This window comes from Nomascus leucogenys, chromosome 18, assembly GCF_006542625.1.
Source record: "Nomascus leucogenys isolate Asia chromosome 18, Asia_NLE_v1, whole genome shotgun sequence".
Lineage (NCBI taxonomy): Eukaryota > Metazoa > Chordata > Mammalia > Primates > Hylobatidae > Nomascus > Nomascus leucogenys.
The window spans coordinates 79,306,842-79,367,789 of NC_044398.1; the positions used below are offsets into that span (position 1 = coordinate 79,306,842).

Here is a 60,948-nt window from a genome sequence, read left to right on the forward strand (position 1 = left end):
GATAGGGTTTCACCATGTTGCCCAGGCTAACTTTGAACTCCTGGGCTCAAGACATCCACCTGCCTCAACCTCCCAAAGTGCTGTAATTACAGGCGTGAGCCACTGCACCCAGCTTTACTTTATCATTCTTATACTACTTTTAACTGTTCTTTTTTTTTTTTTCATATTTACCCTATTTTTTTTTCTTTTTCAACTTTTATTTTAGAATTGGGGGTACATGTGCAGATTTGTTACAAAGGTATATTGCATGATGCTTAAGTTTCTGATTGAAAGATAAATCAGATCATGTCCCACCTTGGCTTAAACCCTGCAAAGGCTTCCAGTGCACTTATCATAACCCAGACTCCTTACCTTGGTTTACAGTACCTGTATAATCCTACCCTTTCCAACATCTTCAACCGCATCTCTACTACTTCCCCTCTATACTCTAGTCACACTGGCTTTTCTGAATATGACAAGCTCATTTCTATCTTTGTGTTTTTCACGGACTACTTCCTTTACCTGGGATGTTCTTATTGTCATTTAAGCCTCAGTTTAAATGTCACCTCCTCAGAGAGACAATTCCTGACCAAAGTCTAAAGTAGCTACCAAACCACTCTATTTGTGTCACTTTCTTTTTTTTTTTTTTTTTTTTTTTTTTTTTTTTTGAGACAGAGTCTCGCTCTTTCACCCAGGCTGGAGTGCAGTGGCGTGATCTCGGCTCACTGCAGGCTCCGCCCCCCGGGGTTCACGCCATTCTCCTGCCTCAACCTCCCTTGTAGCTGGGACTACAGGCGCCTGCCACCTCGCCCGGCTAATTTTTTGTATTTTTAGTAGAGACGGGGTTTCACCGTGTTAGCCAGGATGGTCTCGATCTCCTGACCTCGTGATCCGCCCGCCTCAGCCTCCCAAACTGCTGGGATTACAGGCGTGAGCCACCGCGCCCGGCCTTGTGTCACTTTCTTTTAATTTTCTGCCTACCACTTAGTTTTACCTGGTTTGTTCCCTCTACTTACTTATTCACTTGTTTAGCCTCTCCGACTGGAGTGTAAGCTTCATGAGAGCGGGGATCTCATCTGTTATATTCACAGCAATACCCTTAGCATCTAGAGCAGTAACTGGTATGAAGTTGACATTATTAACTTGGTCAGGAAAGGGAATATTGAATATTAATAGTTCCCTGAGGAGAAAAGTCAGGAGTTTTTGGTTGGTTGGTTGGTTGTTGTCACTGTTGTTGTTGTTGTTTGAGACGGAGTCTTGCCCTATTGCCCAGGCTGGAGTGCAGTGGCGCGATCTTGGCTCATTGCAACCTCCGCCTCCCGGATTCAAGTGATTCTCCTGCCTCAGCCTCCCGAGTAGCTGGGATTACAGGCATGCACCACCACACCCAGCTTATTTTTGTATTTTAGTAGAGGCGGGGTTTAACCATGTTGGCCAGGCTGGTCTCAAACTCCTGACCTCAAGTGATCCACCTGCCTTGGCCTCTCAAAGTGCTGGGATTACAGGCGTGAGGCACAGCACCTGGCCAGAAGTTTTAAGTGTTATAAAGAGAGCAGGTAATCCATAGTGGTTATGCTAATTAAGCACTGATAATTAGCATTCTGAGTAGAAATGAGTTGTGTGTGAGTATGAACATAGTTGAACGGTATTTCTCAAGCTCGGCACTATTGGCACTATTGACGTCTTGGGCTAGATAATTCTTTGTGTCTGGTGGGTGGCCGTGAGGGATGTCCTGTGCATCGCAAGATGTTTAGCAGCATCTCTAGTTTCTACCCACTAGATGCCATCCCAGTTGGGAAAACTCAGAATGTCTCTAGACATAACCAAATGTCTCTCATGGGACAAAACATTCCTCAGTTGAGAACTACTTGATTAAAAGATGTTCCGGCTGGGTGCAGTAACTCATGTCTGTAATCCCAGCACTTTGGGAGGCCAAGGTGGGCAGATGACTGGAGGTCAGGAGTTTGAGACCAGCCTGGCCAACATGGCAAAACCCCGTCTCTACTAAAAATACAAAAATTAGCTGGGCATGGTGGCGGGCACGGTGGCGGGCACCTGTAATCCCACCTACTCAGGAGGCTGAGGCAGCAGAATCACTTGAACCTGGGAGGCGGCGGTTGCAGTGAGCCGAGATTGCACCATTGCACTCCAGGGTAGACGACAGAGTGAGACTCCGTCTCAAAAAAAATAAAAAATAAAAGATAAAAGATGTTCCATTTTGCATTAGTCAAAAACGAGTCTTCACTTTGGTCTAGTAAAAGCCTGGCGTCCGAGGGTCATTCAAAGTTCATGGTATTTTATCAGCTTCAGTAGTTAGAGCCTATGGCAATGAAGCAATAGTTTCGATAATTCCTAAGCAAGTGCTATTGTAAGTGAAAAATTAATTTTTATAGTCCCTCTTCCTGAGACAATAGGATGACCTCACAAAGGGTCAACACATGATCAGGTTCTGAAATCTTAGCTACCATCTTAGTTTCTTTCAGATGTCATTCTCACAAGATTCCATTTTGTTTATCAGAGTAATCTTAATTTTTTGTTGTAGAATTGCTGAATGCATAAAACAGGATGGTGGCTGCACAACAACTGGCACTTCAAAACCTGTGTACAGGCCAGGCATGGTGGCCCACGCCTGTAATCCCAGCACTTTGGGAGGCCGAGGTGAGTGGATCATTTGAGGCCAGGAGTCAGAGACCAGCCTGGGCAACATGGTGAAACCCTGTCTCTACTAAAAATACAAAAATTAGTTGGGTGTGGTGGCGCCCGCCTGTAATTCCAGTTACTCAGGTGGCTGAGGCACGAAAATTGCTTGAACCCGGAAGGCGGAGGTTGCAGTGAGCTGAGATCACATTACTGTACTCTGGTCTGAGAACAGAGGGAGACTGTCTCAAAAAAATAAACTAAAATAAATTTTAAAAACTACAATGTGCTAACAAAAAATAAACAAGCAAATAAGTAAAATAAAATTTCACGGCAGGGTGCTGTGGCTCACGTTTGTAATCCCAGCACTTTGGGAGACCGAGGCAGGTGGATCACCTGAGGTCAGGAGTTCGAGACCAGCTTTGCCAACATGGCAAAACCCCTAAAAATACACAAATTAGCCAGGCGTGGTGGCACATGCCTATAATCCCCACTGCTGGGGAGGCTGAGGCATGAGAATCACTTGAACCTGGGAAGCAGAGGTTGCAGTGAGCCGAAATTGTGCCACTGCACTCCAGCCTGGGCAACAGAATGAGATTCTGTCTCAAAGAAAAAAAAAAATTCAGCAGATGAAGGGTGGGCAAGTATTTAAAAAATAAAATAAAATAACCTACTAACAGCCGGGCACAGTGGCTCACGCCTGTAATCCCAGCACTTTGAGAGGCCGAGGCAGGCAGATCGCCTGAGGTCAGGAGTTCGAGACCTGCCTGGCCAACATGGTGAAACCCCGTCTCTACTAAAAATACAAAAATTAGCCGGCTGTGGTGGCAGACGCCTGTAATCCCAGCTACTCAGGAGGCTGAGGCAGGAGAATTGCTTGAACCCAGGAGGTAGAGGTTGCAGTGAGCCAAGATCGCACCATTGCACTCCAGCCTGGGCCACAACAATGAGACTTCATCTCAAAAAAAATACCTGCTAACAATAACTTGACAACAGCAACCATTAGTAACAACTTAAATAATGTTTACAGTATATCCCAAATCAGCAAAAGCCCAAATCCTGCTAAAAGATTCCACAGATTTGTCTGGGCAACATGGCGAGAACCCGTCTCCATAAAAAATTTAAAAATTAGCTGGGCATGGTGTTGCACGCCTGCAGTGCCGGCTACTTGGGAGGCTGAGGCAGAAGGATTGCTTAAGCCTGGGACGTCCAGGCTACAGTGTGCCGTGGTTGCACCACTGCCCTCCAGCGTGGGTGACAGAGAGAGACCCTGCCTCAAAAAAAGAAAAAAGAAAGAAAAGAAAAAAAAATTCCACAGATTGGTTTTCCCCACCTTGACTTGGACTGGCTTAGTTCTTGGATTTTATTTAATTTAATCCTCCCACCTCAGCCTCCTGAGTAGGTGAGACTACTCAGGCGTTGTACCACCATGCCCAGCTAATTTTTATTTTTTGTAGAGACAGGGTCTCACTACATTGCCCAGGCTGGTCTGGAACTCCTGGGTTCAAGCAATCCTCCCACCTCGGCCTACCAAAGTGCTGAGATTACAGGCATGAAGCACCATGCCCAGCCTATTCTTGGATTTTACACTGAGATCTCTTGATTTAGTCTGAAGCACTTCTCCAAATGCAACAGCTGTTAGTACTTGGTATTAAGCACCATCATGTTTAGTCAGTAAATAACCTAAAGTGATTCTGTTGTCCAGCATGATTGCAGCAAATAAATTGAAGCTTTTTTTGTTCAGCAAGTATAGCAGACAATCTTGTCTACACAATTTCATTTGCCAATTCCACTGGAAAGGGCAGTTTCTAACACAGCATTCTAAACTAGGCACCTCCAATGCAAGGTTGAGACTTGTACATGAAGGAATGGAAACCACTGTGTCTGACTGCTAATTGAAGATTTGTATTTCAACAGGCATAGGGTTTACAGAACATTCAGTCATCTGAAAGACTAGCAATATGATTAAATTCCCAAAATGGCATATAAACCACTTCCAGAGGCCTCATTCCTTCTTCTCGTCAAGACCTACATTAATAGTAACATTACTGACCAGGCTGGGTGGCTCACGCCTGTAATCCCATCACTTCGGGAGGCCGAGGCGGGTGGATCACAAGGTCAAGAAATCGAGACCATCCTGGCCAACATGGTGAAACCCCGTCTCTACTAAAAATACAAAAATTAGCCGGGCATGGTGGCAGGCGCCTGTAGTCCCAGCTACTCGGGAGGCTGAGGCAGGAGAATCGTTTGAACTCGGGAGGCAGAGGTTGCAGTGAGCCGAGATTGCACCATTGCACTCCAGCCTGGCAATAGAGTAAGACTCCGTCTCAAAACAAACAAACAAACAAAAAAACCAGTAACATTACGTTAGCATAAGGGACACAACCCGTAATTTTGGTAAATTTTGCAGGTATGCTTCCAAGTGTCTACGAGTCATTTAAACCAAATATGCAGTTAATCCAGTCAAATTGAATGTAAACCTGTAGCCCAATTTCATAAACACCAATCTCGATTGGAATGTCTTGAATTAAGCAATCTGCTTCCATAAAGTCATCTACTCCTAGAACCAAAAAGTTCCTGGGATTCCCTGAGTTCTGACACGTGTGCATACAATGGGTAACAATGTGAGCTAAAACTGAGAAGCCTGCGCCCATAGCTGTATTCTCAGTAATAGCAACAACTAAGACTAACTAACCCTTTGAAGCTTTTTAATTTCCTTTCTTTTTTTCCTTTTTCTTGCTCTTCAAGAGTTTGACAACATACCTTTGAAGCTTTGTGATGTTTCTTCCAGAAGACAAGTTTGGATCTGTCGCTTGTAACTGCAGCATCTAGGCAAATACAAGGAGAAAAAGTCAGAGGTCTCTTGTGGTTAATAAAACTTACTGGCTGTAGTTGATTTACTACAATAATAATAAAATGCAAAAAGCTAGAATCTTCTGTTAAAGTATACTACATATCAATTTATAAGGATTTAGTCAATAAGAACATAATACGGGCCCAGTGCAGTGGCTCATGCCTGTAATCCCAACACTTTGGGAGGCCAAGGCAAGAGGCTTGCTTGAGGCCCAGAATTTAAGACCAGCATGGGCAACGTAGCAAGACCTCATCTCTACAAAAAAAGGAACACAATATGGATCAACTGTGAGAGTATTGACAACTGCTAGTTTACTTAATTTTTTTTTTTTTTTTTAAGATGGAGTCTAAGGCCGGGCACGGTGGCTCACAGCTGTAATACTAGTGCTTTGGGAGGCTGAGGCGGGCAGATCACAATTTCAGGAGTTTGACACCAGCCTGGTCAACATAGTGAAACCCTATCTCTACTAAAAATACAAAAAAATTAGCTGGGCGTGGTGGTGGGCGCCTGTAATCCCAGCTACTCAGGAGGCTGAGGCAAGAGAATCGCTTGAACCCAGGAGTCGGAGGTTGTGGTGAGCCGAGATCACACTATTGCACTCCACTCTGGGCGACAGAACAGGACTCTGTCTCAAAAAAAAAAAAAAAAAAAATTGAGATTGAGTCTAGCTATCGCACCTGGGCTGGAGTGCAGTGGCACCATCTCAGCTCACTGCAACCTCTGCCTCCTGGGTTCAAGCAATTCTCCCTGCCTCAGCCTCCCTAGTAGCTGGGATTACAGGCGCCCGCCACCAAGCCCGGCTAATTTTTGTATTTTTTAGTAGAGATGGGGTTTCGCCATGTTGGCCAGGCTGGTCTTGAACGCCTGACCTCAGGAGGTCCACACGCCTCGGCCTCCTAAAGTGCTGGGATTACAGGTGTGATCCACTGCGCCCAGACGAGTTCCCTTAATTTATACCACAAAATATATTATGATATCAATTCACAAGGGTATTTAATCATAGAAACAAAAATTTTTCGCCGGGCGCGGTGGCTCACGCTTGTAATCCCAGCACTTTGGGAGGCCGAGGCGGGCGGATCACGAGGTCAGGAGATCGAGACCACGGTGAAACCCCGTCTCTACTAAAAATACAAAAAGTTAGCCGGGCGTGGTGGCGGGCGCCTGTAGTCCCAGCTACTCGGAGAGGCTGAGGCAGGAGAATGGCGTGAACCCGGGAGGCGGAGCTTGCAGTGAGCCGAGATTGCGCCACTCCACTCCAGCCTGGGCAACAGACCAAGACTCCGTCTCAAAAAAAAAAAAAAACCAAAAAAAAAAAAAAAAAAAAAATTTTTTCTTAAAACCAATTTAGGCTCACGCCTGTAATCCCAGCACTTTGGGAAGCCGAGGCAGGCGGATCACTTGAGGTCAGGAGATCAAGACCAGCCTAGCCAACATGGCGAAACCTCATCTCTACTAAAAATTAGCCGGGCATGGTGTGTGTGCCTGTAATCCCAGCTACTCTGGAGGCTGAGGCAGGAGAATCGCCTGAACCCGGGAGGTGGAGGTTGCAGTGAGCCGAAATCGTGCCACTGCACTCCTGCCTGGGTGACAGAGTGAAACTCCATCTCAAAAAAAACACAAAAAACAAAAAACGAACTACCTTTGTACCCCACCGCGCCTCCGCCTGGTGTCTGGGGTCAGGCTGCAGTGCCAGAGCACGTGCTTGCGCATAACTGGGGCAGCCTGGCCCCCCGCGGATGGTCCTTTTAACCGCGAGCAACAAGGAGGCGAAAAAAAAATTGATAGTTAATGTGTCTGCTTTTTTTTTTTTTTTTTTGAGACTGAGCCTGGCTCTGTCGCCCAGGCTGGAGTGCAGTGGCACGATCTCCACTCACTGGACAACCTCTGCCTCCCAGGTTCAAGCAATTCTCCTGCCTCAGCCTCCTATTTCTAGGGGACTTGCCATGTTGGCCAGGCTGGTTTCGAACTCCTGACCTCAGGTGATCCGCCCACCTCAGCCTCCCAAAGTGCTGGGACTGCAGGCCTGAGCCACCACACCTGGCCTATAGTTAATGTGTCAACTTTTATAAATGAATATAAATATGTCTCTCAAACTTAAAGTATATTTTCACTAAAAAAATAGCAAAATAGAGCTGGGTGTGATGGCTCATGCCTGTAATCCCCAGCACTTTGGTAGGCCAAAATGGGAGGATCACTTGAGACCAGGAGTTGAAGACCAGCCTGGTCAATATAGTGAGCCCCTATCTCTATTTAAAAAAAAATTAAATAAATAAAAGAGAAAAGCAAAACAGAACTCTTGAATCGTCTATTTAAAAAATATTCTGGGTTTGGCAGATAAAATAGCTCTGACAAAAGTTTTGGATTAGTTAAAATCTAGAAAATGCCAAGCAAATCTAATTATTTTCATTAACTCTTATAAGATGAAGTAGTAAATCTTTGTAGTTTCCTTGAAATACAATGGAAACCCAGGAAATCCCTAAGGCATTTAAAGGGTGTAAAAGTCATCTTAATTATTTCATAATTCCAAATATATAGCCTGAATTTGAGGAAAGGAATATTAAAAAGACTTGTCAGAACAGAAATTCACAATAGCAAAGACTTGGAACCAAGCCAAATGTCCACCAATGATAGACTGGATTAAGAAAATGTGGCGCTGGGCGAGGTGGCTCACACCTATAATCCCAGCACTTTGGGAGGCCAAGGCGGGCGGATCATGTAAGCTCTGGAGTTCGAGACCAGCCTGACCAACATGGAAAAACCCCGTCTCTACTAAAAAAAAGATACAAAACTAGCCAGGGGTGGTAGCACATGGCTGTAATCCCAGCTACTTGGGAGGCTGAGGCAGGAGAATCACTTGCCATTGCACTCCAGTCTGGGCAGCAATAGCGAAACTCCACATAAATAAAAAAGTGGCACATATACACCATGAAATATTATGCAGCCATAAAAAAGGATGAGTTCATGTCCTTTGCAGGGACATGGATGAAGCTGTAAACTATCATTCTCAGCAAACTATCACATGGACAGAAAACCAAACACCACACGGTCTCACTCATAGGTGGGAATTGAACCATGAGAACACTTGGACACAGGGTGAACATCACACACCAGGGCCTGTCAGCGGGGTGGAGGGCTGAAGGAGGGATAGCATTAGGAGAAACACCTAATGTAAATGACGAGTTGATGGGTGCAGCAAACCAACATGGCACATGCATACCAATGTAACAAACGTGCACATCATGCACATGTACCCTGGAACTTAAAGTATAATACAAAAATTTTAAAATTTTAAAAAAAAATCACAGTGAATGGGTACAAAAATACTACTAGATAGAAGGAATAAGATCTAGTGTTCCATAGCCTAGATCTGGCCTAGGGTGACTATAGTTAACAATAATTTATTGTATATATTTAAATATTTCCTTTTTTTTTTTTTTTTTTTTGAGAAAGAGTCCGCTCTGTCGCCCAGGCTGGAGTGCAGTGGGGCGATCTCGAATCACTGCAACCTCCGCCTCCCAGGTTCAGGTGATTCTCCTGCCTTAGGCTCCCGAGTATCAGGAATTACAGGCTTGTGCCACCATGCCTGGCTAATTTTTGTATATATATATATTTTTTTTTTTTTTTTTTTTTTTTTTGAGACAGAGTCTCACTCTGTCACCCAGGCTAGAGTGCAGTGGTGCGATCTCGGCTCACTGCAACCTTTGCCTCCCTGGTTCACGCCATTCTCCTGCCTCAGCCTCTCCGAGTAGCTGGGACTACAGGCGCCCGCCACCACGCCCGGCTAATTTTTTGTATTTTTAGTAGAGACAGGGTTTCACCGTGGTCTCGATCTCCTGACCTCGTGATCCGCCTGCCTCGGCCTCCCAAAGTGCTGGGATTACAGGCATGAGCCACCATACCCAGTCTGTATATTTCAAAATAACTAAAGGAGTGGAGTTGGAATGTTTCCAACACAAATAAATGATAAATGTTTGAGGAGATAAATGTCCCAATTACTCTGATTTGATCATTACACATTACATGCTTATATCAAAATATAACATGTACCCCATAAATATGTACAACTATTATGTAAGCATAAAAATTGAAAATAAACATGACAAAATGTACTATTAAGAATATTAGTCCCCCAAAGAACAAATAAAAACAATAAAAGAAGAAGAAAAGAAAAAACAAAGAAAAAAAATAAAAAGAAGAATATTAGTCTGAGGCCAGGTGCGGTGGCTCTGGTGAACCCAGAGATTAAGGCTGCAGTAAGCCATGTTTGCGCCCCTGCACCCTAGCTGGGTAATAGAGACCCTGTCTCAAAACAAAAATAAAATTGGGCAAAGGCTAGGCAAAGTGGCTCATGCCTATAATAATCCCAGTGCAGCCAGGCGTGGTGGCTCATGCCTGTAATCCCAGCGCTTTGGGAGTCCAAGGCGGGCAAATCACAAGGTCAGGAGTTCGAGACCAGCCTGGCCAATATGATGAAACCCCGTCTCTACTAAAAATACAAAAATTAGCCGGTTGTGGTGGCAGGCACCTGTAGTCCCAGCTACTTGGGAGGCTGAGGCAGAAGAATCACTTGAACTCAGGAGGCAGAGGTTGCAGTGAGCCGAGATCGAGCCACTGTACTCTAGCCTGGGCGACAGAGAGAGACTCTATCTCAAAAAAAAAAAAAAATATATATATATATGTGTATATATATATATGTGTATATATATGTGTATATATATATGTGTATATATATGTGTGTGTGTATATATATGTGTGTATATATATATGTGTGTATATATATATGTGTGTGTATATATATATATATATATATATATATATTCCCAGTGCTTTGTGAGGCCAAGAGTTTAAGATGAGCCTTGGAAAAATAGTGAGATCCCATCTCTACAAAAAATAAAAAAATTAGCTGGGCACAGTGGCTCACACCTATAGTCCTAGCTACTTGGGAAGCTGAGGCAGAATTGCCTGAGCTCAGGAGTTTGAGGTTACAGTGAGCTATGATCACACCAGTGCACTCCAGCCTGGGTAACGTAGGGAGACCCTATCTCAAAAAACAAAACAAAACAAAAACTAGGCAAAATACCTGAACAGATACCTCACCAGAGAAGTTATACAGATTATAATCACAGAAAAAGATACTCAATATCATATGTCATTAGAGAATTGCAAATCAAAAATACAATGAGTTACCACTACATACCTAATAGGATGGCTACAATTTTTTTAAAAACTGACAACACCAAATGCTTGTGAGGATTGCTGATGGGAATACAAAATGGTAGAGCAGCTTTGGAAGACAGTTTGGCGGTTTCTTACAAAAGTAAACATACTCTTACTATATGATCCAACAGTCTTGCTCCTTGGTGTTCACCCAAATGAGTTTAAAACTTATGTCCACTCGGCCGGGCACAGTGGCTCACGCCTGTAATCCCAGCACTTTGGGAGGCCAAGGAGGGTGGATCACGAGGTCAGGAGATGGAGACCATACTGGCGAACATGGTGAAACCTCGTCTGTACTAAAAACACAAAAAATTAGCCAGGCCTGGTGGCAGGCGCCTGTAGTCCCAGCTATTTGGGAGGCTGAGGCAGGAGAATGGCGTGAACCCGGAAGGCGGAGCTTCCAGTGAGCCGAGATGGCGCCACTGCACTCCAGCCCGAGCGACAGAGCAAGACTCCATCTCAAAAAACAAACAAACAAAAAACAAAAACAACTTATGTCCACTCAAAAATCTGCACACAGATGTTAGTAGCAGTTATATTCATACCAAAACTTGGAAGCAATCAAGATGTCACTTGGTAGGTGACTGAATAAATAAACTAGTACATCCAGACAATGCAATATTATTCAGTGCTAAAATAAAATCAGATCCCAACCCATGAAAAAACATGGAAGAACCTTAAATGCATATTTGAGTAAAAGAAACCATTCTGACCGCCAGGTGCAGTGGCTCACGCCTTCAATACCAGCACTTTGGGAGGTTGAGGCGGGTGGACATTATATGTCATTATATATTTGTCAAAACCCATGGAAGACATAACTCCTAGAGTTAACCTTAATGTAAACTATGGACTTTGGGTAATACTGTGGTGTCAATGTAGATTAACAGATTATAATAAAAGTACAACTTTAATGTGGAGTGTCAATAGTGGGGAAGGCAGGTAAAATGCTCTGTACTTTCTGCTCAGTTTTGCGGTGAACCTAAAACTGCTCTAAAAAATAAAGCATATAAAAGTAAAAATTTGGCCAGGCGCGGTGGCTCACGCCTATAATCGCAGCACTTTGGGAGGCCGAGGTGGGCGGATCACGAGGTCAGGAGATCGAGAGCATCCTGGCTAACATGGTGAAACCCCGTCTCTACCAAAAATACAAAAAATTAGCCGGGCGTTGTGGCGGGCGCCTGTAGTCCCAGCTACTCGGGAGGCTGAGGCAGGAGAATGGAGTGAACCCTGGAGGCGGAGGTTGCAGTGAGTCGAGATCGCACCACTGCACTCCAGTCTGGGCGACAGATCGAGACTCCGTCTCAAAAAAAAAAAAAAGTAAAAAAAAAAAAGTTTTAAACTGGAACATAGAGGGTAAGTAATTTTGCTTCGCCCCTTGCCTCTCGCCCCTGCATGGAGCGAGGCAGGATTGATCAAACCCAGAAAGACTGAGTGAGGATGGACTTTGAACACAGAACTGAAGGATGAATGGGAGTTACCTGAATAGAACCCAGGGGCTTGAGTGCAAGAAGAGGCGGGCATTCCAGGCAGAGGAGAGCAAGGGTAAGGGCCCCACGGCAGGCATTCGAGTAGGAGGGTAAAACTATGATGACAGAAGACTCAATAACGATCCAATGAAACCAAATGATTGGGCGCCTTCTTTCGGATCTGTGACTTCCAGCGCCAGGAGTCTCTATTGGCTCTTATACCGTTGCTCTATGAGATAGCAATGTTTTTGTCTTTCAGCCTCCCCTCCAATTGCTGAGCTCCTGGTGTGTTTTGAGGAGTAGAAGGCAAAAAGAACCCTCTTGTTTTTCTTTAGATCTAGAGAGAATCTGAGCAAATGACAAAGCAAATGGGGTAAAATGTCTTTTTGTTTAGTTTTTCCTGATCTTCCCATGAGAGGCAAATACATGTTAAGGATAGTTGAATCTGAGTAAAGGGTATAGAAATGTTCCTTACAAGATTTTTGTTGGCAACAGGTCTAGGTATGAAATTATTTCCAAATAGAAAGCTAAAACAAACAAAACAATTGGCCTTGGGAAACTGGCCAATCTTGAAGTAATCAAGTAATATTGTTAAGGGACAATCAGTGTTGTGAAAACAACACGGATACGCTCCCTCACTCTCCCTCAAAAAAAACCCTAAATTCAGTTCCCCCGTTGCTAATGTGTGATCCTGGCAAAGTCATCTAAGCCGCTGAGCTTCAGTTCCTCCACCCCAGAGAGTTGTTGCAACGATCAAATGAAAGAATGTCTATTAAATCCTTTCATGAACTATATTATTGCTGCTACCGTAGAAACGGAAAGTGCACAGCAATAATTTGGACTAGATCCAAAACTACTTTTGACACTTCTGAGACTGTGGCCGCGCCTCTGTCACCTTCCAAAGGCCACCAGGCCTTTCCTGAGCTGGTATTGGCAGCGCACACTCTTGCCCGGTTCACCTTTCCAGGTGGGCGGTGCACTGGCTGCTCGGCTCTCCAGGCGGCCGCTGCAGCTGCGCGAGAGCGCAGGCGCAGAGGCAGACCACGTGAGAGCCTGGCCACGCCTTCTGGCCTAGCCCCCACTGTGGCCCCGCCCCTCTCGAACGCCTTCGCGGGGTCGCCCTGGAAACGCATTCTCCAGGACCGGCAGCCGCCAATGGGAAGGGAGTGAGTGCCACGAACAGGCCAATAAGGAGGGAGCAGTGCGGGGTTTAAACTGAGGCTAGGCCGGCTCTTTCCGGCGTGCTGCGGAGGAACGGCTGTTGGTCTCTGCTGGGTGTAGGTCCTTGGCTGGTGGCGACTCTGGTGTTCTGCTTCTCCCCGCTGAGCTGCTGCCTGGTGAAGAGGAAGCCATGGCGCTCCGAGTCACCAGGGTGAGCCGCTTCGGACTGCGAACTAACGCGGCCTTCTTCGCTGCTGCCTGCTCGCCCTGCCTCGCCTGCGGGAGCCCCCCCGAGCGGGAGAGGGCCGCAGGAGCGATTTGGGGAGGAAGGTGGGAGGGGAGTCACCAAGAGAGCGCCGAGGTGGGCCCAGGCCTGGTGGGGGAGTGTGGGGGACGATGGATGGAGGGAGGAAGGTGAGAAAGAGAACTGGACGGATATTGGATAAATGTTTGGGGGAGGTGGAGAGTCGACTGGGAACCTTTTGAAAAAGTGATAGAGGGTCCCTGAGTGGGCCCACCAGCAACTCTGTAACCCCCTTCCCAGAGAGAAGGTGTCTGCAATTGGAGGCTTTTTCGGTTTCCTTTCAAATGTAAATTCTCGGTATTTTAGGGCTGGCCAGGACTAATCAGGGAATCCCTCAACTGGTAAATGTAGAGGTCGGCGGAAACTGACTTGTCACGGCCTCAGAGTAGACTCAGGGACCCACGTTTTCCCTCGGAACCGATTTTTAGTCGGCTTTCCTTCTGGAAACTTCTCTTGTGCCCCACCTTAATTAACCCTTGACTTACTCGAGCCTTCGTGGATCAGCTCTTAAAGTGGTCTTGCTTCTTTCAGAACTCGAAAATTAATGCTGAAAATAAGGCGAAGATCAGCATGGCAGGCGCAAAGCGCGTTCCTACGGCCCCTGCTGCAACCTCCAAGCCTGGACTGAGGCCAAGAACAGCTCTTGGGGACATCGGTAACAAAGTCAGTGAACAACTGCAGGCCAAAATGCCTGTGAAGAAGGTAACTCTCTTCCTGACCTAACTTCTGTAAGAGCCCGCCTTCCAACTGTGGCCTTTGATGCAGAAACATTTCATTCTCTCTGTCTCATCTACAGGAAGCAAAACCTTCAGCTACTGGAAAAGTTATTGATAAAAAACTACCAAAACCTCTTGAAAAGGTACCTATGCTGGTGCCAGTGACAGTGTCTGAGCCAGTGCCACAGCCAGAACCTGAGCCTGTTAAAGAAGAAAAACTTTCGCCTGAGCCTATTTTGGTAAACTCATTCTTACCGTTGCAGAGTCTGTTGATTATTTCTTGTCCCTTATTTCACTGATACATGCAAGAGCATTCAAATGAATAGTAATATTAATACCATTTACTGAGTGCTTAGCATGAGGCAAGCTCTGCCTAACATTTTACATGCATTAACTCACATAATCTTTACATGTACTCTCTGAGGTCTTGTCACCTCTACTATTTAAATCATGGCTTTAGAGAGGTTATGTCAGGGTCACACAGGTAAGTGGCCCATATGGGATTCAAGCTCAGGCTGTCTGGCTTCAGAATCTCTGCTTTTAATTGTTAACTGTCTTATATTCCTTCGTTAATGATATTAAGTAGTAGCTGCCTGAGCCAAAGGCTTTGTTGTCCAAGTACAAGCCATCTCTGCAGAATTTATCGGCGTAAACATAGAATGTTCTCTTGAATTTTTTTACTGCCTAATATGGCTACTAAATAATAAGCCTGTAACATTGGAATATGCAAAGGACTAAGACAGGAAGAAGGCAACTTTTCAGGGAGTGGTTAAGAAGATGAATTAACACAGCCTCAAAACCAATAACTTTTTATTAAATATAGGGTATGTAAATGTATTCTATGATAGACCTACCTGTGAAGGAAAGGTAGCTTATGTAGAGGAGGCTGCTATGATGAAATTGCAATGAATTGCATTCTGAAGCTCTGTTTTTTTAAACTTAGTTAAAACCAGTTGGGAAAATTATCTGAAAAAAAATTTTTGAGACAGTCTGGCTCTGTTGCCCAGGCTGGAGTGCAGTGGCGTGATCTCGGCTCACTGCAACCTCTGCCTCCCGGGGTCAAGCATTTTTCCTGCCTCAGCCTCCCTAGTAGCTGGGATTACAGACGAACACCACCACGCCCAGCTAATTTTCACATTTTTAGTATAGATAGGGTTTCACCATGTTAGTGAACTCCTGACCTCGTGATCCGCCTGCCTTGGCCTCCCAAAGTGCTGGGATTACAGGCGTGAGCCACCGCGCCCAGCCAGTTTAGCTTCTTATATCTAAGGATAAGAGATTGAAAGCTATTGCTTTAGTGTTGAATTTCTGGGCATAGCACATGAAACATGTAGCCAGCACAGTCTTCAGGCATATCAAACTACGTGAGGCTTTCTTGAAAGGCCCATACTGATTCTTACCTTTGCTTTCCCGCTTAGTAAGAATGCCTTCCCCACCCTGTCTTTCATTTAGCTAATAACCTTTTCATCCTTGAAAACAGCTCAAGCATCAACTCCTGAAGCTTTCCCAAACTTCCCCCATCTCCACCCCCGTTCCTAGAATCAGTCTTTTTTTTTTTTCTTTGAGACAGAGTCTCACTCTGTTGCCCAGACTGGAGTGCAGTGGTGCCATCTTGGCTCACCACAACCTCTGCCTCCCAAGTTCAGTGATTCTCCTGCTTCAGCCTCCCAAGTAGCTGGGGCTACGGGCACATGCCACCATGCCTGGCTAATTTTTGTATTTTTAGTAGAGATGGGGTTTCACTATGTTGGCCAGGCTGGTCTCGAACTCTTGATCTCGTGATCCACCTGCCTCAGCCTCCCAAAGTGCTGGGATTACAGGTGTGAGCCACCATGCCCAGCCTCAGTCTTATTTTTGTTTTTTGTTTTTTTTCCTGAGACGGAGTCTTGCTCTGTCACCCAGGCTGGAGTGCAGTGGCGCGATCTTGGCTCACTGCAACCTCTACCTCCCAGGTTCAAGCAATTCTCTTGCCTCAGCCTCCTGAGTAGCTGGGATTACAGGCGCCAGCCACCACACCCAGCTAATTTCTTTATTTTTTATTTATTTTTTATTTTTAGTAGAGACGGAGTTTCACGATGTTGGCCAGGCTGGTCTCGAACTCCTGACCTCGTGATCTGCCTGCCTTGGCCTTCCAAAGTGCTGGGATTACAAGCCTGAGCCACCATGCCCGACCTTATTTCTTTACTTTGTCTACTAAATTAAGAGTCCTTTGAGGATGCCATGAAGTCAATGCCTTGTAGAGTTTGACTTGAAGAGGGTGCTCAATAAATGTTTGAACAATGGGATAAAGGGAGCTTGAAGGAAATTGTTAATGGTGATGAAGTTAGTTAATCCTTAGTAGTCAGGATAGAATTTGTGTTCTTTTGAGTAGTGAGAAGCAGTTTATATTATGAAATAAAGACTAAAGATGGAATTGTCATTTATTTGGACTAACTTCACATGTTGTTGATAAACATTAATTACTTCTCAGTTTCCTTTGCAGCAAAGTCTAGAATGTGAATTTATTTGCTTCCAACTTTAAACTGACTCACTCTAAGTTGGCATTTGACTGTTTTTTTTTGCCCAGGCTGGAGTAGAATGGCGCAATCATAGCTCACTGTATCCTCAAACTCCTGGGCTCAAGTGATCCTCCTGCCTTGGCCTCCTGAGTAGCTAGGACTATAGGCAGCTGCCTTCATGGCCAGCTAATTTTTTATAGAGATGAGTTATTGCTGTATTGCCCAGGCTGGTCTGGAACTCATGGTCTCAAAGGATCCTCCCACCTCAGCCACCCAAAGTACTGGGATTACCGGCTTAAGCTATTATGCCCAACCGCATTCTTTTTAATTGAGGAATTAAATGATCATTTTTTTCTTTTTTAACAGAGACAGGGTCTTGCTATGTTTCCCAGGCTGGTCTTGAACTCCTAGCCTCAACCTCAGCCTCTCAAAGTGCTGAGATTAAAGGTGTGAGCCACCGCGCCCAACCCAAATGATCACTTTTTTTTTTTTTTTTTTTTTTGAGACGGAGTCTTGCTCTGTCGCCCAGGCTGGAGTGCAGTGGCGCAATCTCGGCTCACTGCAAGCTCCGCCTCCCAGGTTCACGCCATTCTCCTGCCTCAGCCTGTCCGAGTAGCTGGAACTACAGGCGCCCGCCACCACGCCCGGCTAATTTTTTTGTATTTTTAGTAGAGGCGGGGTTTCACCGTGGTCTCGATCTCCTGACCTCGTGATCCGCCCGCCTCGGCCTCCCAAAGTGCTGGGATTACAAGCGTGAGCCACCGCGCCTGGCCCAAATGATCACTTTTGATGTTAATCACTTCCTAAAAAGAAATGGAATAAATCTGAAAAGATACTTTTCCTTTAAGGAAATGAATTGTATGTCGATTCAGCAGAATACTATCTTGAGTTGGTACCAATAACCTGAACTTCATGCCCAAACTATACTTACTCCTATTTGCTATTGTTTCAAGATATCTCTTTGTTTCAAGGTTGATACTCCCTCTCCAAGCCCAATGGAAACATCTGGATGTGCACCTGTAGAAGAAGACCTGTGTCAGGCTTTCTCTGATGTAATTCTTGCAGTAAATGATGTGGATGCCGAAGATGGAGCCGATCCAAACCTTTGTAGTGAATATGTGAAAGATATTTATGCTTATCTGAGACAACTTGAGGTAAGTATTATTATTAGTTTTTTCTAAACTGCATCTAACTTTATGAAAGTATTTTCCATCAATAGTTTATAATAATACAAGCAGGATGTGGGCAGCATTTCTTAAGAGATCGCACTTTCAAATTCTCCTTCATGGAATACCTATAATAAAAAGTCACTAAATAAACCAATGGAGTCTATTTGTCACTTTGTGCAGGAAAGTTCGAAGTTAGGGTGGATGCTACTATCGCTTTCTAAAGGAAAATCCACAGATTGAATTTGATATGTATATATGCGATCTCTACCACGTTTGGAATGGTTAAGTCCCAAACTGCATTTTAGGTGATAACGGGTCAGGAAGTGGATGAGGTTGTAGAATATACTGAGACTACAGCCACCCCTAATACAAGGCATTTTGTGTTAGTGTGGCTGATGTGCATCCGGTTGGTGAAATTATTTGTGCCCAAAAGGAGTACACTCAAAAGCTACTTTTTGGTTCACTTCAATTTGATCCCACTTTTGAAACTTTCTATTAATGGCATTTGCCCTTTCCCTACAAATACAAGCATTCTATATGGCAGCGTAAACATAGTAACATAAACTATACTGTTACCACATTTACCTAGTTTTGTTTTTGTTTTTTTGAGACGGAGTCTCACACTGTTGCCCAGGATAGAGGGCAGTGGTGCGGTCTCGGCTTACTGCAGTCTCTGTCTCCTGGGTTCAAGCAATTCTCCTGCCTCAGCCTCCCAAGTAGTTGGGGTTGCAGGCACACACCACCATGCCTGGCTAATTTTTTTGTATTTTTATTTGGTTTTGGTTTTTTTGAGACAGGGTCTTGCTCTATTGCCCAGGCTGGAGTGCAGTGGTGCAATCTCAGCTTAATGCAGCCTCCACCTCTTGGGTCAAGTGATTCTCATGCCTCAGCCTCCCGAGCAGCTGGAATTACAGGTGCCCACCACAACACCTAGCTAATTTTTGTACTTTTAGTAGACATGAGGTATCACCATATTGGCCAGGCTGGTCTCGAACTCCTGACCTTAGATGATCCATCCACCCTGGCCTCCCAGAGTGCTGGGATTACAGGCGTGAGCAACTGCACCCAGCCCCCAGTTGTTTTTAATGCATTGTCTTATGTCGTCACTGACATGTTCATATCTTGCCTGCTCCTTTTGGGCCTCTCCTTTTTCTATAGGATTCTTCTGCAGGACTTCTTTGCCAGGAGCAGCCTGCTGCTTTGAGTTTCTTCTCCCATCTTTCTAGTGCTTTTTAAAGTTGTGTTCTAACTTTGGAGGATTCAGTTTAGTAAATGTGCTGTTTCTTTTTTTTTTTGAGACAGAGTCTCGCTCTGTCACCCAGGCTGGTGTGCAGTGGCACAATCTCGGCTCACTGCAAGCTCTGCCTCACGGGTTCACGCCATTCTCCTGCCTCAGCCTCATGAGTAGCTGGGACTACAGGTGCCCACCACCACACCCGGCTAATTTTTTACATTTTTAGTAGAGACGGGGTTTCACCGTGTTAGCCAGGATGGTCTGTCTCCTGACCTCTTGATCTACCTGCCTCGGCCCCCCAAAGTGCTGGGATTACAGGTGTGAGCCACCGGGCCCAGCCTGTAAATGTGCTGTTTCTTGATGCTTCGTTCTTGTTCTGTGCAAGGCCATATATGCAAAGCAACCCCTCAAGTGTCAGAGGAGCTGAGAAACCAAGGAATTAGGCAGATAAATGGAGTTTGCTGGTATTGGGTGACTGATTAGGGAGAATTTACAGACATAAGTGTGGTCTTTGATGGCTGTCAGATGTAGATCTCTGCACTGTAACCCCTCATAGCCACAGCTTGGGTATGTATACATTTTCTTGGGGAAGGTATACATGCTCTAGAATCAATGTGTGGGTGGCTGACAGAATGCTACAGATAACACAGCCTATAATGTATACAATAGTATCAAGGGCTGTTTTGGAGGAAAGGCCAAACTTAAAGTGCATAGGCAGAAGTCACACTGGATTAGCATTTAAAATAAACTCACTCTTGTCCCCACAGTTCTTAGCTATGTTGCTGTTGGGGTTTAACCCAGGAGCAGGCAGGAGTGTTGTAGTACATGGGTTCCAGCTGCCCTGGGAGTTACTGATATTTTCTCTACATAAAGCTCAGGTTCTAAGTTTAGAGGCTTAAGTGAAAAGATCTGAGATGATAGTATAGTATCTTTATTTGGAAGGGAGTGGACCAGCAGCAGTTGTGGTGAAGAATATCGTAAGACCTGACAATATAAAAAAGCTGTCATACTGTCCTATCTAATGTTTGCCTTTTTTTCTTTTTTTTTTTTTGTCGGGAAGACAGTCTCACTCTGTCACCCAGGCTGGAGTGCAGTGGTGCAATCTCAGCTCCCTGCAACCTCCACCTCCCAGGTTCAAGCAATTCTCCTGCCTCAGCCTCCCAAGTAGCTGGGACTACAGGTGTGTGCAACCATGCCCAGCTAATTTTTGTATTTTTAGTAAAGACAGGTTTTGCCATGTTGGCCAGGCTGGTCTCGAACTCCTGGCCTCAAGCAATCTGCCCACTTCAGCCTCCCAAAGTGCTGGGATTACAGGTGTGAGCCACCACGCCGGCCTTCATGTTTGCTTTCTTTCTCGGTGATGGTGTTATTTGTGGTGACCATATGAATAATTGAATTAAGAACTGATATAGATTGTAAATGCCCCAGTGCTACTGTAGGAACTAACTGATCTTTCTGGACATAAATGTGTCACATGGAGTCATGTTTCTAAGAATAATCAGCATTTTCTTTTGCAGGAAGAACAAGCAGTCAGACCAAAATACCTACTGGGTCGGGAAGTCACTGGAAACATGAGAGCCATCCTAATTGACTGGCTAGTACAGGTTCAAATGAAATTCAGGTTGTTGCAGGAGACCATGTACATGACTGTCTCCATTATTGATCGGTTCATGCAGGTGAGCATTTCAGTAAGAGTTTTCCCTTCCAGGATTCTAGCCGAGTCATAAGAAACTGACGTTTTCGAGCCAGTCCGGGCGCGGTGGCTCATGCCTGTAATCCGAGTGGGCGGGTGGATCACAAGGTTAAGAGATCGAGACCATCCTGGCTAAGGCAGTAAAACCCTGTCTCTACTAAAAATACAAAAAATTAGCCGGGCGTGGTGGCAGGTGCCTGTAGTCCCAGCTACTGGAGGCGGAGGTTGCAGTGAGCTGAGATCGCGCCACAGCACTCCAGCCTGGGTGACAGAGCGAGACTCAAAAAAAAAAAAAAGAAAGAAACTGACTTTTTCAACTAAAGTCTTTCTTGGGGGATATGCTGTCATTAATTAAGATTTTGCTATGGGAGAATGTCTTTCTACCTCTCCTTCATCATAGCTCTGTGTCTCCTTTTCAAACATTTTATTCACCCTGTTGAAATTCCCATTGCAGAATAATTGTGTGCCCAAGAAGATGCTGCAGCTGGTTGGTGTCACTGCCATGTTTATTGCAAGCAAATATGAAGAAATGTACCCTCCAGAAATTGGTGACTTTGCTTTTGTGACTGACAACACTTACACTAAGCACCAAATCAGACAGATGGAAATGAAGATTCTAAGAGCTTTAAACTTTGGTCTGGGTCGGCCTCTACCTTTGCACTTCCTTCGCAGAGCATCTAAGATTGGAGAGGTACAGGTTTCTTGAGAAACCTCTCGGTATGGGTACATTAAGGGGGGAACACTGCTGCTGACCAAGCACGTTGAATTCAACTGACCTGTATTATACCTAACTACATGGGGAAGGGATAAAGTTGTTCTTTATTTCTAGTCAGGCTGTATGTTAATATTAGGGCTTTCCATAGGCATTTGAGTTTGTAGACAAACATTTGTAGTTAAAGATATATATGGGCATGCAGGTTAGTGCCAAAGGAAAATTTTCTGAAAGAAACTCAGTAACATGGGTTTTGTTTCAGGTTGATGTCGAGCAACATACTTTGGCCAAATACCTGATGGAACTAACTATGTTGGACTATGACATGGTGCACTTTCCTCCTTCTCAAATTGCAGCAGGAGCTTTTTGCTTAGCCCTGAAAATTCTGGATAATGGTGAATGGGTAAGCTGTGTCCCACAGAACTCCTAAGCTTTTAAATTGTAAAGAGTGTTTGACTAAATACAGAACTTTCGTTATTAAAAAGCAATTCAAGTGGTTCATAAATACGGGATCTACTGAAGGAATAGTTAAAAAAGATGTCTTAGAATGTTTCCACATCTTTTTGTTTTTGAGACAAGGTCTCGCCCTGTCGCCCAGGCTGGAGTGCAGTGGTGCAGTCTTGGCCCACTGCAACATCAGCCTCCAGAATAGCTGGGATTACAGGTGCCTGTCTAGTTTTTAAGTTTTTTTCATGTCAGACGGGTAAATATGCCCACATTGTAACAAGGTTTGAGGGTGGCACATTTCACACGTTCACATGAACACCTAATCATCACACTTAGGAACTACAAAAGAGTCTCCCACCAGCCTGGGCAACATAGCAAATCCTCATCTTTACAAAAAATATATAAAATATATATATATATATATATACAGGCACACACCTGTAGTCCCAGCTACTCTGGAGGCTGAGCTTTGTATTTTTTGTAGACATGGGGTCTCTCTATATTACCCAGGCTGGTCTTGAAACTCTGGGCTCAAGCGATCCACCCACCTCCACTTAGCAAAGTGTTGGAATTACAGACATGAGCCATTGCAGCCAGTAGACTGTTTCCATTTCTTTGCCTGATTTCGACTTTATTCCCTTTGAGAAAGGTAGAGCAACTTTTACTCCTTACAGATGGAGAAACTTGAAGGTCAGATGACATACTAGTAGTTCATTGATATTCATTGATTCAACAAATGCTTCTCCTATGTGGCAGGCACTACCCTAGGTCTTTTTTTTTTTTTTTTTTTTGAGACGGAGTCTCACTCTGTTGCCCAGGCTGGAGTGCAGTGGTGCGATCTCGGCTCACTGCAACCTCCGCCTCCCGGGTTCGTGCCATCCTCCTGCCTCAGCCTCCCGAGTAGCTGGGACTACAGGCGCCTGCCACCACGCCTGGCTAATTTTTATATATATATATATATATATTTTTTTTTTTAGTAGAGACGGGGTTTCACCATGTTAGCCAGGATGGTCTCGATCTCCTGACCTCGTGATCCGCCCACTTTGGCCTCCCAAAATGCTGGGATTACAGGCGTGAGCCACCGTGCCCGGCCTACCCTAGGTCTTAAGAATAGAACTATGCAGCTGGGTGTGGTGGCTTACACCTGTAATCCCAGCACTTTGGGAGGCAGAGGCGGGCAGATCACGAGCTCAAAAGTTCAAGACCAGCCTGACCAACATGGTGAAACCCTATCTCTACTAAAAATACAGAAATTAGCCAGGCGTGGCAGTGCGCGCCTATAATCCCAGCTACTCAGGAGGCTGAGGCAGGAGAATCACTTGAACCTGGGGGCAGAGGTTGCAGTGAGCCGCGATCATACCATGCACTCCAGCCTGGAGCGAGACTCCATCTCAAAAAAAAAAAAAAGAATTACAAAGTTGGCCTCAAGGAAGTAGAGTCTAGTTTTAGGGTGGGCAAGTCAGCAATTACAAAAGTGCAATTAGGTTTGAGCAGAGGTTCCGATAGAAGCATGAGAGCACCTAGGAAAGGAGTCTTTAGCTTTGTCTTAAATTTCAATTATATTAATTAGTTATACAGTACCCATCCCTTCCCCACTCCTGAATAACATCTAACATCTAGAAACTTTATGAAAATCATCATTGATTGAGCATTTTTAACATTAACTTTTGTTGCCTTAGACACCAACTCTACAGCATTACCTGTCATATACTGAAGAATCTCTTCTTCCAGTTATGCAGCACCTGGCTAAGAATATAGTCATGGTAAATCAAGGACTTACAAAGCACATGGTGAGTCAGTATAGTGGCATTGTAAGATGTTGAAAAGTGTAATAATTCAAACTTAATGCCTGCAAATGCCTGGTTTATTTTTAATGTGTTAATGTTTTAAATGAATACCTGTATCATTGGATCTTGTGATTTTTTTTTTTTTTTTTTTGCCTCTTTAATTGCTATCCTTTTGTTTTCCAGACTGTCAAGAACAAGTATGCCACATCGAAGCATGCTAAGATCAGCACTCTACCACAGCTGAATTCTGCACTAGTTCAAGATTTAGCCAAGGCTGTGGCAAAGGTGTAACTTGTAAACTTGAGTTGGAGTACTATATTTACAAATAAAATTGGCACCATGTGCCATCTGTACATATTACTGTTGCATTTACTTTTAATAAAGCTTGTGGCCCCTTTTACTTTTTTATAGCTTAACTAATTTGAATGTGGTTACTTCCTGCTGTAGGGTAGCAGAAAAGTTGTCTTAAAAGGTATGGTGGGAATATTTTTAAAAACTCCTTTTGGTTTACCTGGGGATCCAATTGATGTATATGTTTATATACTGGGTTCTTGTTTTATATACCTGGCTTTTACTTTATTAATATGAGTTACTGAAGGTGATGGAGGTATTTGAAAATTTTACTTCCATAGGACATATACGGCATGTAAGCCAAGTCATGGAGAATCTGCTGCATAGTTCTATTTTAAAGTAAAAGTCTACCACCGAATCCCTAGTCCCCCTGTTTTCTGTTTCTTCTTGATTGCTGTCTTAATTCTAAGTTACTTACTTTTACCACTATTTAAGTTACCAACTTTAGCTAGTATCTTCAAACTTTCACTTTGAAAAATGAGAACTTTATATTCTAAGCCAGTTTTCATTTTGGTTTTGTGTTTTGGTTAATAAAACAATACTCAAATACAAAAGGTATCTTTTTTAAAAAGTTAATTTAGGGCCGGGCGCGGTGTCTCACGCTTGTAATCCCAGCACGTTGGGAGGCCGAGGCGGGCGGATCACAAGGTCAGGAGATCAAGACCACAGTGAAACCCCGTCTCTACTAAAAATACAAAAAAAAAATTAGCCGGGCGTCGTGGCGGGCGCCTGTAGTCCCAGCTACTCGGAGAGGCTGAGGCAGGAGAATGGCGTGAACCCGGGAGGCGGAGCTTGCAGTGAGCCGAGATTGCGCCACTGCACTCCAGCCTCGGCAACAGAGTAAGACTCCGTCTCAAAAAAAAAAAAGTTAATTTACTGCTTCCTTAGGCTCTTTCTAAATCCCACCCACCTGAAGGACATCAATTATGGATTTATTCTTCATGCCTTGTATAAATACAGATGTGCATATGAATTTTTATGGGTTTTTAAAAAATGTGGTTCATTCTATATACATAACAATTATTTTCAACATACATAAGCCTACCTGTATTTGTACATTATATTACATGGTACAGATAAATAGTCATGTGCCCCATGAACATTTTGGTCAAAGATAGACACATATACAATGGTGGTCCCATAAGATTATGATGCCATATTTTTACTATACCTTTTCTTGTGCCTAGATACACAAATACTGACTTGTGTTATAATTGCCTGCAGTATTCCATAACATGGTGTATAGGTTTGTAGCCTAGGAGCTATAAGCTACACTATATAGCCTAGGAGTGCAGTAGGATATGCCATCTAGATTTGTGTGAGTACACTCTGATGTTTGAACAATAAAATCACCTAATGACATGTTTCTCAAACCATATCCCAATCCTTAAGCAACACATGACTAATGGATTCAGCCATTTCCCCTGTTCATTCAGATTGCTTTTTCTTTTTGCCCCTACAATTTTGTTGATAATACTGTTTTTTGGGGCTTTCTTTTTTTTTTTTTTTTTTTTTTGAGACAAGAGTCTTGCTCTGTCGCCAGGCTGGAGTGCAATGGCACGACTTCAGCTCACTGCAACCACTGCCTCCCGGGTTCAAGCGATTCTCCTGCCTCAGCCTCCTAAGTAGCTGAGATTACAGGCATGCGCCACCACGCCCGGCTAATTTTGTATTTTTAGTAGAGACGCGGTTTCACCATGTTGGTCAGGCTGGTCTTGAACTCCCGACTTCAGGTGATCCACCTGCCTCAGCGTCCCAAAGTGCTGAGATTAAAGGCATGAGCCACCACACCTGGCCAATATACTGTTTTATACCATACTTTTTTGTGTGTATTCTAGGTTCCCTAAAGCAAACATGCATTTTATATTTTGATAGAACCAGATGACATAGAAAAGTGCCAGTTTTCTCTGCATTATTAAAACTGAAGGTAATCAGTCTTTTATTTCTATGACTCCAACTGGCAAAAGATACTTGCCATGTTAACCTTTTTTTTTTTTGAGACGGATGCTCACACTCACCTAAGCTGGAGTGCAGTGGCATGATCTCGGCTCACTGCAACCTCCGCCTCCCAGTTTCAAGCGATTCTCCTGCCTCAGCCTCCCAAGTAGCTGGGATTACAGGTGCATGCCACCATACCTGGCTAATTTTTTGTATTTTTAGTAGAAACGGGATTTCACCATGTTAGCCAGGATGGTCTCAATTTCCAGACTTCGTGATCGCCCACCTCAGCCTCCCAAAGTGCTGGGATTACAGGCGTGAGCCACCGTGCCCAGCCCTCAGTAGGCAATTTTTATATGTGGTATAAAGTAGAATTCTTACAGATGGATACCCGTTTATGCCAGTACCATGACTGAAACCCTCCTTGTCCAACTTGAAATATCTTCAATGCCCATCTATTCTTCCTTGATCTTTTTTCCTGTGATAATACAATAGTTTTTACCAGTTAATCAGTTAAGATGAGGCTTACCAAATATATGGGGTCACTACCAAACACTTTTCTATAAAAACTTTAAAACTGTATACAGTTACCAAAAAGTTCCTTTGAGTTTTGTTGTTGTTTTGTTTTTTGAGAGGGGGTCTTGTTCTGTTGCCCAGGCTGGAGTGCAGTGGCGCGATCTCAGCTCACTGCAACCTCCACCTCCCTGGTTCAAGCGATTCTCCTGCCTCAGCCTCTGGAGTAGCTGGGACTACAGGCACGGGCCACCACGCCTGGCTAATTTTTTTGTATTTTTAGTAGAGACAGGGTTTCACCATGTTGGCAGTTTGGTCTCGAACTTTTGACCTCAGGTGATCCCCCCTCAGCCTCCCAAAGTGCTGGGATTACAGGCGTGACCTACCGCGCCCGACCTTCCTTTGAGATTTTGACTATACATTATGTACTAGCTTGGGATAGACTGACGTATCTAGACCTACCATCTAGAAACTATCAATCCTTGTTGCATGCCCTTCAATAACTGGAATTTAATTGTATAATTCTGCAGCTTTCTTAAATTTATGGTTGGATTTATGCCTTTTGTCGTTATTGTGAATGGGATATATTTCCCGCTTCTGTTTCTTTAAATTTTTTTCTTCATCTCCCTAGTAGTATATCCCGCTCCTGTTTTGTTTTAGAGACAAGGTCTCACTCTGTCGCCCAGGGTGGAGTACAGTGGTGCAATCATAGTGCACTGCAGCCCTCAACTCCAGCTATCCTACCACCTCAGCTTTCTAGGTAGCTATGACTACAGGTGGGCTAACCACATTTGGCTAATATTTTTTCTTTTTTTGTGTAGAGATGGGGTCTCACCATGTTGTCCAAGCTGGTCTCAAACTCCTGGCCTCAAGTGACTCTCCCACTTCAGCCTCTTAAAGCACCGGGATTATAGACATGAGCCAACGTGCCTGACCCCCACTTCTATTTTTAATTTCTTATCCAGTTGACATCAGTTTTCCTTCTTTAGTATTTTGTTGTTGTTGTTGAGACGGAGTCTAGCTCTGTTGCCCCAGCTGGAGTGCAGTGGCACGATCTCGGCTCACTGCAAGCTCTGCCCCCAGGGTTCACACCATTCACCTGCCTCAGCCTCCCGAGTAGCTGGGACTACGGGCACCCGCCACCACGCCCAGCTAATTATTTGTATTTTTAGTAGACACGGGGTTTCACTGTGCCAGCCAGGATGATCTCGATCTCCTGACATCATGATCCACCCGGCCGTGGCCCCCCAAAATGCTGAGATTACAGGTGTGAGCCACTGCGCCCCGCCCTTCTTGAGTGTTTTTTATTGGAGAATTTTCTAGTCCTTAAATCCGAAAGTTTCACCTATTTTATAATATTAGAATCTCTGAAATAATCAGTGATAATAAATGGTTTCCTGTCCCTGAATTGATGTCACACAGTAATAGAAACTATAAAGACCAATTAAATAGCAAAAAATATCAAATGATAAAAATACTATGTCATGTTTATTTTTTAAATTTTGATTCCATGCTGTGCTCAAACTGTGGAGTTTTTAATAGGCAAGGCTGTGGAATTCCATTAACATTTTCAGCATATGATATCATTTTGGCTTCTCTCTTCTGATATAGTATTCCACATGAGAGATTTCCTATTGTGTCCAAAATTGGTTCCTTCCGGTGGGTTCTTGGTCTCCTTGACTTCAACAATGAAGCCACAGACCCTCGAGGTGAGTGTTACAGTTCTTAAAGATGGTGTGTCCAGAGTTTATTCCTTCTGATGTTCAGATGTGTCCGGAGTTTCTTCCTTCTGGTGGGTTCGTGGTCTCGCTGACTTCAGGAGTGAAGCTGCAGTCCTTCGGCCTTTGCAGTGAGTGTTACAGAGTGTTACAGCTCATAAAGACGGCACTGTTCCCTCCTCCCGGTGGGTTCACGGTCTTGCTGGTTTCAGGAGTGAACCTGCAGACCTTCCAGTGAGTGTTACAGCTCATAAAGGCTGTGCAGGCCCAAAGAGTGAGCAGCAGAGGATTTACTGCAAAGAGCAAAACTGCAAAGAGCAAAACAACAAACATCCCACAGCATAGAAGGGAACCCACACGGCTGCTGGCTCAGGTGGCCAGCTTTTATTGCCTTATTTGGCCCCGCCCACATCCTGCTCATTGGTCCGTTTTACAGAGTGCTTATTGGTCCGTTTTTACAGAGTGCTGATGGTGCGTTTACAAACCTTTAGCTAGACACAGAGCACTGATTGGTGCATTTTTACAGAGTGCTGATTGGTGCATTTACAAATCTTTAGTTAGACACAGAGTGCTCATTGGTGTGTTTACAATCCTTTAGCTAGACAGAAAATTTCTCCAAGTCCCTTACCTGATTAGCTAGACAGAGAAGCCCAGCTGGCTTCATCTCTCACTATGGTGGAATGAATTCTTGCTTATGGTATATACATTTAATTTGCTAATATTTCACTTAGAAATTTTTGCAGCTCGGGCCAGGCGTGGTGGCTCACACTTATAATCCCAGCACTTTGGGAGGCCGAAACGGGCAGATCATGAGGTCAGGAGATAGAGACCATCCTGGCTAACACGGTGAAACCCCGTCTCTACTAAAAATACAAAAAAATTAGCCAGGCGTGGTGGTGGGCAACGGTGGTCCCAGCTGCTCGGGAGGCTGAGGTGGGAGAATGGCATGAACCCGGGAGGCGGAGCTTGCAGTGAGCTGAGATTGTGCCACTGCACTCCAGCCTGGGCTACAGAGGGAGACTCCATCTTGAAAAAAAAAAAATTTTTTTTGCAGCTCGTGGAAAATTTGCTTGATTTTTGTTGCTACTGTTGTCTCGTGTTTTATTTTACTAGCCTTAAGGTAGATTAGAGAGGGTTTCATCTTTTTTTTTTTTTTTTGAGACGGAGTCTTGCTCTGTTGCCAGGTGGGAATGCAGTGGCACGATCTTGGCTCACTGCCTCCCGGGTTCAAGTGATTCTCGTGCCTCAGGCTCCCGAGTAGCTGGGACTACAGGCGCATGCCACCATGCCCGGCTAATTTTTTTAATTTTTATTTTAGAAGAGACAGGGTTTCACCATGTTGGCCATGATGGTCGCTATCTCCTGACCTCATCTTCTGCCTGCCTTGGCCTCCCAAAGTGCTGGGATTACAGGTGTGAGCCACCGTGCCTGGCTGGTTTCTTTCTTTCTTTTTTTTTTTTTGAGACGGAGTTTTGCTCTTGTTGCCCAGGCTGGAGTGCAATGGCGCAATCTCGGCACACTGCAACCCCCGCCTCCTCGGTTCAAGCAATTCTCCTGCCTTAGCCTCCTGAGTAGCTGGGATTACAGGCATGCACCACCATGCCCGTTAATTTTGTATTTTTAGCAGAGATGGGGTGTCTTCATGTTGGTTAGGCTGGTCTCGAACTCCCGACCTCAGGTGATCGGGCCTCCCAAAGTGTTGGGACTACAGGCGTAAGCCACCACACCCGGCCAGTTTCATCTTTTTAAAGCCTTAAATCATTTGAAGTTCCCATTCATTCGTTGGAAACTAGCTAAATTAAACAGTAAAGTCCTTTGTCCTGGAGCTATTAAATATAATAGGCCAGTCACAGTAGCTCACACCTGTAATCCCAGCACTTTGCAAGGCTGAGGCGGGTGTACTACTTGAGACCAGGACCTCAAGACCAGCCTGGGCAACATGGTAAAATGCCATCTATACAAAAATTAGCCAAGCATACTGGAGTGCACCTGTGATCCCAGCTACCCAGGAGGCTGAGGTGGGAGAATCCCTGAGCCAGGGAAGTCAAGACTACAGTGAGCCAAGATCACACGACTGCATTCCAGCCTGGGTGTGGGAGTGAGACCCTGTCTCAAAAAATAAAATGGTAGATATTCCATGCTTTTTTGGTCTCCTCTAAAAATTTTTCTTGGCCTGGGCGCGGTGGCTCATGCCTGTAATCCCAGCACTTTGGGAGGCTGAGGCAGGTGGATCGCTTGAGGTCAGAAGTTTGAGGCCAGCCTGACCAACATGGTGAAACCCTGTCTCTAGTAAAAATACAAAAAAATTAGCTATGTGTGGTGGCGGGCACCTATAATCCCAGCTACTCGGGAGGCTGAGGCAGGAGAATCGCTTGAACCTGGGAGGCGGAGGTTGCAGTGAGCCGAGATTGTGCCACTGTACTCTAGCCTGGGCTACAGAGCTAGACGCTGTCTCAAAATAAATAAATAAGTAAAAAATAAAAAATAAAAAAATAAAAATTTTTCTCTCTGTATGATATAATCGCTCTTTTAGAGACATTCCCCCGCACCCCCCCCCAACCCCACCCCCCGCAACACTAATAGAAAATCATGTCCATGTTTTGTGGCTTATGCCTATAATCCCAGCACTTTGGGATGCTGAGGCAGGAGGACTGATTGAGGCCAGGAGTTCAAGACTGACCTGGGTAACATAGTGAGACCCTGTCTCTAAAAAAATATAAAAAATCGAATCTTAGCACTTTAGGAGGCCTAGTCAGGAGGATTGCTTGAGCCCAGGAGTTTGAGACCAGCCTGGGCAACATGGTGAGACCCTGTCTCTGTTAGAAAAAATATATATAAAATTTAAAAAATTAGCCCGGCAGTCATGGTGGTATGTGCCTGTAGACCTAGCTACTTAGAATGCTGAGGCAGGAGGATCACTAGGGCCCAGGAGTTTGAGGCTGTAGTGAGCTATGCTCATGCTACTGCACTCCAAGCTGGGTGACACAGCAAGACCCTGCCTCTTACAAAAAAAAAAAAAAAAAAAGGAAAAAAAATCATCCATTCTAGATTTTTAAAGTTATAGTTGTAGAGGACCATGACAAAAATTAATCTCTTCTGAATGTACAGTTATATCTTCTTTCTCAGTCCTGATGTTGAGTACTTTTGTTTTCTAATCAGACTTGCCCATGGGATTATTTCATTGGCCTTTAGAAAGAACTAGTTTTTGGTGTTACCATTTCTACCATTTTTGTTTTGTGGTTTTAGCTTTTACATTATTCCCACCATCTCCTTTATTTTCTAGTTTAAATATTTTATATATTTTAGTCATGAAAGTGAGGCAATAGAATAGGGTCTGGAGGCAGGGAACCTAAGGCAGATTCACGCTGACTTCCTAGAACTAAATCAAAAGGAAAACCCCAACTTTCCACACTTAAGTAACAAATGGACCTGAGGGTACTCCCTTTGCAAACCCCCGCCCCCTTTTTCTGTGTGGCAGATGGAAAATTGAAAGTACCTCTGATTAGCTGCTTTCTACAACCAATCATACTAATTGTGGGACACTACTTTATTTGCATGGGGTGTATACCAAGTGGCCAATGGGAAACTTCTAGAGGGTATTTAAACCCCAGAAAATTCTGTAACCTGGCTCTTGGGACCCTATGCTTGGCCTGCTACCACCCTGTGGAGTGTACGTTTTTTTGTTTGTTTGTTTGAGACAGTCTCCCTCTGTTGCCCAGGCTGTAGTGCACTGGCACAATGTCGGCTCATTGCAACCTCTGCCTCCCTGGTTCAAGCAATTCTCCTGCCTCAGCCTCCCGAGTAGCTGTAATTACAGGTGTTCACCACCATGCCCAGCTGATTTTCATATTTTTAGTAGAGAGGGGGTTTCACCATGTTGGCCAGGCTGGTCTCGAACTCCTGACCTCAAGTGATCCGCCAGCCTCGGCCTCCCAAAGTGTTGGGATTACGGGCATGAGCCACCACACCTGGCCAGTCAATATCTTTTTCTTCTTCTTTTCTTTTTTTGAGACGGTGTCTCTGTCACCCAGGCTGGAGTGCAGTGGCGCAATCTTGGCTCACTGCAATCTCCGCCTCCCAGATTCAAGCGATTCTCCTGCCTCAGCCTCCTGAGTAGCTGGGATTACAGGCGCGTGCCACTACGCCTGGCTAATTTTTTATTTTTAGTAGAGATGGGGGTTTCACCATGTTGGTCAGGCTGGTCTTGAACTCCTGACCTCATGATCCGCCCACCGCAGCCTCCTAAAGTGCTGGGATTAAAGGCGTGAGCCACCGCACCTGGCCAGTCAATATCTTTTGATATTTTATTTATTTATTTATTTATTTTTGTCAGACAGCTTGATGTTGGGTGTTTAAGAATTTTCAATTCTTGCCTCCTCAGAAGAAAGGATTTGACTGAGGGGCATAAGGTAGAAGGAGAAACCCAGGCAAGTTTCAGAGCAAGAGTGAAAGTTTATTAAAAAGCCTCAGAACAGTAAGGAAAGGAAGGAAAGTAAAGAAAGAAAGGTATGTGCTTTCCTTGGTTGATAAACGAAGTGTGCTTAGTGATTTTTAACGTTACTGAAGATGTGGCATGTTAAAAAGGCATCTTTCTGCTATCACAGTGGCTCACATCTGTAATCCCATGATTGTTTTTGTTTTAAATCTTGGCCAGGCTGGTCTCGAACTCCTGGGCTCGACAGATCCTCTTGCCTCAGCCTCCCAAAGTGCTGGGATTACTGGCATGAGCCACCACATCCAGCAGTGTAATCCCAGTGTTTTGGGAGGCCAGGGTAGGAGGATCAATTGAGGCCAGGAGTTTAAGACCAGCCTGGGCAACAGAGCAAGACACTGTCTCTACAAAAATTAGCCAGGCATGGTGGCCTGTGGTTCAACCTGAGTGAGACCATGACTCTAAAAATAAAAAATAAAAAAAATTAAAAAAAAAACCCTACCACATTCCTATCACACTAAGAAAATTGGTAACTTAATATCTAATATGCAGAACATATTCAAATTTCCTCAGTTGTTCCAAAAATGTATTAGGGCTTTTTTTTTTCCTTTTCCAATCCCAAGATTCAATCATGGTTTGTTTTTCCATATAGAACAACTGCCCTGCTTTCTGTGTTTCAGGACATAGACATGAATTGTCTTGTAGAATGTTCCTCATTCTGGATTTCTTGTCTCATGTTTTCAGCACAGTTAAGTTCAGGTTACACATTTGGCAATATAAGTGATGTGTACAACTCATGCATTATATTAGAATCAGACATCAGATTGTTACACCATTTTTGATACCAATTTTGACCAGCTGGTTAAGGTAGTAACCACTAGCTACAACATTCCTATAAAGTGCTGGTCTCTAGTTTTAGCACTCATTAATTATACTTTCCTGACATTTATCTCCCTGGGAGTGGTATGATGGTAGTTTTCTAATTCTATCATCTTTTCTATCTTTATTATTGACTTTCTAATGGATAGCTCCCTACCCACACCCACCCTTTCCCCCAGCCCCCCAAGACAGGGTCTCACTCTATCATCCAGGCTGGAGTGCAGTGGTGCTATCTCGGCTCACTGCAACCTCAGCCTCCCTGGTTCAAGCGATTTTCCTGTCTCAGCCTCCCGAGTAGCTGGGATTACAAGCGTGTGCCCCTGTGCCCGATTAATTTTTCTATTTTTAGTAGAGATGGGGTTTCACGATGTTGGCCATGCTGGCCTCAAACTCCTGGCCTCAAGTGATCTGCCTGCCTCACCTTCCCAAAGTGCTAGGATTATAGGCATGAGCCACCGTGCCGGGCCTTACACTCATCCTTTTTTGTTTTACTGTGGATTTTTTTTTTAATTGCGTTTTATGACCCTTTATGGTGGTGGTTCTCAAAGTGTCCTCCTCAATAAGCAAGAGCAGCTTTACCTGGGAACTTGTTACAAATGCAAATCAATCCTAGAGACGCCCAGAAATGTGTTTTAACAAGGTCTCCTCCGAATTCTCACGTTGGATAACCATTGCATTATTGTTTTTGTAAAAAAATTTTTGAGACAGTCTTTTTTGTATTTTTAGTAGAGATGGGGTTTCACCATGTTGGCGAGGCTGGTCTCAAACTACTGACCTCAGGTGATCTGCTTACTGGCCTCCCAAAGTGGTGGGATTACAGGCGTGAGTGACTGCACATTGCATTATTTTTGTCCCAAATGTGAGCAGTGGAGACACCTGATAGGGAACTGCTTAAAAGGGTAAGATTGTTGTGAGACAGTGGAAGGCATCCACTAAGTGGTAAAGTGAAAAAGTTAACAATGGGATCATCCTTTTTGTAAAACAAAATGAAACAAGAAAATGTTCCATAAGTTTACATGTAGGAATAGCAAACCTAATGCCTTATTTTACATCCTGTGCTTTTTTTTTTTTTTTTTTGAGACAGGGTCTCACTCTGTCACCCAAGATGGAGAGCAGTGCTGTGATCATAGGTCACTGCAGCCCTCAACGGCACTGGCCCAAGTGATCCTCCCACCTCAGCCTCCTGAGTAGCTGGGACCACAGGTCTAAGTCACCATACCTTTTTTTTTTTTTTTTTTCAAATATTAACGAGGTCTCACTATGCTGCCCAGGCTGTTCTCCTGACTTCAAGCGATCCTTCCGCTTTGGCTTCCCAAAGTGCTGGGATTACAGGCGTGGGCCACTGCCACCAGTCCATTCTGTGTCTTTTAAATTGTTTTTTGTTTGTTTGTTTGTTTTTCGAGACGTAATCTTGCTCTGTTGCCCAGGCTGGAGTGCAGCGGGGCGATCTCGGCTCACCGCAACTTCTGCCTCCCGGGGTCAAAGGATTCTCCTGCCTCAGCCTCCCGAGTAGCTGGAACTACAGGTGCCCACCACCCCGCCTGGCTAATTTTGTATTTTTAGTAGAGACGGGGTTTCTCCATGTTGGTCAGGCTGGTCTCCAACTCCTGACCTCGAGATCCTCCCACCTCGGCCTCCCAAAGTGCTGGGATTATAGGCGTGAGCCACAGTGCCCGCTTTTTTTTTTTTTTTTGAGACGGAGTTTCACTCTGTCTCCCAGGCTGGAGTGCAGTGGCACGATCTCAGCTCACTGCAACCTCCGCCCCCGCCGGGTTCAAGCCATTCTCCTGCCTCAGCCTCCCGAGTAGTTGGGATTACAGGCGCCCGCCACCACACTCGACTAACTTTTGTATTTTTAGTAGAGACGGGGTTTCACCATGTTGGCCAGGCTGGTCTCGAACTCCTGACTTCAGGTGATCCACCTGCCTCAGCCCCCAAAGTGCTGGGAGTACAGGCGCCCGGCGAATTTAACTTTTATCAGGAGCCATATTACATTGATAATGGAGACGAAGAAAACAGCACAGTATGATCAAGTTTAACTAGCGGGTAATTAGCTGTAAAAGAACTCTCGACTCTTGCTCAAAGAGGTTCAAGCTGCTCTGCTTGTGCGGCAAGGGCAGTGTCCAAATGAAATACTACAAATCAGTCATCTGTCCTTCATTTTCTCCATTCCCCCCACTCACTACACAGCTAAGAAGGCTCAAAGGTACCCTGCAGACACTCAAAACTTGAGGGCACCCAACTCTCAGTTACGAGTGGTGGCAATCATAATGACAGAATGAAGTACCAGTGCAAGAAACTGAAAGCGTGTGGATGTCTCCAGGCTGGAAGTCTGGGTTCGAAATGTCTGCAATGCCTCGCACTTGTGGCCCGTGGGTATCCCTGATCTTCAGAAGCTACTGGTTTCTCCGCCAAACGAAGGGTATGCACCTCATGGACTCAGGTCAAAAAAGTCTTCTAAACAACCCTCTAATGTTTATCTTTCACAGCCTGCCGGGCACACCCATCTTCAAAGGCAGCGGACGGAAAAGAAGTGCCAAGATGGATAGACATATGGCTGTCGCCGCACTCCCGTGTCCCAGCGCCAAGGCCGAATGACCACTTAGGAGATTTTTCCCCTCCAGGCTGCTGTTCCCGGGAGGTGTCCCAACGTCTCTAGTCCAGCCCCTAACTCAGCACTTTACATATCCGACGCTTAACGAAAGCTCTTCCAACTTTTTACCAGCGGTCTGCAGTTATTTTCACCAGTAGAGCCCGGATGAAAGAAGAGCGCGTAGCAACCGTGGCAACCGAAAAACCAGGCGGAAAGGGTGGGGCCCTGGGCGGAAGGGGCGGAGCCCTCTGGCTTTTTCCCGGCGTCCATTTAGAGGCGGGAAAAGAGACCTTCTGAGCACCTTTACTTGCTGAATGGTAGCCTTTCCCCTCAACCAGCAATGGAGGAGCAGCCCCAGATGCAAGCCGCCGACGAGCCCGCGGACTCCGGAGGGGAAGGCGGGGCAGGCGGGCCGCCGCAGGTCGCCGGCGCCCAGGCGGCGCGTAGCGAGGACCGCATGACCCTGCTCCTCAGGTTGTTCCCTTTGGCCTCCTCAGCCGGGGCCAAGTGGGCGTTGTGGCCCGGAACTCCGCCCTTGCTCAGAAGGGTTAGGGTCGAATTCACGCTCGGTCACGTCAGGTCTCCGTGACTGCCTCATTCGCTTAAACTCTTGAAGCTCTTCATCAGCGAAGAGGAGAGAAAAATGATCCTCTGGTAGAGAGGTTATAAGGGTTAAATGAGATAGTGTAGGAAAGTGTTGAGCACAGTGCCCTGGGCCCTTAGAAGCTGTAATTTCTCCTCCTGTTTCCCCGCCCTCCCCTCACCTCTCTGGTTTACAGACAAAATGAATGCCAGAGCTAAACTGGAAGGAAGGTGCCCCTACCATTTCTTTTGTAACTACGACCCTTTGTAACCCAGAAGCTTTATGTGTTATAAATTCTACTAAGCGGATGATGTTTATACTTTTCCACTAAGCGGTTGCTGGGGAAGATTAGATGAGAAGGGACATTGGTCTTCTAAACTAGTGAGCAGGGGAAGGTCCTGGGCCAAATCTGCCTAACTGCCTATTTTTGTGTGACCACTCAAGCTAAGAATAGTTTTTATGTTTAAGTGTTGCGGGGAAAAGATCATAAAAATATTTCATAATATGTGAACTCTATTAGAAATTCAAGTTTCAGTTTCCATAAACAGTTTTATTAGAGTACAACTTTCCCGCCACAAGGGTGGAATTGAGTAGCTAAAACAGAGACCATGTGACTCACAAACCCTAAAAAATTTATTATCAGGTCCTTTACAGAAAAAAATTTGCGGTCCTCTATTCTATATCATAACAGAGGTAGTTTTAAAAAAATCATTATGGGCCGGGCGCAGTGGCTCACGCCTGTAATCCCAACACTTTGGGAGGCCAAGGCAGACGGATCACCCTAAGTCGGGAGTTCAAGACCAGCCTGTCCAACCATGGCCAACATGGTGAAACCCTGTCTCTACTAAAAATACGAAAATTAGCCGGGCGTGGTGGCGCGCGTCTGTAATCCTAACTGCTTGCGAGACTGAGGCAGGAGAATCACTTAAACCTGGGAGGTGGAGGTTGCATTGAGCCTAGATCATGCCACTGCCCTCCAGACTGGGTGACAGAGCGAGACTGTCTCAGAAAATAAATAAGTAAATAAAGTCAAAAGGCAGTTAGAGAATTATGAAACTGTCATGCAAGTGTGAAATATTTTGTAAATACAACTTATTTGGGAGGCTGAGGGCAGATCACGAGGTCAGGAGTTAGAGACCAGCCTGGCCAAGAGACCAGCCTGGCCAATATGGTGAAACCCCGTCTCTACTAAAAATACAAAAATTAGCTGGGCGTGGTGGTGGGCGCCTGTAATCCCAGCTACTCAGGAGGCTGAGGCAAGAGAACTGATTGAACCCGGGAGGCAGAGGTTGTAGTGAGCCAAAGATTGTGCCATTGCACTCCAGCCTGGGCAACAGAGCGAGACTCTTGACTCAAAAAAAAAAAAATTTAATTACCATTTTTTTTCTTTTTTAAATGTTTTGAAAAATGAAAAGACATCTATTTCTTTTTTATTGTTTTTTCCTCCTCCCCTTGCTGTCATCTTAAATTACCATTTGCTCATAGTTTTTCTACTTATGTATGATTTTTGAATTTATAGAACAACTGAAAAACTATATGAATTACTAATCCAAGGATTAGTGTCTTTGTTATTTTTCTGTATCTCCTGATAAAAATCTGTGTTTGTAAATACAGTGGTTTGGGGTTTAATCATTTTGGTCTATTCTTTGTATAGCATCCTCAGTTCAGTGTGGTCTATTAAAAATAAGCTGCCGGGCGCAGTGGCTCACACCTGTAATCCCAGCACTTTGGGAGGCCGAGGCGGGCAGATCATGAGGTCAGGAGATCGAGACCATCCTGGCTAACACGGTGAAACCCCGTCTCTACTAAAAATACAAAAAATTAGCTGGACGTGGTGGCGGGCGCCTATAGTCCCAGCTACTCGGAGAGGCTGAGGCAGGAGAATGGCGTGAACCCAGGAGGCAGAGCTTGCGGTGAGCCGAGATTGCGCCACTGCACTCTAGCCTGGGCAAGAGTGCGAGACTCCGTCTCAAAAAAAAAAAAAAAAATGTTAAACACCAATTTTTTAACTTTTCCTGACAGATGCTGTTTTCCCAGTGTATTCCATTTTGTGTCTTCCTCTGAGGGCTTGAAGTTCTTTATACCCATTTTAAATAAAATGAGGCCAAATTAGAAGTTTGTAATTAGGAGTTTAATTATTTATATTTATTTTGTTGGATCAGCTTCCAGAAAAGAATGAGTTGGTTCATCATATGGTAATGAGCAAAACCTTAATCAATAAATATGTGACTTTATATTCTCTTTATCTGTTTTCAGGCTGAGAGCACAGACAAAACAGCAACTCTTAGAATATAAATCAATGATTGATGCAAGTAAGTATTTTCATTTTCAAATTAGGGTTTTGTTGTTTGTTTGTTTGTTTTTTTGAGACAGGGTGTTGCTGTCACCCAGGCTGTAATGCAGTGGCACAGTCTCTGGTTTACTGCAGCCTCAGCCTCCTGGGCTCCAGCAATCCTCCCACCTCAGCCTCCCAAGTAACTGGGACCACAGGCACATGCTACTGCGCCTGGCTAATTTTCTGTATTTTTTTGTAGAGACAGGGTTTTGCCACCACACCTGGCCTCAAATAAGATTTTGTGAGTTTGATGATTAACAGTACTCGAGTGAAAATAAAATTAACTTTACCAAAAATTGTTTATATATGTTCTAGTGTCGCAAAACTGGTAAACATGCAAGATATTTATGAAGTATGCTAAGTGTGCTGAAGGAAACAAAGGCATGATAAGAGGGAGGGGCTTCTTTTCATAGGGATGGCTTCTCTAAGAAGATGATTTTAGAGCTCAGATCCAAATGAGAAGAGTTTACATTCCAATAGTCTTTTTGTTCTCTGTATAGCTAGTACCATTTTTAAGGGATTGTGACATCCAAAAACTAGATTTAGTTAACACTGTAGAATTTCTATACCTAGGAGACGACAGATGTAAGGCAGGCCACAGGAAGTTTAGTTGTAGCCTTTGAAAGAAGGTGTTTATCTAAAACTGACTATCTGCTCTTTTAGAGGCCAAGACAAGAAGATCGCTTGAAGCTAAGAGTTTGAGATTAGCCTGGGAAACAAAGTGAGACCTCGTCCCTATAAAAATAAAAAAACTTAGCCAGATATGGTGATACATACCTGTAGTCCCAGCTGGGACACACTGCAACATCCAACTCCTGGGCTCAAGTGATTGAGTCACTGTACTGTACTCCACTCCACTGGGCAGCAGAGTGAGACTGTCAAGCAATCAACAGAGAAATAAGTATTGATTCTTTTACCATTTGAAAAAAATATATATATGGCTGGGCTTGGTAGCTCACACCTGTAATCCCAGCACTTTGGGAGGCCGAGGCGGGTGCATCACCTGAGGTCAGGAGTTCGAGACCAGCCTGACCAACGTGGAGAAACCCCGTCTCTATTAAAAATACAAAATTAGCCGGGCGTGGTGGTGCATGCCTGTAATCCCAGCTACTCGGGAGGCTGAGGCAGGAGAATCGCTTGAACCTGGGAGGTGGAGGTTGCAGTGACCCGAGATCACGCCATTGCACTCTGGCCTGGGCAACAAGAGCAAAACTCCGTCTCAAAAAAAAAAAAAAAAAAAAATATATATATATATATATATATACACACACACACACACACACATATATGTGTGTGTATATACGTATATGTGTATATACGTATATGTGTATATATGTGTATGTGTATATATATGTATATGTGTATATATATATATATATATGACCGAGACTTTATTGGTTAAAGGATTGTTTTTTACAATAAAGACATCTATTTTAAAGGTACAATTTGATGAGTTTTGACAAATTTCTAAATCTGTATAATCACTACCACAATCAAGATACAGAACATTTTCGGCTGAGCATGGTGGATCAATCTGTAATCTCAGCACTTTGAGGGGCCAAGGCGAGAGGATTGCTTGAGCCCAGGGCAACCAGCCTGGGAAACATAGCGAGACCCCATCTCTAAAAAAAACAAATTGGCCAGATGTGGTACCATGTGCCTGTAGACCCACCCAGCTGAGGTGGGAGGATTGCTTGAGCCTGGGATATCAAGGCTGCGGTGAGCCAAGATCACACCACTACACTCCAGCCTGGGCAACAGTGACAGAAGGAGACCCTGTCTCCCCAAAAAAAAAGATATAGAACATTTTCTTTTTTCCTTTTTTCTGTTTTTTTTTTTTTTTTTTGAGACGGAGTCTTGTTCTGTCGCCCAGGCTAGAGTGCAGCAGCGCGATCGCAGCTCACTGCAACCTCCGCCTCCCGGATTCACCGCCTCAGCCTCCCGAGTAGCTGGGACTACAGGTGCACACCACAACGCCCAAAGTACTAAAATTTTTGTATTTTTAGTAGAGACGGGGTTTCACCATGTTGGCCAGGCTGGTCTCTTAATTCCTGACCTCAGGTGATCCACCTGCCTCGGCCTCCCAAAGTACTGGGATTACAGGCGTGAGCCACCACACCCCTGGCCACACGTGTGGCTTTTTAAAGCTAATTAAAATGAAATAAAATTTAAAATCAAGTGCATATCAAATGCTCAGTTGCCACATGTGGCCAGTGGCCATCCTATGGGATAGCATAGATAGGAAACATTTCCATCATCACAGGAAGTTCTAGGCTTTTTTCTGTTCCATTGAGGTATTTGTTGATCCCTACACAAGTGCCACATTGTCTTTGTTGGTTGGTGTTTTTTTTTTTTTTTTGAGATGATCTTGCTCAGCTACCCAGGCTGGAGTGCAGTAGCAAGATTTTGGCTCACTGCAACCCCAACCTCGTGGGCTCAAGCGATCCTCCCACCTCAGCCTCCCGAGTAGCTGGGACTACAGGCATGCACTATTGTGCCTGGCTAATTTTCAGTAGAGACAGTTTCACTATGTCGCCCAGGCTGGTCTCAAAAGGTTAGTCATTATTGAGATGGGCTGTAAATGTAAAATACAGACAGAATAATGTGAAATATGTCACTAGTAATGTTAAACTAACTGCACATTGAAATAATATTTTTGATCTATTGGTTAAATAAGTATATTAAAATTAAATTTCACTGTTGCTTTTCTGTAATGTGAAAACGACATTTTAAATGATGTATTTTGCACTTGTGACTTACATTATATTCATTTTGGACAGCACCTTTCTAAAATGTTAGTAACTTCAAAAAATTATTTATTTGCAGGTGAAGAAAAAACTCCAGAACAAATTATGCAAGAAAAGCAAATCAAAGCGTATGTTATATTTAACAATTTTGTTTATGGTCTTTACTAAGATTTAATCATATTTTCTATTACTTTGTTGTTAGATGGAGTCTCACTATCATGCAGGCTGGAGTGCTGTGGTGTGATCATAGTTCATTGAAGCCACAACCTCCTGGGTTCAAGGGATCCACTGGCTTCAGCCTCCTGAGTAGCTGGAACTACAGGCTCATTGTACCACACCTGACTTTCTTTTTTTTTTTTTTTTTTTTTTTTTTTTTTTTTTTAATATTTTGGGGCCAGGTGTGGTGACTCATGCCTGTAATCCCAGCACTTTTGAGAAGCCGAGGTGTGTGGATCACCTGAGGTCGGGAGTTCGAAACCAGCCTGACCAACATGGAGAAACCCCATCTCTACTAAAAATACAAAATTAGCTGGGTGTGATGGCGCATGCCTGTAATCCCAGCTACTTGGGAGGCTGAGGCAGGAGAATCGCTTGAACCCGGGAGGCAGAGGTTGCGGTGAGCCAAGATCGCACCATTGCACTCCAACCTGGGCAACAAGAGCGAGACTCCGCCTCAAAAAAATATATATATTTTGTAGAGATGGGGCCTCACTTTGTTGCCCAGGCTGTTCTCAAACTCCTGGCCTCACGTAATCCTCCACCTTGGCCTCCTAAAGTTCTGGGATTGTAGGCAAGAGCCACTGAGCCTGGTCATAATCTCATTTTTCTATGCTATAACATTGTTTTTATTTTTCCTTTCCTTTATTTTTCCAAATAACTTGTGATGCATATATTGGGAAGTTGTTAATTTGGGGTGGAGATTTATACATACACAAGTGATCACATTAGAACTTTCTGGTCTCCCTTTTTATAAGATACTAAGTGAAGTAGCTCAGGGGCATTAGTTTACCAAATGTGTAAATACACATTAGTATATTGAGCCTGTAGGATACTTGTATTTAGATAGAGGTGTTTTACTTTTTTAAGGGCTTATTCTATACATTTATGTCAATAATGTCTTTTCTGATATTGCTGAAATTCTTTTGCTCATGTTTCTTTGATAGTAAAATTGAAGACCTGGAAAATGAAATTGAAGAGGTGAAAATTGCTTTTGAGATAAAACAGCTTGCATTAGACAGGTAATTATTACATTTTAAATATAAGCATTGTGAACTGACTGCAAAATGGGTATGAGGGCAAAGTGGAGGGAATCTTTTAACTGGGCTGAATGAATTAGTCAAGCACAGTGATGATTAGATAATGGTCACACAAAATTTTTATTATTGTTATTATTTTTTAATTTGACAAGGTCTCACTCTTGCCCACGCTGGAGTACAGCGACATGATCACTGCTCACTGTAGCCTCAACCTCCCAGGCTCAAGCAATCCTCCTGCCCCAGCCTCTGGAGCAGCTGGGACTACAGGCATGCAAAACCACGCTTGGCTAATTTTTTTTATTTTTTATGGAGATTGGATCTCACTGTGCCCAGGCTGGTCTTGAACTCCTAGGCTCAAGCGATCTTCTCACCTCAGCCTCCCCACAATGCCGGGATTACACAAGCCCAGCCTGGTCACACAGATTTTGAGCCCTGAGAGAAAATTTGCATTACAGATGCTCCTCAGTTTGCAACGGATTTAGGTCCTGATAAATCCATTGTAAGTTGAAAATATGATCAGTGAAAAATGCATTTAATACACCTAACCTGGCCGGGCACGGTGGCTCGCACCTGTAATCCCAGCACTTCGGGAGGCCAAGGTGGGTGGATCACCTGAGGTCAGGTTCAAGACCAGCCTGACCAACAATGCAAAACCCTGTCTCTACTAAAAATACAAAAATTAGCCAGGTGTGGTGGTGTGTGCCTGTAATCCCAGCTACTAGGGAGGCTGAGGCAGGAGAATCACTTAAACCCAGGAGGCAGAGGTTGCAGTGAGCCAAGATCACGCCACTGTGCACTCCATTGTGGGTGACAGAGCAAGATTCCCTCTCAAAAAACAAAAAAAAAGTTTTAAAGTTTATAGTCATATATGGTTTTGTATTCCCTAAGTCCTTCATTTCAGGCCCATCCTGATCTTTTTAGTGCCTTAATCCTTCCACTGGCTTTGCACAAAAGTAGATGGCTCAGAGAACTCATTCAGCTCAGGCCAGGTTTCCGATTCACCTGGCCCCTCATTCTAGCAGTGTATACCCACACGCAACAGCCCTATCCATCTTGGTGTTATTTCATATTTCTATGTTTTATTTCTCAAAGTATTTCTCATGTAATAATATTTTAAAACCTACTTCTGTTTTATGTATATTTGAAGGGAAATCAATCTTTGTCATATTTTGAATTTTTTTAATGTACCACAAATGTTATCCATGTTTTATAATGCAAGCTTTTTCCCTCTCATAGGATGAGACTTTCAACTGCACTTAAAAAAAACCTGGAGAAAACTAGCACCCAGTCTAGGTATGATTTTTTTTTCTCTGGATTCGGTAAGGATGGGATCTGCATAGTGACTTTAGTTTTGTGAATTTTAAAAAATTATTACTGCCAACTACCTTTATCTGGGGAATAAGGAAAGTGATGAAATTTTTGTAGGACCTCCCCAGAATTACAGCAACTTTTATAGTTCTAATTATATTTTGTTCCATATGGATTGTACCTGTAAGAAGCAGAAGAGTTTATCCAGAAGATTGGAAAATTTTAAGGGAAAGCTTTAAAAGTTCATTTTTTTCAGTATTTACTATAAATCAGGAACAGGGCTATCTCATTTAATCCATCCAAAACACAGTGAGATAGGAAATATACGCCTCATTTTTTATTGGTAGAAATGAGCTTGTTTGGATCAAACAATTTCCCAAGGGATATAATATAAAGACTAGCAGGTCTCAGCAAACTGTCGCAAGGACAAAAAACCAAACACCGCATGTTCTCACTCATAGGTGGGAATTGAACAATGAGAACACATGGACACAGGAAGGGGAACATCACGCACTGGGGACTGTTGTGGGGTGGGGGTAGCGGGGAGGGATAGCATTAGGAGATATACTTAATGGTAAATGACGAGTTAATGGGTGCAGCACACCAACATGGCACATGTATACATATGTAACAAACCTGCACGTTGTGCACATGTACCCTAAAACTTAAAGTATAATAATAATAAAATTTAAAAAATAAATAAAAATAAAAATTATTATGAGCAAAAAAAAAAAAAAGACTAGCAGGTCAGGTCCTTTGTATCCTGGTGTCTGGCCTCAGAGGTCTTACCTATGATTTTATCTCCCAAAGGTCTTGTGATAAAATATCCCCTTCCCCTGAGCACCAGAAAAATTCCCGCATGGGTATAAGCACTTTTTTTTTTTGGAGATGGAATCTCGCTGTGTCATTCAGACTGAAGTGCAGCTCACTCCAACCTCCACCTGTCCGGTTCAAGCAATTCTCATGCCTCAGCCTCCTGGATAGCTGGGATTACAGGCACCTGCTACAACTCCTGGGTAATTTTTGTATTTTTAGTAGAGACGGGGTTTCACTATGTTGGCCAGCCTGGTCTGATCTAGGCACTTCTATCTTGAGTATCTTAGCCCACACTGATAACACGTTTTCCCCATATTCCAGCTAAATCCAGGATTACATAAATCCAAAAATCTGAATTTGAACAGATAACTTTTTCTCTCCCATAAAAGGAAAGTTTAGCCTGGGTACAGAGGCTCATGCTTGTAATCCCAGCACTTTGGGGGCCTGAGGGAGGAGGATAGCTTGAGCTCAGGCATTTGAGATCAGCCTGGGCAACATAGGGAGGCCTTATCTCTACAAAAAATTTTTAAAAATTAGCCAGGCATGGTGGAGCCACCAGTAGTCCTTGCTACTCCAGAGGCTGAGGGGAGAGGATCAGCCTCCTGCCTTGATTCTAGGAGGTCATGGGGCTGCAGTAAGCTGTGATCTTGCCACAGCACCTTAGCCTGGGCAACAGTGAGACCCCATCTCAAAAAAAAAAAAAAACATTCTTGAGTTAAAGGTGTAGGTTGCAGGACAGCAGGATAGATTCATCACATTGTTACTGAAATGTCAGGGCTTTGGTCTAGGTCCTGTTGCTTGCTGCACAGAAATGTAATCACTGACGTGAGTGTTGTCAGGAAGAAGGCTTTGAGTACTGTAGCCAAAGAGAGGGGAGATCAGTCTCATCTCCTAGATGGACTAAAATTAAGGAGGTGTTTTGTTTTGTTTTGTTTTGTTTTGTTGAGACAGGGCCTCACTCTGTTGCTCAGGCTGGAGTGCAGTGGCGTGATCCTAGCTCACTGCCACCTTGACCTCCCAGGTTCAAGTGATCCACCTCAGCCTCCCAAGTAGCTGGGACTACAGGTGCCCGCCACTGTGCCTGGCTAATTTTTGTATTTTTTGTAGAGATGGGGTTTTGCCATGTTGCCCAGGCTGGTCACGAACTCCTGAGCTCAAAGGGATCCACCTGCGTTGGCCTTCCAAAGTGCTGAGATTACAAGTGTGAACCATCACACCCTGCCAAATTAAGGGTTTATATAGCAGGGAAGATATGTAACCGTGTATGGGAAGACAGGAATTAGGGAGGGGTAAGGAAGAGGAGTTAGTCAGTAGGAAGCAGGTTAGGCAGTCATGATGGGTGAGGGGGTCTGATGTCTTATTGTCCAGAGGGTGTGATCTTGTAAGTTTCAGTTCCTTGATACTATCTGGGAGTCCTGATGGTTGGTTTCCTGAGAAAGGAACTCAGATAAGACAACTGTAACTTTCTCAAGCTTTAAGACTGGGAGGGTCAGTTTCTATGTTTATTCAAAAGAAATCATAAACATCAGTTCTGTGGGACAATTGGGCCAGTTTCACTGTTGACACCAAAAAACAACAGAAGGGTCAGGCCAGTGCGGTGGCTCACACCTGTAATCCCAGCACTTTGGGAGGCCAAGGCAGGTGGATGATCTGAGGTCAGAAGTTCAAGGCCAGCCTGGCCAACATGGTAAAATCCCATCTCTACTAAAAATGCAAAAATTGGCCAGGCGCGGCGGCTCACGCTTGTAATCCCAGCACTTTGGGAGGCCGAGGCAGGCGGATCACAAGGTCAGGAGATCGAGACCACGGTGAAACCCCGTCTCTACTAAAAATACAAAAAATTAGCCGGGTGTGGTGGCGGGCGCCTGTAGTCCCAGCTACTCGGAGAGGCTGAGGCAGGAGAATGGCGTGAACCCAGGAGGCGGAGCTTGCAGTGAGCTGAGGTTGCGCCACTGCACTCCAGCCTGGGTGACAGAGCAAGACTCCGTCTCAAAAAAAAAAAAAAAAAAATGCAAAAATTAGCTGGGTGTGGTGGCAGGTACCTGTGTAATCCCAGCTAGTCGGGAGGCTGAGGCAGGAAAATCTCTTGAACCCAGGAGGCGGAGGTTGCAGTGAGCTGAGATTGCGCCACTGCACTCCAGCCTGGGCAACAGAGTGAGACTCTCTCGAAAAAAAAAAAAAAAATAGCAAGGTCAAATAGGCTGAGGCAGTGTTTTATTAGCACATTTTAAAGTTTATAACTGTTAAAAAAATTAATTGGGATGCAACTGGAATGCCATTAGGCAGAACCATCTTTAGCCTTGAGCTCCATCACCTTGGGATTCTCATGTAAGCCTGATGTAAACAGTAAAATGGAACTTAAGCTTACCCAGTGAGAAACTGCCAACTAACTTCTAACTAGAGATGTTCCACTTTAACCAGCCAATTATATTTTCTGTCTTCTATGAACACCTTATAAAAGCTTCCTCATTCAACTCCCACAGTAGAGCACTAAACAGCTTACAATCCTGTGCTGCCAGATGCATGAATTGTCTTCTCAAATAAACTTGTTAGATTTTAATATGCCTAAATTTATCTTTTAAGACAACCAAATATAGCCGTAAATAGTAGAAAAATGAGTTCAGCTCTCCCAGGTTTGTGCAGATTCCCCTTTTGACCTTCTCAGTTAGTTGCTTCTACAGTGTTTTTCACACCTGGCTGACTATCAGAATAATGTCTATTATAATTATCACATTGTTGCTCCTATCCCAAACTTGCTGAATCAGCATATCTTTTTTTTTTTTTTTTTTTTTTTTTTTGAGACAGAATCTTGCTCTGTCACCCAGGCTGGAGTGCAGTGGCACGATCTTCTTGGCTCACTGCAACCTCTGCCTCCCGGGTTCAAGCGATTCTCCTGCCTTGGCCCCCTGAGTAGCTGGGATTACAGGCGCACACCATCACACCTGACTAATTTTTGTATTTTTAGTAGAGATGGGGTTTTGCCATGTTGGCCAGGCTAATCTCGAACTTCTGACTTCAAGGGATCCACTGTACCTGACCTTTTTTTTTTTTTTTTTAAATAGAGATGTGGTCTTGCTATATTGCCCAGGTCTCAAACTCCTGAGCTCAAGCAATCCTCCTGCCTCAGCCTCCCAAAGTGCTGAGATTACAGGCATGAGCCACTGAACCAGAATATCTGAAGGTCAGGAACTAGGAATCCTTACTTAACGAGCCTCCCAAGTGACTGTGGCACTCTGAAGTATGAGAGCCACTGCTCTGCCCAGCCTTATTCCATACCGTTTTGCTCCAGCCATACCAAACCACTTGATCTAGGTAATTACTTTATATCCTTATTCCACCCTGTGCATAACTCTGGTTCATATTTGTTACTGTGCTACAGTATGATTGTGGATTTATTTTTCTCCACTAGATTCTTTCCTCTTTGAAAACAGATACTGTGTTTTATTTTATTTTACATTCCTGGCACCTGGCATAGTTCTTGAAAGCATGTAGTAAGTACTCAAAAATATTTGTTAAAGAAGTAAAAAGCAGTTTATTCCTTGAAACTATTCTGTATGCTGCAATAATGGTGGATACATGTAATTATACATATGTCAAAACCCAAAGAATGGGTGGGGCCTCAGTAGCTCATGTCTATAATCCTACCACTTTGGGAGGCTGAAGAGGGAGGATTGCTTCAACCCTGGAGTTCCAGACCAGTCTGGGCAACATAGGGAGACCCCGTCTCTACAAAAAATTTAAAAATTAGTGGGACATGGTAGTGTATGCCTGTAATCCCAGCTGCTTCTGAGGCTGAGGCAGGATGATCACTTGAGCCCAGGAGGTTGAGGTTGCAGGAAGCTGTGATTGTGCCACTGCACTCCAGCCTGGGTGGCAGAGTAAGACCCTGTCACAAAAAACAAACCTATAGGATATACACAAGCAAGAGTGAACCCTCATGTAAAATCTGGACTTTGGGTAACAATGATGTGTCGATAGGCCGGGCGCGGTGGCTCACGCTTGTAATCCCAGCACTTTGGGAGGCCGAGGCGGGTGGATCACGAGGTCAGGAGATCGAGACCACGGTGAAACCCCATCTCTACTAAAAATACAAAAAAAAATTAGCCGGGCATGGTGGCGGGCGCCTGTAGTCCCTGCTACTTGGAGAGGCTGAGGCAGGAGAGTGGCGTGAACCCGGGAGGCAGAGCTTGCAGTGAGCCGAGATTGTGCCACTGCACTCCAGCCTGGGCGACAGAGCGAGACTCCATCTCAAAAAAAAAAAAAAAAAAAAAAAAAAAAAAACAATGATGTGTCGATATAGGTTTGTTGATTGTAACAAATGTGCCACTTTGGTGTAGGGGATGTTGATAATGGGAGAGGCTATGCATGTGTCAGGGGTAGGGTGTATATGAGAAATCTCTGTACCTTCCACTCAGTTTTGCTGTGAAACTAAAATTGCTCTAAAAAATACATTCAAAACAAAAGCAGCTTGTTAAAATTGCTCTAAAAAATAAATTCAAAACAAAAACTAAAATTGCTCTAAAAAATAAATTCAAAACAAAAGCAGCTTGTTAGGAAGTTATTAGGGTGTTTCCTCTCCAAATGTGAAATTTTTAGAAATGTTCCCACATTTTTAAATTTGGTATTCTTCAATGTCTGTGACCAAATATTTTTCTAGGGAAATGCATATCTATTTTTAACAGAAATTTAGTTTACATCAAACTTTTCCAGATTTATTTTGTTAAACTGACTTTTTATCCAAGTCTACGGTGGGTTTAATGAAAGTAAGTTTTCACTCATTGATTCCTTTATTAATGACAGTTATTATTTTTAATTAAGTTACAAATAACCTTAATAAATCATCTTTTTGTTTCCTTTTCAGTGTGCTCATGGATGACATGAAACACCTATTAGAGCTAAATAAATTAATAATGAAATCACAGCAGGTAAACTTACACATTAGGCCGATTATGCATTCTCATGATTTTACTCTCAACTTCTTGCTGGTAGCTGTATTGTATAGATTAAATAGGATTGTCCAAAGGGAATGCTATGATTGGAATTCGCTATCCTTGAGTTCTTTCTTTTTTTCAAAATTCCATTATTTCTGACTAATGTTGAACATTATCTACTTATAATTTAAGTTACTGTCTTCCTTTTGCTGTCTGGAAATAGAGGAATTGAAAACCGGAACTTTAGATAACTAAGGCTAGTAGATAAACTCAGTGATTTAAGTATTACAGGTTTGTCCTTACATACAGTAATGTGCTTTAACTTTTTTATTTTTAATAACAGGAATCTTGGGATTTAGAGGAAAAACTGCTTGATATTAGAAAGAAGAGATTGCGTATGTAGAACACTTTTTTTTGGCAGAACACATTTTGCTTACTTTATAGATTGATAAGGCCAGATCTCCTAGCCACTGAGAAATTTCCTAATTTCTGACTTTCAAAATTCCTTAAAATTTTTTACATGGCAGCTTAAAAAGTGATATAAAGTACATTTTGTTCTATTTATTCTCATTGTTTTAGAAGTTTATTTTCATTTTTTGTTTGCTTTTTTCTGAGACAGAGTCTTGCTCTATCACCCAGGTGGAATGCAGTGACTCGATCTTGGCTCACTGCAACCTCTGCCTCCCAAATTCAAGTGATTCTCCTGCCTCAGCCTCCTGAATAGCTGGAACTACAGGCACCCACCACCAAGCCTGGCTAATTTTTGTATTTTTATGTTTAAAAAAATTTTTTAATATGGTATTTTTTTTGGAGACAGAATCTCACTCTGTCGCCCATGCTGGAGTGCAGTGGCACGATCTCGGCTCACTGCATCCTCCGCCTCCTGGGTTTGAGCAATTCTTGTGCCTCAGCCTCCAGAGTAGCTGAGATTACAGGCGTGTCCCACCACACCCCGCTAGTTTTTGTATTTTTTTAGTAGAGATGGGATTTCACCATGTTGGCCAGGCTGGTCTTGAACTCCCGACCTCAGATGATCCACCTGCCTCAGCCTCTCAAAGTGCTGGTTACAGGCGTGAGCCACTGCACCTGGCCAAATTTTTGTATTTTTAGTAGGGACAGGGTTTCACCATGTTGGTCAGGCTGGTCTCGAACTCCTGACCTCAAGTGATCTGCCTGCCTTGGCCTCCCAAAGTGGTGGGATTACAGGCATGAGCCACAGTGCTGTGCCTCATTATTTTAGAACTTTAAATTACAAAATTAGTACATTCTCAGAAGGGGAAAAATAAAAGGATGTAGTAAATTATAATGCAAAAGTAATGCATCTTTTCTGTGTGACCAGTTTGGTATTTATCATTCTAGACTTTTCCATGTCCATATAAACATTTATATATATATATATAATTTCTAAATGATCAAATGATATGTATGGATCTACAGCCTTTTCACTTAATTTATCATGACATGAGATGGTTTTTTGCATTGAAACTGTTGAAATGTTTATTTCAAAGGCAATACACACTGTAGAACATTTGGAAACAAAGGTATACAAAGGAAAAGTTAAATTTTTTTAGTTTTCCATCAAAAGATAATCAGTCTTCAAAGCTTTTTTTTTTTCTTTTCTTTCTTCTTTTTTTGGTGAGAAAGGGTCTTGTTCTGTCACCCAGGCTGGAGTGCAGTGGTGTGATCATAGTTCATTGCAGTTCAGTGCAGCTTTGAACTCCTGGGTTCAAGCCATCCTCCCACCTCAGCTCCCAAGTAGCTGGGAATACAAGTGCACTCCACCACGCCCAGCTAACTTTTTTGTTTTTTGTTGACATCGAATCTTGCTGTGTTACCCAGGTTTATCTTGAACTTCTGCCCTCAACGATCCTCCTGCCTTGGCCTCCCAAAGTGCTAGGATTACAGGCATAAGCTACTGCATGTGGCCTGTATTTCTTTCTTTTTTTTTTTTGTGAGACGCTGTCTCGCTCTGTCGCCCAGGCTGGAGTGCAGTGGTGCAATCTCGGCTCACTGCAACGTCTGCCTCCCGGGTTGAAGAAATTCTCTGCCTCAGCTTCCCAAGTAGCTGGGATTACATGCGCCAACCGGCGTGCCTGGCTAATTTTTTGTATTTTTAGTAGAGACGGGGTTTCACCGTCTTGGCCAGGCTGGTCTTGAACTCCTGATCTCGTGATTCATCCACCTCTCACTCTGAAAGTGTTGGGATTACAAGTGTGAGCCGTCGCACCCAGCCTTTTTTTTTTTTTTTTGAGATGGTGTCTCGCTCTGTCGGCCAGGCTGGAGTGCGGTGGCGCGATCTCAGCTCATTGCAAGCTCCACCTCCCGGATTCAAGCGATTCTCCTGTTTCAGCCTTCTGAGTTGCTGGGACTGCAGGCGCCCGCCACCATGCCCGGCTAATTTTTTGTGTTTTTAGTAGAGCCGGGGTTCACCATGTTAGCCAGGATGGTCTTGATCTCCTGACCTCGTGATCCACCCGCCTCAGCCTCCCAAAGTGCTGGCATTACAGGCGTGAGGCACCTCACCCGGCCAACCTTTTTTTGTTTGTTTTTGTTTTGAAATAGTTTCGCTCTGTTGTCCAAGCTGGAGTGCAGTGGCGCGATCTTGGCTCTCTGCAACCTGTCTCCTGGATTCAAGCCATTCTTCTACCTCAGCCTCCCGAGTAGCTGGGATCACAGGCGTGCCACCACGCCTGGCTAATTTTTGTATTTTTAGTAGATACAGGGTTTCACCATGTTGTCCAGGCTGGTCTCGAACTCCTCACCTCCCCTCCTCTGCCTCCCAAAGTGCTGGGATTATAGGCGTAAGCCACTGTGACCGGCCTCTTTGTTTTTTGAGACAGGGTCTTATTCTGTTACTCAGGCTGGAGGCACACTCATGGCTCACTACAGCCTCGACTTCCTGTACTCAAGCAATCCCTTCACCTCAGCATCCCTGATAGTTGGGACTACAGGTGCATGCCACCATGCCTGGCTAATTGTTTTTTTTTTTTTTTTTTTTTTTTGAGACAAATTCTCGCTCTTTCACCCAGGCCGGACTACAGTGGCGCTATCTAGGCTCACTGCAAACTCCGCCTCCCAGGTTCACACCATTCTCCTGCCTCAGCCTCTCGAGTAGCTGAGACTACAGGCGCCCGCCGCCGCGCCCGGCTAATTTTTTGTATTTTTAGTAGAGACGGAGTTTCACCGTGTTAGCCAGGATGGTCTCAATCTCCTGACCTCATTATCTGCCCGCCTCGGCCTCCCAAAGTGCTGGAATTACAGGCGTGAGCCACCGCGCCCAACCTTAATTGTTTTTTTTTTCTGTAGATATTTTTTTGTTTGTTTGTTTTGTTTTGTTTTGTTTTTTGAGACGGAGTCTCGCTCTCTCACCCAGGCTGGAGTGCAGTGGCACCATCTCAGCTCACTGCAAGCTCCACCTCCCGGGTTCACACCATTCTTCTGCCTCACCTCAGCCTCCTGAGTAGCTGGGAGTACAGGCACCCGCCATCACGCCCAGCTAATTTTTTTGTATTTTTAGTAGAGACGGGGTTTCACCGTATTAGCCAGGATGGTCTCCATCTCCTGACCTTGTGATCCGCCCGCCTTGACCTCACAAAGTGCTGGGATTACAGGCATGAGCCACCACACCCGGCCTTTTTTTCTGTAGATTTCTTAAATTTATTTTTCTGTAGAGACAGGATTCACGATGTTACACAGGCTGGTGTAGAACTCCTGGGCTCAAGTGATCTATCTGCCCACCTTGGCCTCCCAAAGTGCTGGGATTACAGATGGGATCCCATGATCCACTGTGCCCGGCCAGATTTGTTGGTTGGGTTTTTTTTTTTTTTTTTTTTTTTACGGAATTTCTCTCTTGTGCCCAGGCTGGAGTGCAATGGCATGATCTCGGCTCATCGCACCTCGTTTGAGCAATTCTCCTGCCTCAGCCTCCCAAGTAGCTGGGATTACAAGCGCCCGCCACCACTCCCAGCTAATTTTGTCTTTTTAGTAGAGATGGGGTTTCTCCACGTTGGTCAGGCTGGTCTCAAACTCTCTACCTCAGGTGATCTACCCACCTCAGCCTCCCAAAGTGCTGAGATTACAGGCATGAGCCACCATGCCCAGCCGGTTTTTTGTTTTGTTTTGTTTTGTTTTGAGATGCAGTTTTGCTCTTGTTACCCAGGCTGGAGTGCAATGGCGCGATCTCGGCTCACTACAACTCCTGCCTCCCGGGTTCGAGCAGTTCTCCTACCTCAGCCTCCTGAGTAGCTGGGATTACATGGAATTATAGGCGCCTGCCACCATGCCCCACTGATTTATATTTTTAGTAGAGACGGGTTTCACTATGTTGGCCAGGTTGGTCTCCAACTCCTGCCCTCAGGTGATCCACCCTTCTCAGCCTCCCACAGTGCTGATAACAGGCATGAGTCACTGCACCCTGCTCAGATTTGTCATTTGTAAACATTATATAGATTTGCTTGTTAGCAAATAATCTCAGGGTCAGTAGTAGTATTGGTCATCTTGTCTATTCCCCCCACTTTTTTTAAGTAGAATCAGGGTCTTGCTATGTTTCCCAGGGTGGTCTCGAACTTCTGGCGATCTTCCTGCCTCAGCCTTCCAAAGTGTTGGAATTATAAGAATGAGCCACCCATGCTCAGGCTGATGATTCATTTTCTCCACTGCATTCCAACCTCTTTTAATACATTAATGTTGAAGAAAAGGCCCCTGAAATACATCCATTTGTATTTCCAAGTAGTTTAATTCTTAGACTATTTCCAGTAATACAAAAAATGGTTAATGATGTTTATCCCTGGAGAGGGGAATCTTGCTTTTTTTTTTTTTTTTTTTCTGAGACAGAGTTTCACTCTTGTTGCCCAGGCTGGAGTGCAATGGTGCAATCTCGGCTTACTGCAACCTCTGCCTCTGGGTTCAAGTGATTCTCCTGCCTCAGCCTCCTGAGTAGCTGGGATTATAGGCACGTGCCACCATGCCCAGCTAATTTTTGTATTTTTCATAGAGACGGGGTTTCGCCATGTTGGCGGGGCTGGTCTCGAACTCCTGACCTCAGGTGATCCACCCACCTCGGCCTCCCAAAGTGCTGGGATTACAGACGTGAGCCACCATGCCCGGCCAAGGAATTTTACTTTTCATTTAAAATTAATCTTATTTGGCCAGGCATGGTGGCTCATGCCTGTAATCCCAGCACTTTGGGAGGCCGGGTGGGTGGATCACTTGAGGTCAGGAGTTGGAGAACAGCCTAGCCAACATGGCAAAACCCCCATCTATACTAAAAATGCAAACATTAGCCAGGTGTGGTGGTGGGCACCTGTAATCCCAGCTATTCAGGACTCTGAGGCAGGAAAATCACTTGAACCCCCGGGAGGCAGAGGCTGCAGTGAGCCGAGATCGCACCACTGCACTCCAGCCTAGGCAACAGTGAGACTCCATCTCAAAAAAAATAAATAAAATAAATGTTTATATGTTTCATTTTTGTAATTTAAGAGGCAAAAAATATATGTATTTCCTACTTATTTTGGCAACCCAAAATAAGCCCTCATTACATGATGCCACTTGAAACATCTGTAGACAGCTGTTATTGTCATACAGAAATACCTGGAACATTTCGCTAAGGGCATTGCTAAGTACAAAATTAGAATATTGTTATTTTGCACCAGGGAAGTCATTTTCAGATCATAATAAAATTGCAACCTAAAATGCTGCTTATTAAAATTTTTCTCTTGACTAAAATAACCAAGAAGTGATCTGCTTCATAATTTTTCAAGATCCTTGTTTGTAGAGGTATTATATATGGTATATTATTTTATTTTTAACCTAACAGAATTAAAACAAGCTTCAGAAAGTAAGCTTTTAGAAATACAGACTGAAAAGAACAAACAGAAGATTGATTTGGACGGTATGGAAAACTCAGAGAGGATAAAGATCATACGACAAAACCTACAGATGGAGATAAAAATTACTACCGTTATTCAACATGTGTTCCAGGTAACATTTATGTAAACTAGCAAGAGTTTCACTCTTGTTGCCCAGGCTGGAGTGAAATGGCTCGATCTCAGCTCACTGCAACCTCCGCCTCCTGGTTCAAGCAATTCTGTCTCAGCCTCCTGAGTAGCTGGGATTACAGGCGCCCAACCACCACGCCCGGCTAATTTTTTAATTTTTAGTAGAGACGGGGTTTCACCATGTTGGCTAGGCTGGTCTCAAACCCCTCACCTTAGGTGATCTGTCCGCCTCAGCCTCCCAAAGTGCTGGGATTACAGGCGTGAGCCACTGTGCCTGGCCAACTATTCGATGATGCTATTATACAGTATTGACTTAACTTTAAGCTAGTTTTTGATCTTGATGAAATAATTCAATGTTTAATATTGGTCTGTTTATATATATCTGGAATGTGTGTATATTTAATGTTTAAGGTCTTCATTTTTCTTTTTTTTCAGATGGAGTCTTGCTCTGTGGCCCAGGCTGGAGTGCAGTGGCGTGATCTTGGCCCATTGCCACCTCCTCCTGGGTTCAAGCGATTCTCCTGCCTCAGCCTTCTGAGCAGCTGGGATTATAGGCATCTGCCACCACACCTGGCTAATTTTTGTATTTTTGGTAGAGATGGGGTTTCGCCGTGTTGGCCAGGCTGGTCTTGAACTCCGACCTCAGGTGATCCACCTGCCTCAGCCTCCCAAAGTGCCGGGATTACAGGCTTGAGCCACCGCACCCAGCACACTGCAAGTATTTTTAACAAGTAAAACCTATCCATGGAAACTGATGAGGCATAAAAAATTATTGTAAACATCGTAAATATTCCCTAACATTATGGAGATCAAGGCTAAAGCCTTACGAAAAGTGGAAATGAAAATAGAAGAATGCTGCCGGCTGTGGTGGCTTATGCCTGTAATCCCAGCACTTTGGGAGGCCAAGGTGGGCGGATCACGAGGTCAGGAGTTTGAGGCCAGCCTGGCCAAGAGACCAGCTGAGCCAATATGGTGAAACCCTGTCTCTACTAAAAATACAAAAATTAGCCGGGCGTGGTGGTGGGCGCCTGTAATCCCAGCTACTCAGGATGCTGAGGCAGGAGAATTGCTTGAACCCGGGAGGCGGAGGTTGCAGTGAGCTGAAGACCGCACCATTGCACTCCAGCCTGGGTGACACAGAGCAAGACTCCGACTCAAAAGAAAAAAAATAGAAGAATGTATTATCATTTTTTTCTTATGATCACAGAGCTACACATGTAGTAAATGTTAATTATTTGATAAGATTCATGAAAAATGATATTCTAAAATCTTGTTAAATTTTTAAAGTACTTGTAACTTTAAAACAATTTTTTTTCTTTACAGAACCTTATTTTGGGGAGTAAAGTCAATTGGGCAGAGGATCCTGCCCTTAAGGAAATTGTTCTGCAGCTTGAGAAGAATGTCGACATGATGTAATAAGAATTCATTTCTGACATATTTTACATTTCTGGCAATCTCAACTCTTACTTGGAATACTTCTGTGCATTTGTCTGTCCACCGTAATTTTAGAAAAGCATATCCATAACGTTTACAGTTGTACAGTTGTGGTTAGTTATTTGTAGTGGGATTGAAAGTAATTTTTTTCTTTTTATATTTCTCTATTTAGTTTGCTTTTTTTTTTTTTTTTTGAGATGGAGTCTCGCTTTGTCGCCCAGACTGGAGTGCAGTGGCGTGATCTCGGCTCACTGCAACCTCTGCCTCCTGGGTTCAAGCAGTTCTGCCTCAGCCTCCTGAGTAGCTGGGACTAAAGGTGCACGCCGCCATGCCCAGCTAATTTTTTGTATTTTAGTAGAGACGGGGTTTCACCGTGTTGTCCAGGCTGGTCTCGGAACTCCTGAGCTCAAGCAATCTGCCGCCTCGGCCTACCAAAGTGCTAGGATTACAAACGTAAGCCACCGAGCCTGGTCTAGTTTGAATTTTTTTCTATCAGTTTTATAAGTTAAGAAATAAAAGGAATTAATGTTACTCTGTCTTATTTTTTTTTTAATTCGTGCCCTTTACAAACAGTAGTACTCTATCTTAGTAATTATAAAATAGAACTTGTCACTTTTTATAGCATCGCAGTCCATTTTTGAAAAACTCTAATTTGAACACTTTATTAATTTGGAGCTATTGAACATTTTTACAGCTAATGTAGTATTTTCAACTTTTTTTTTTTGTTTTTCCCCTTGAAATAGAGGCTCGCTCTGTCACCCAGGCTGAAATGCACTAGTGTGATTTCAGCTCACTGCAACCTCCACCTCCTGGGTTCAAGCAATTATCCTGCCTCAGCCTCCCTAATAGCTGGGACCTGTACAGGCACGTGCCACCACGCCTGGCTAATTTTGTGTTTTTGATAGAGATGGGATTTTGCCATGTTGCCTAGGCTGGTCCTCAAACTCTTGAGCTCAAGCAGTCCACCCACCTTGGCCTCCCAAAGTGCTGGAATTACAGGTGTGAGCCACCTTACCTGGCCAAGTTCCTTCTTAAGGATCAATTCTGAGAGAGAAATTGTATTAGCTTTTCCTAAAATCATGCTGAATAATAACCCCAAATCTCAGTGGCTTATAACAGACATTTCCGTTTTGGGTCTGTCCTTCAGCTGATAATTCTAGGACTCAGGCTGAGGGAACAACCACAATCTGAAATGGTCTCATGGCACAAGGCAGGAGCTTATGACGTCAAGTCCAATTATACCAGTATGATTGAAGTTTCTATTTGAAGGAGGCTGACATTGACAAAACCTGACATCATTGAGGCAGGAAAGTATACTTCTCCCATTGCAGGGGAGTGGTGGATTTCAGAGTTGGAGAAAGAAAGTGGGTGTTTTATTGAAAGAATATAATTTATTAAACTCGGCTATCTTGGTCATAAATATTAACTTCCTTTCTGCATTCTGCATGCAAAAGACACTTCCCAAGGAAGACAAGAGATAAGCTAATAGTGTCATCCAATTGTTACATTTTTTTCAAAGTTCAGTCTTTCATATCAGGTCCAGATGTGGCCCTTCATCTAGAGACCTGTGAACTGAAAAGACAAATTATATCACCTCACACATCCAGCAAGCAATAGTGGAATAGGTCTGCAGTCTGTAGCAATTTTTTTTTTTTTGGTAGAGATAGGGTCTTACTTTGTGGCCCTGGCTAGTCTCAAACTCCTGGGTTAAAGCCGTCTACCCACCTCAGCCTCCTATGGTGCTGGAATTACAGGTGTGAGCCAGCACACCCAGCCAAAATCTTAAGTATTACTTGGCAAATGATAGGAGACTCCCCTTCCTAGGGAATAGGGAATGACATTGTTGAGGCTCTTGTGTTGTTTTCTGGAGGCACTTCATCCAAATTCTTCACTCTGCCTGTGGGGAGGTTCTACCTTTTTCATTATCAATGTCGGCCATATCTCTGAAGAGGGCATTAGAGAGTATGTCCTTCTGAGCAGCTTTCTGAAGTTGGGGACACAAAGATCTTTTTATGTCTACAACAGTCACAGTCTTTGGGGTTTTTTTGTTTTTGTTTTTTTGAGACGGAGTCTCACTGCGTTTCCTAGGCTGAAGTGCAATGGTGCCATCTCAGCTCACTGCAACCTCCACATCTCAGGTTCAAGGGATTCTCCTGCCTCAGCCTCCTGAGTAGTTGGGACTACAGGTGCACACCACCATGTCTGGCTATTTTTTTTTTTTTTTTTTTTTTTTTTTTTGTGACAGTCTCTCTGTTGCCCGGGCTGGAATGCAGTGGCACAATCTCAGCTCACTGCAACCTCTGCCTCCTGGGTTCAAGCCATTCTCCTGCCTCAGCCTCCCAAGTAGCTGGAATTATAATCAGGCATGCGGCACCGTGCCCGGCTAATTTTTGTAGTTTTAGTAGAAACAGGGTTTCACCATGTTGGCCGGACTGGTCTCGAACTCCTGACCTCAGCTGATCCATCTGGCTTGGCCTCCCAAAGTGCTGGGATTACAGGTGTGAGCCACCATGCCCGGCCCGGCTAATTTTTTTGTATTTTTAGTAGACATGGGGTTTTACCATGTTGGCCAGGCTGGTCTCAAACTCCTGATCTCAAGTGTTCTGCCTGTCTCAGCCTCCCAATGTGCTGAGATTACAGGCATGAGCCACTGTCCCCAGGCTTGCAGTAGATATATTACCTATTTATGTGTTTTTTTTTTCTTTATATGGAGTAGATACATTTTCTAAGGCCAGAAAACCTACCCATGGATTATGTTCTACAAAAAGGACAGAAGAACTAACCTGCTAAGATGACATCGTATCACTAACAAACTCAGTGATCTGGGCATGGTGGTATGTGCCTGTAGTTCCAGCTGCTCAGGAGGCTGGGGCAGAAGAACTGCTTGAACTGGGGAGTTTGAGGCTGCAATGAGCTATAATGGTGCCAGTGTGCTCCAGCCTGGGTGACAGAGTGAGACCCTGTCTCAAAAACAAAAACAAAAACTGGGTGCGGTGGCTCACACCTGTAATCCCAGCACTTTTGGGAGGCTGGGGCAGGCAGATCATGAGGTCAGGAGATTGAGACCATCCTGGCTAATATGGTGAAACCTCGTCCTACTAAAAATACAAAAAATTAGCTGGGTGTGGTGGCGGACGCCTGTAGTCCCAGCTACTCGGGAGGCTAAGGCAGGAGAATGGCGTGAATCTGGGAGGCAGAGCTTGCAGTGAGCTGAGATTGTGCCACTGCACTCCAGCCTGGGTGA

The 60,948-nt window shown here is 44.1% G+C and overlaps 2 protein-coding genes, 1 long non-coding RNA gene and 2 other non-coding genes across 6 annotated transcripts; 3 read left to right on the forward strand and 2 right to left on the reverse strand.

Annotated features, from left to right (window-relative positions):
• Window positions 1–7,102: 7,102 nt before the first annotated feature.
• Window positions 7,103–7,234, forward strand: LOC115831365. The gene has a single exon (XR_004026879.1). It is a non-coding gene; the product is annotated as a small nucleolar RNA SNORA76 (small nucleolar RNA).
• A 6,018-nt stretch (window positions 7,235–13,252) lies between these two features.
• On the forward strand, window positions 13,253–24,290 carry CCNB1 (cyclin B1). Its single transcript, XM_003266011.4, has 9 exons — window positions 13,253–13,525; window positions 14,150–14,320; window positions 14,415–14,573; window positions 17,804–17,986; window positions 20,753–20,911; window positions 21,383–21,619; window positions 21,903–22,043; window positions 23,767–23,877; window positions 24,058–24,290. The coding sequence occupies exons 1-9, from the start codon at window positions 13,505–13,507 to the stop codon at window positions 24,163–24,165; spliced, it is 1,290 nt and encodes a 429-aa protein (XP_003266059.1). The 5' UTR covers window positions 13,253–13,504; the 3' UTR covers window positions 24,166–24,290.
• LOC115831227 lies at window positions 17,339–28,829 on the reverse strand. The gene is made up of 3 exons (XR_004026757.1): window positions 28,565–28,829; window positions 27,689–27,693; window positions 17,339–17,350 (listed from the first exon to the last, which is right to left on the reverse strand). It is a non-coding gene; the product is annotated as an uncharacterized LOC115831227 (long non-coding RNA).
• LOC115831375 lies at window positions 22,334–22,438 on the reverse strand. Its single transcript, XR_004026889.1, has one exon. It is a non-coding gene; the product is annotated as a small nucleolar RNA U13 (small nucleolar RNA).
• A 964-nt stretch (window positions 28,830–29,793) lies between the features above and the next one.
• CENPH (centromere protein H) lies at window positions 29,794–58,235 on the forward strand. 2 transcript variants are annotated; one of them, XM_003266012.3, is made up of 10 exons: window positions 29,794–29,818; window positions 35,660–36,772; window positions 39,138–39,193; window positions 42,043–42,091; window positions 43,127–43,201; window positions 44,456–44,512; window positions 50,205–50,268; window positions 50,618–50,669; window positions 56,090–56,253; window positions 57,594–58,235. In XM_003266012.3, exons 2-10 carry the CDS (start codon window positions 36,639–36,641, stop codon window positions 57,684–57,686), a joined length of 744 nt encoding a protein of 247 aa, XP_003266060.1. In that variant the 5' UTR covers window positions 29,794–29,818; window positions 35,660–36,638; the 3' UTR covers window positions 57,687–58,235. The 2 variants fall into 2 exon arrangements, with proteins under 2 accessions (XP_003266060.1, XP_003266061.1); XM_003266013.3 differs by lacking the exons at window positions 29,794–29,818; window positions 44,456–44,512 and having other exon boundaries at window positions 36,583–36,772; window positions 57,594–58,234.
• The last annotated feature ends 2,713 nt before the right edge of the window (window positions 58,236–60,948 follow it).

Coding starts and splice junctions, on each gene's coding strand:
- CCNB1 (XM_003266011.4), top strand. CDS start 13,505: ATGGCGCTCCGAGTCACCAGG. Junction 13,526..14,149: donor TGGCGCTCCGAGTCACCAGG/GTGAGCCGCTTC, acceptor TGCTTCTTTCAG/AACTCGAAAATTAATGCTGA. Junction 23,878..24,057: donor AAGGACTTACAAAGCACATG/GTGAGTCAGTAT, acceptor TTTGTTTTCCAG/ACTGTCAAGAACAAGTATGC.
- CENPH (XM_003266012.3), top strand. CDS start 36,639: ATGGAGGAGCAGCCCCAGATGCAAGCCGCCGACGAGCCCGCGGACTCC. Junction 50,670..56,089: donor TATTAGAAAGAAGAGATTGC/GTATGTAGAACA, acceptor TTAACCTAACAG/AATTAAAACAAGCTTCAGAA. Junction 56,254..57,593: donor TTATTCAACATGTGTTCCAG/GTAACATTTATG, acceptor TTTTCTTTACAG/AACCTTATTTTGGGGAGTAA.